Source organism: Magnolia sinica, chromosome 3, assembly GCF_029962835.1.
Source record: "Magnolia sinica isolate HGM2019 chromosome 3, MsV1, whole genome shotgun sequence".
NCBI classification, from domain to species: Eukaryota; Viridiplantae; Streptophyta; class Magnoliopsida; order Magnoliales; family Magnoliaceae; genus Magnolia; species Magnolia sinica.
The window spans coordinates 130,122,960-130,195,048 of NC_080575.1; the positions used below are offsets into that span (position 1 = coordinate 130,122,960).

General features: G+C 38.9%; 3 protein-coding genes and 1 long non-coding RNA gene across 6 annotated transcripts; 2 read left to right on the forward strand and 2 right to left on the reverse strand.

Annotated features, from left to right (window-relative positions):
- The first annotated feature begins 14,101 nt into the window (after nt 1-14,101).
- Nucleotides 14,102-22,473, forward strand: LOC131241328 (probable LRR receptor-like serine/threonine-protein kinase At3g47570). The gene is made up of 3 exons (XM_058240130.1): nt 14,102-16,935; nt 18,155-18,579; nt 20,934-22,473. The coding sequence occupies exons 1-2, from the start codon at nt 14,178-14,180 to the stop codon at nt 18,532-18,534; spliced, it is 3,138 nt and encodes a 1,045-aa protein (XP_058096113.1). The 5' UTR covers nt 14,102-14,177; the 3' UTR covers nt 18,535-18,579; nt 20,934-22,473.
- A 2,869-nt stretch (nt 22,474-25,342) lies between these two features.
- On the forward strand, nt 25,343-56,063 carry LOC131241329 (golgin candidate 4). 3 transcript variants are annotated; one of them, XM_058240131.1, is made up of 15 exons: nt 25,343-25,555; nt 36,709-36,807; nt 38,558-38,686; nt 42,318-42,515; nt 42,834-42,969; nt 43,742-43,806; nt 44,318-44,491; nt 44,686-44,793; nt 47,033-47,176; nt 49,285-49,581; nt 49,697-49,762; nt 54,206-54,408; nt 54,919-54,973; nt 55,064-55,252; nt 55,424-56,063. In XM_058240131.1, the coding sequence occupies exons 1-15, from the start codon at nt 25,343-25,345 to the stop codon at nt 55,727-55,729; spliced, it is 2,382 nt and encodes a 793-aa protein (XP_058096114.1). In that variant the 3' UTR covers nt 55,730-56,063. The 3 variants fall into 3 exon arrangements, with proteins under 3 accessions (XP_058096114.1, XP_058096115.1, XP_058096116.1); XM_058240132.1 differs by lacking the exon at nt 44,686-44,793; XM_058240133.1 differs by lacking the exons at nt 25,343-25,555; nt 36,709-36,807 and having other exon boundaries at nt 38,570-38,700.
- Nucleotides 56,064-62,542: 6,479 nt separating this feature from the next.
- LOC131241331 (uncharacterized) lies at nt 62,543-63,885 on the reverse strand. Its single transcript, XR_009168995.1, has 2 exons — nt 63,433-63,885; nt 62,543-63,200 (listed from the first exon to the last, which is right to left on the reverse strand). It is a non-coding gene; the product is annotated as an uncharacterized LOC131241331 (long non-coding RNA).
- Nucleotides 63,886-64,625: 740 nt separating this feature from the next.
- Nucleotides 64,626-66,540, reverse strand: LOC131241330 (reticulon-like protein B2). The gene is made up of 5 exons (XM_058240135.1): nt 66,291-66,540; nt 65,516-65,696; nt 65,292-65,433; nt 65,129-65,198; nt 64,626-65,026 (listed from the first exon to the last, which is right to left on the reverse strand). The coding sequence occupies exons 1-5, from the start codon at nt 66,514-66,516 to the stop codon at nt 64,857-64,859; spliced, it is 789 nt and encodes a 262-aa protein (XP_058096118.1). The 5' UTR covers nt 66,517-66,540; the 3' UTR covers nt 64,626-64,856.
- Nucleotides 66,541-72,089: the final 5,549 nt, after the last annotated feature.

Sequence of the window (72,089 nt, forward strand, 5' to 3'; positions counted from 1 at the left end):
AGCTCCTAAAGCTTTTGCATTGTGGTATCATGTTAGATAACTGCCTAATTTCATAATCATGGCATGTAGTCCTTCTTGGTTCTTCAGGACTTATATTACATTAGTCTAAGGTTAACAATCAATCAGTATGCGTTGATGTTATCATCCTTTACAGGTCGAGATTGGCAATTAGTTAGCATGGGTCGAGGTTATCATCCATTATAGGTCGAGGTTGACAATCAATTAGTATGGGGTCGATATTATCATCTATTACCAATTGAGGTTGACATTAGAGGACAATATGTGTCGAGATTATAATCCATTATTGGTTAAGGTTAACAACTGAAAAGTATGTGTGGAGATTATCATTCATTATGAGTCGAGGTTGTCATCTACATAGGTCGACAACCTTGACCCTTATTGGATGATAATCTTAACCTTTACACCTGCAACTCTGATCAATTATTTTCTTCACCCTTCAACATGATAACCAAGCCAATACATTCAAAAACCACCAATCTACCTCCTTCATTGTCATCCACATGACATCCACATGATAATCTACCTCAAGACCCTTCTCGAAATCACTTCTTTCCATGACAACAACCTCAATTGTCATGATAAACTCACAACCATTGATTCTATACGAAAAAAATATAAGAAAATAATTTCAAATATGGTCCACCTACCGACGGCCGCCATCTGTACGGAATCTAGTTATGGAATCAAAGTTGATGCTGGAGAAGATGACACAAAAAAATAGTACTGGACGGGGTGATGGTGGGTCATAGAGAAGAGGCTTAAAAAGGAAGAGGACAGGTTGAGGTGGGAATGAAAATAGGCCCCCAGTCGGCTTTGCCTCTACATAAATGGCCTCCATTTTCCATCTGCAGGTCTTATCTTCCCCTTTTAGTCAAATCCACTTCGTCCATTATTATTAGGCCGTGTTTGGACGGGCGGCCTGCATTGGAGTAGGTTGTATTAGGTGGGATAGGCTTCTCGAATCCACCCTCGTCCGTATAGCTGTCTGTTTAGGCGGCGATGGATTGAAGATGGATGGAATTTAACGCTAGATTTAACTGGATTTTTCGCTGGATTTGAGAGTTTTTCGCTAGTACTTACGAAATCCCGCGGATCCAACACTGGATTGGGATCCCTTCTTGCTGCCATTCTCACGCCTATTCGCAGTCCATCGTATAGAGATAACGGGATGGGTTTACAGAGGGTTGCGATTTGGCGGTTTGGTGGGAGAGATGGTAGCGGGAGTGTATTTTTTGGCGCAAAATGGGTTTATAAGAACCACCATCAGGTTGCGATGACCATCTTCAGTCGACCGAGCGCTGCCATCGTGAACTGACGGTATTCTCGGGCTGAGGTAGGTCCTCTCCCTCGTCCACTGAGCTTTGATAGACCTGATTTGTTTTGCATGTTCTAGTAAGGCCTGATTTCTATTGCGCCTGAGAGGGACATGAAGGTTTTGCATATAATCTCATGTCATAACCCTTCGTCACTGGCGAGACAGGCCCTCCGAGATGGAGTTGACCTGTGTGGCTGGCGGTGACGGCTTCGTTTGGAGTCTTGATATATACGGGGGTGGATTTCTGGTTGATATGTCGTTTATAATATTTTTTGGGATCTATTATTGTTACCTTTCTTACCAAAATCTGTTGTATTTCACTCTTATTACTGGATTTTCTGTTGTTAGTATATCTCAGATGGATTTTTTTTGTTGGTATATCTCAGATGGATTTTCTGGTGTATCTCAGGTGAATTTTCTGTTGTTGGTATATCTATTGCTGGATTTTCTGTTGTTAGTATATCTGAGATGAATTTTCTGTTGTTAGTATATCTAAGATGGATTTTCTGTTGTTAGTATATCTCAGGTGGATTTTCTGTTGTTAGTATATCTATTGTTAGATTTTCTGTGTGTATATATCTCAGATGGATTTTACACATGTTGGTATATCTCAGATGGATTTTCTAGTATATCTCATGTGATTTTTTTATTGTTAGTATATCTATTGCTGAATTTTCCGTTGTTGGTATATCTCAGATGGATTTTATACATGTTAGTATATCTCAGATGGATTTTCTATTGGATCTAAGATGAATTTTCAAGGAATGCATCAGAATCCTGTTATCAAAAATCATGTTTTCCACATCTGGAGCCTTTTTGTTTTGCTGTATTATTTATCAATATGTTTTTTATATCGATTGCATCAGAATCCTGTTATCAAAACTCATGTTTTCTGCATCTGGAGCATTTTTTTTAGGGCTGTAGTGTTTCTCAATATTTTTTAACATGTTTTTAATATGATTTATTTGTAAATTAAAGTGGAGATTTGTAGACTGTTCTTTTAAGAATAGACCGTTCTTCTGGAATGTTACATAAAGTGGAGATTTCTGGACTATTTGCAATAGACTGTTCTTCTGAGAATTTCTATTTACTTAGTTGGAGTGTTATATTGGTATATCTCAGATAGATTTTTTGTTGTTGGTTTTCCTTGAAATTTAGTTATAAAATTTTCTGATTTAAAGTACATGTATACATCACAGTTTGATCAATGATATCTTCATTTGCTGATATCTGTCTATGCTTTTTTTTTTGATAAATCAAATGAGAGGAAATCAGGTTTTGTCGAATTTTTGGGATCACATTGAGTTTGACAAATCTGAATATTTTTGAACTTGTATCATTTGAGTTTTCTTTGGGTTGCATAAAGTGGAGATTTGTAGACTGTTCTTCTGAGAATGATTTATTTACAAATTAAAGTGGAGATTTGTAGACTGTTCTTCTGAGAATAGACTGTTCATCTAGATTGTTATATAAAGTGGATATTTCCGGACTATTTGCAATAGACTATTCTTCTGAGAAGTTCTATTTACTTAGTTGGAGTGTTACATTGGTATATCTCAGATGGATTTTCTGTTGTTGGTTTTCCTTGGAATCCAATTATGATTTTTTTTTTTAATTTAAAGTATATGTATACATCACAGTTTGATCAATGCTATCTTCATTTGTTGATATCTATCCATGATTCTTCTTTTTTTTCTGATAAATCAAATGAGATGAAATTAGGTTCTTGGTTCATATACATATCCTGTTCTTGACATTCAGATTGGATATGGAATCAGGTTCTTGGTTCATATACATGAAGAATTGTTTCCTTAAATGTCAACATATATTCATTTGTTGTCTTTTGTTGTTTCGATTGTATCTTTTAGTTTCAATCCAGATTTATGCAGATGGATTCCTTATTTAGCATGGAATGTATTTCTTTTGTTTAAGCTAAGGTCAGGTTGTTTTCATGGAATTTTGTTGGTTAATCGTAGCATGGTTAGTTTTCCTTAAAGTTCATTGGTCTCATGTCTGGGATCTGTTATACATATCTGGTATGGTTTCTCTCATCTATTATGTATTACTGTTATAGATCTCTGGTAAATGTTGTATATCTCTTCAGATTGAGTTTACTGTGGAAGAGGATTGCTCTTTGGTTTATATACATATAGGAAGTGTTGTTTTATTTTTTTGTTCAGTATATATGAAAAATGTTGAGTTTTTGGTTTGAAGATTGTCCATTCGATTCAATCCAGATATGTGCAGTATATATGAAAAATGTTGAGTTCTTTCTTTTCTATGTTGTGTTGCTCTTACACTTGTTTGGGTTCTCTTTATTTTCTTTTTCTGTTGGCTGCTGCATAATAAAATTCTCTTTTTATTTTCGGTGAGATCTTCCCAATAATATCACGAGAAAAATATATAATTTTGGAAACCTCCCAAGAAATTCCTGAGCTGAGAAATTGCCAAGAACCTAATTTCTCACTATGTTGCCACTGTCTGAAATAAACAAAAAAACAAATCAGTCTCTCCTCTATTGTATAAAAAATAAGAAGAAGAAGAAGAAGAGGGAAATGTACTGCTTATTGGCATGCAAGTTTTAACTAGGAACTGTTACAAATCCAGCACCAGCAGTGTTTGCCCTCTGTCTCTCCACTACCTTAAAAATTTAGCTACCGTGGGAAGACAGATGCAAGCTGAAAGTCCCTTTGAACCTCACCAGGGTAATTCCTGCATAGGCAGTGAGCTCCTTATTTTATTTTTATTTTTATTATTTCTTTTTATTTTCTACCCCTTTTTCACAGCAAGATGGAGCCCTAAATGGATGACTTGATCTAGGCTTGAGTCTCATCTGCTTTTTGGAGACTTGCATCTGCCTCATAAGGGCACGGTTCCCTTGTTCAATTAACTGCATTGCCTAAAAATCCATGGGTGGTTTTCGGTAGTGTATGAATGCAGGGATGGGTAAGTACAACATCTATGCAAACCCATATCCTTATGACTCTCATGATGAACTTAGATGCTAAAACTGGATTCAAGCACACTCCATTTAATTATGAAGTAAATGACCTAAATGCGAACAATGCCTAATTTCTATTCAATGTGAAGGTAGACTTAATTGCCTGTTGGTTTAGTTCCTTCCTCATTCCTTATTATGATTCAAGAGGGACTTGCTTATTATGGTCATTTGTTCTTTTATGAATCGAATAATTCCAATTCATTTTGTTACCTTTTACAGGCAGTTAGAGCACATCGTTCTTGTTCATTACAGAGAGGTTAAAGAGGTAATTTTCTACTCTTATATTCATATAAGAATATAGAAATTTGCTTTATTGTTTGGCTGGTGACAAGATTTTTGTGAAATGTAGGATTAGCTTCCACAGCTAGGATTAGCTTAGAATAGTTCCATAAATAGATCTAATGTGTTGCTGCCAATCAGATTCAACTTATGAGATTATGCCAGGACAACTAGTTGATCTCATTCCATTATCGATAGTTGTTCAACCAAGTGTAGAAGTAGAGGGCTTCTCGCAGAATATGCATGTCAACATGTGCATGTTATCCATTCATAAGTTACAGAAAAAAATTGCTTTCAGTTATAAGACTTACACTACTTGTTGATGCACGCCAACAATTTACACAACTCAAAGAAGGCAACAAGGCATGGTTAAATTGAAACTGTAACAATTTCTTTACTATGCATCATAGGCTGCATTCTTGAAAAATGAGTCCCTACCTCATTGCCAAGAAGATTAGCGATGATACTTGCTTAGTTGATCTACCACCTCAAGTTGGACCATGTAAGATCTTATGGCTTATCTTAAGCATCATGAGGATGAATACAAGAGTAGATAAGTTAGACCATGTAAGATCTTATGGCTTATATGAATACAAGAGTAGATAAGTTGCTCTATATTCTTGCACATGTCAATGCTTATTTTCTACTACTTATATAATTATGCAAAATAGTCATTCTATTGCCTTGTAAGGAATCTTTGCTTGAAATTAATTTATGATGTAAGGATGTGAATCATGTAACATTGAGGAGACTGTCTGTAACACCCTGAAAATCGGGGGTCAAGTAGAAGTCCAACTCCCGAGTTCCAACACGTCACTTATACAACATATTTAATGATGATTAAATGTTGTTTGTATTAGTGCATAAAACATGAATAAGATTAAGCCAAATCAGCAGAACATAATCCAGGGACAGTTGCAATGCGCAAGCGGAAGACTGAAACGAATATGTATAATTTTACAATCACTATATGTCCCCAAAGTATGTGTGCTCTACCAGGTCAATAATTACATGTATTGTTTCAAAATACAAAATGTCAAAAGTGTAATAGTCCACTACGAATATAGCCCTGAAGCCCCGACGATTCAGAATGGTCTACGAGAACCCGCCTGAATACTACATGTATGAGAATGCCTCCTCATCATCCTCAAAGTCCGGCTCCGTCTCGCAGGCTACGCCATCATCTGAACCTACAATAGAGTCTGGTTGGTGTTCAAGATACCGTCCCGTAACGTGGGAGTGAGTGATCAACTCAGTGGAACAATAAAGCAAATGTTAACATGTTCTCAATTTAGTTAAACAGTAATGATAAAAAATACAATCAAACATTTCTAAGTACTCTGATTAATGCAAGAATGGTATGAATAAATGATGCATGCCCTCGCCTGCACTCCCTCTGCGATCTTCATCTAACGGTCGCGCATGTCAGTCACTTCCTCAGTGCTCTGCCCAACGCCAAACGGTACATGCAGTGCGGTGCATGAACGTGATTACTAAGTTTTTATTAGTCCTTTTCATACAGCAAGATTGAAAAGCTAAGGTACCTCCCTTATATCAATTCCCAAACGATGATCCAATCTAGGGTCGTCAATCCTAGTAAATCTCATATGATGTTACGGTTCTAGGTCGTTGCAAATGGCTCGTCACCTTATCAGTGCAGGCCTAGTGTATTTCTGTTACTACATAAGGGCTCATCGCCTCTACGTAGTCTTAGCGTACGCTTGAGGTCACTACAAAGGGCTCGTCACCTTATCAGTGTAAGCCGACAGCTCGAATACAGTGTCTCATACTACCGTATTCGGCTCACGAGTCTGGGTTGCTCACTGGTCACTACGGGGAGGCTCATCACCCCAGCGTAGGCCGACAGCTCGACCACGGTGTCCCATACCACCATGCCTGGCTCATGAGTCTTAGCGGATCGAGGTACCAAGGTTTAAAGGAGTTTTCACTGGTGAGTTTGGTACCTTAGATTCAAGCAGTAGCATCCATACATGGTGAACATACATCGGGTCAATCGGGTTACTTGACGAGCTCGACTAGTACGAGCGCACGTTGAGTTGATCGACATGAAGTGTGTAAGCACTCCTTGTGGCCTAACCACTGCCGACATCCCAAGTACGGCTCGGATTCATCGATCACGTCCTATGTGGCGAAACAACCTCAGCCACCTATTCAGTGCCTGTTACCGATTGCCTGGACTATTCCGTAGTCCCAAACACATTCAATTATAACAGATAATCATACAAGCTAATCAGAACAGTAATGGATCAACAATTCCAATCATACTAGCATATGAGCATTTGATGGATTTCAACTTAAACATGAATTCACACATATGTAGTCCCTAAGTAAAACAGACAAAGAATGTAAGTTACATGGAGGAAATCATACACATCGTTAAGATAGTTGAGAATCTCTTCTCAACGCCCATATAACGTACAATTTATTACACACTTACTCATTCAGACATTTCTATAAACACTTAGACTACATATTCCAACATACATGGCGTATGTTGGTGATAGCACGTATTAGGGCAAATCCTTTCACTAAAAAATTGTCACATATACTTCAACTATATGTCTACAACAGTTAATCATGGCAAATCCATATCCAGAATCCATACACATACTAACATTTCAACAAACACAAGAATACACAATATTCAACATAGTTCATATATGTGTAAAGTGCGGGAACAACGTGTCTAAGCATGTGATAGCAATTCAAGTCAGTCATAAATCATTAACTGACATTGAAAGCCTTGAAAACCATAACCTAAACATTTATAGTCTATACCTTTCGCCAGTAGACTCGTAGCGAACTCAGTTTTAAAAGTTAAGTCTTGCCTACGGCACCATAATAACCTATACCAGGGAATAGGTCAGCTATTTCATCTATTACAATAGTTAAAAACCCTAAGACAAGTTAGGGTTAGGTTTTCTTACCTATGTACGGAGTCGAAATCGCCTGTATAGCGATACAGGAATGACGATTTAGTGCGTGGAGTAGCGGGATTGAATCCCAGGAAGAATCTCCAACTCTCACTCTCACTTTCTCTCTTTTCCTTTCTCTTTTCTCTTCTCTCTCTCCTAGGGTTTCTCAAATTCATATGGGGTGAGAGAGAGAGAGAGAAGGTTTAAGGTCCTTATATAGGCCCAGGTTTGATGGGAATGGCCCCAAGGCCAAGGTATACTTAGGTTATATCCAAATACGGACTGTTCCGGTCCAACGGAGCACTTCTGGTGGCCCCTTTTCCACGTGTGGTCAAACTTAAGCTCCCTGACCATGGATCCAGGTCAGGTTAAGTTTTCATTCCGATCGGATTTACAGATCAACCGTGGCAGACCAGTTTCAAGTCAACGGTCACGGTCACTCGATCAGGGTCACAAGTACACAGACATAGGTGGGACATTTCTCCTGATCCGAGGGTGTATTTGGGTCAGATTCTGACGGTCTGAATCCTTATATTTGACCCGCAAGTGACACGACTCAGATTACTTAAATTCGGATTTTATTTCTAAATATTTTCACCTTTCTCACACTCTTCACTCCGGGCTCAAGTTGTGCATTTCTACACACAATTAGGACTTGATTTCTGAGGGGGTTGTTAAGTCCAGTAATGCGGTCATATCCGTATAGTTTCGGGGTAATCGGACTTTCGACGTACGGTCCAGGTCCGATATGAAGTTTCAAGATGCTCCCGAGAGCAACTGGGTTTAAGGACGGATTCTATATTTCAGGGTAACGTAGCGTCAATGATTCTGCACGTTTTAGGTCTTTCAGATCATATTTAAAGTGATTAGTGCTAATTTCACAAGCATTCTAGTTTAGCACTTGCTAACATTAACCTAATTTTTAAAGGTTTTGGTCGTGGGTGATTTCTGTCTGAGGTGGTACTCGGTTCCTTGTACGAATTTTTCCAAGACGTTACAATGTCCCACGACTGTATATATTAGAATTCGCTTTTCAGGTTAACGGCTTGTTATATATATATATATATATATATATATATATATATATATATATCCTATATTATAATGTCCTTTTCTAGATTTATATTTACATGGTGCTATCACGTTCAGGAAATCCACTAAGGAATAATAATGTAGTGTAAACCAATAGATTTACACTATAATTATGAACAACTATACGAACCTGATAGTGTTGGTTATCAGTTGGCGATGGAGAGTGAAGATTCGGAAGAAGAGGTGGAGAGGGTCATGGTTGCTCGGGCGGTGATGACTTGTGTAGTGGCTGTCGGGGAATACTATCGTGAATACATGTTCAAACAGCCGGCTCATCATGGAGATGATGAACGAGCCAGGTTCATCCACTCTATCATTAGGGCCAGTGACCGGGATTATGTCAGGCAACTTAAGATGAATCGAAAGACATTCTTCAAACTATGTACCCAACTATGAGAGAAGACAATGTTGCGTGGTACTCGACTTGTGAGTCTTGAAAAGCAATTAGTTATTTTTCTACACATATTGGGGCACAATGTTCGGAATCGTGTCATTGGTCATAGATTCATTCGATCGGGTGAAACAGTGAGTCACCACTTTCACCGTGTACTAGATGCAATTGTATCAATGTACCCCAATTTCGTTAAATAGGCTGGACCAGTGACTCCCTCTGAGATTCAGACAAACGCAAATTGGGCTGCTTACTTTCAGGTATTAATTATGGTGTGTCGAATTTCTAGATATGTTTTTTCACTTTCCTTCATTCACACCTTTAGCCAAAATAACATATGATCCAATGCATTTAGGATTGCGTCAGTGTAATTGATGGTACACACATTCTAGCTCATGTGCCCGCAGTCAACCATGCGAGCTTCCGCAATCGGAAAGGGGTCCTCTCTCAAAACGTATTGGCGGCGTGTTCATTTGATATGAATTTCATATACATATTGGCTAGTTGGAAGGGTTCTACTTCAGATGCGAGGGAGTTACACAACGCATTGAGTCGGCCAGATGATCCCTTGCTTATCCCACATGGTACTGGTTATCTGTTAAGAGATTGCCAATCTATTTCATTTACTTGAATTCTTTGATTGTTCACTCAATGGGACATTGATTCAAATGTGTAGGAAAATATTATATTGTCGACGCTAGATATGCACATTCACCCGATTTTATAGCTTCATACCGGAGCGTTCGATACCACTTACAGGAGTATCGAACCAGGAGAGCGTTGGCCAACATGAAGGAGCTGTTTAATTACCGACATGCACAGTTGTGCAACGTAATCGAGTGTTATTTTGGTGTTATGAAAGGCAAATTCCCCATCTTAAAGAGCGTCATGCAGTATGAATTCCACACACAAGTTAAAATTATGATAGCCTGCCGTGTCTTACACAATTTCATACGTACCCGACACGAATCTCAAGAAGACCAAGAATACGCTAATATATCTGTTGTTAATGGGGAGAGTAACCCAACACCTTACGAGGTATCAACAAACAACGAGTGATAATAGTTACTGCGAGCAACTCAGCGTGAGAATGAGGTTTGGATTCACGTACGCAATGATTTGCAACCAGAATGTGGGTAGATGCGCAGCAGAATGGTAGGAGTAGATAATTGATCTTTATATGTTTAATTTTCATGACTTGCTGATATTTAGTTTTACAAAACATTATGTACCTGACAATGGAATTATGATCTTCCAAAATCTAACCAGATGAATTCATCATATGGAGATACCATATGATGATTTTTGCTAATCCTTCTTTTAAAATAATTGCCATTTTTACGATTATGGTTGACATTTACAAAACATCATATATACTTTGATATTCAAGTGGTATAGCAGACAAGATGTCTAATGATTCATCGACACCAAAACAGTCACCGGTCAAGACACCAGTGGTGCCCACTTGATGTTCTCCACGTGCGAAGACGGCTAGCCGAGCCTCTGTCCCGAGCCCCAAAAATAAATGGACTCCTGCTATGGACCAGGTTATGATTGACATATATCTCGATCAAGTTGCATTGGGACGTAAAGCCGATAATGGTTTCAAACGTGAGGCATACCAAATTGCTGCTGAAGCTGTGACAAAGCATACTGATATTGTCGTCAAGTGGCAGAATGTGTCGAACCGACTGAGGTATTACAAGAGAGAGTATAACGTAGTGAAGGATATGCTGGCGGCTAGCGGGTTTGGATGAGACAATGAGCGGATGGTGGTGACGGCTCCTGATGAAGTATAGGAAGAATATCTTAAGGTATGATTTATCAAAATCTGAGAATTTTGTTCTTCACATTAGTATTTACTTCTTACTATCTTTACAAATGCTATTTGTACGGCTGCAGTCTCACCCGCGTGCTGAAAGACTCCGTGGAAAACACATTGAGAGAATGGATGACCTTGCAGTTATCGTCGGTTCGAACAAGGCGACGGGACATTATATGCATGGCAGTAAGAGTATGATCGCATCAACATCATCATCTCATCTTCAAAGAGAACTCAATGATGCATGGATCGAGCTGGATGATGATATTGACGATACAATTGACCTCTCAGAGGATTTTGTAACATATTCTACAAGGACCATCCCATTTTCGCTAGACAGTCCTTCGATGGGACAACGCGGCTCAAGTAATAATCCCACTCGAACTGCTGATTCCAATGCTAGTCAAGGTGAGAGCGCAACAAGGAAATGATCGCGTCCTCCTCGTCCCTGTGATGTACTCGGGACCTCTCTACAGACCATTGCAAATGCTATGCTCAATTTTGACCTCAGCAAAGAGGTGAATCGCACTTCCAAAGCACTTGATGTACTAGAAGAGGTCGAAGGCCTGACCAACTCAGAGTTTATCGAGGTTGGTTAGCTTTTGAGTAGGGATAAGAAGCTGGCATCGTTCTTTGTGAGTCTACAGCCTCAGCGGCGCGTTGAGTGGTTGAAGAAAACACCTGTGACTACTTTGGTGATGGAGGTGTCGGATCCATTTGAAGAATTGTGGTCTTTGGTTATGTTTTCTTGTTACTTGGTTGGGCATGTAATAACTTTAATATACTTGATTTCTGAATATATATATATATATATATATATATATATATATATATATATATATATATATTATAATTTTTTAGGATTCAATTTTATGGTGGTATAAACGTAGTATATACCAATATGATTTATGCGATGGTGACAACTTTTATCTAATTAACATCTTTCGTATATAGTTTCACATGCATGCATTATGCACATTAAGACAGATAAGACTACACACTCCGCTTGCTTGGAAGGGTACGTACTTACAACCTATTTTCTTTTAAGATTAGTAAGTTTATTTGTACTTTTTGATTTTTTCGGTAGAACAATACTGCATATAAACTTCGTTCACGATTCTATTCCAAAACACGAATCTCGTGCCAATTACGTCCATGTCATTGCAGATGGGAAAGGAGAAGTACTGTGTGGTCTTAGTGGGACGTCGGCTAGGTATATATCTGACATGGGACGACGTTCGGTTGGAGGTGGAGGGCTTTAGCGGAGCGATTGAGACACTGCGCTTTCAAGAACTGGAAGGAAGTTGTTGCATGCTGGGATGATCATTTCAGTAAGGCCTATGCACTATCGAGTCCTCGCACAGAATCTCATGCGGTTCACGTTGCCGCATTTTTTGATGAGTTGGACATCCGCCATTCTTCTTCGTCTATCTGACAGACGACGCAGGTGACGCAGGCCATGGTTTCTAGGGCCACGTTGACTTATGATCTTCCCCCATAAGATGGAGAGAGATTCTGTGCACTTCTGGTTGGCGTCGTTGTTCTTTTTTTTTTTGCATTGATTGTTATTTTTAAATTCTTGCCTAACACGGATTACTGTAACTTTATATATGTCACTTTTTCTTTTTCCTCTCTTTTTTGTGTATGACTTATCTCTAACATTGGCCATGGTTCTAGTAGTTTCATATATATTACATTTTTTATTGCCATATATTTTTTGGTATCTGTATCACACCACTGTTACATGATGTGGTCCATTGGATACGTGGACATGTTCCATGGTGATAGTGAAATAAACAGATTTGATGTGAAATAAATTGTAAATAGTGGGCCCTTTGTATATCTTAATGGTGGATATCCAATCACTATTCTTTTCATGTGGTGTGGTCCACTTGAGATTTATATCCCTCTAAGTTTTGGGATCACACTGTAAAATGATATGTCAAAATGGATGAACAACATGTTTTAAACACATACATCATGGTGTGGCGCATAAAGCACAGACCACCAGCCACGGAGCTCGTGGTAAGGGGAGTAGGCAATCCGTTTCCTAGCCAGAAAGAAACGGTTATAACCAACTTTTCCAAAATTCAGAGAGCAAGACTTCAATCCCATGGGATTGCATGCCCAGCCAAACATGCCAAGGGTTGCAATCCCAAGGTCCGTCCACCCGTCCAAACATGCCACTATTTGGACCACTGGATATAGCAATCCCATGGGATTGCATGCAATCCACTGACACAGCCATTATGACCTTGAAAATGCTGCCATCCACCCTAATACAATCCAATCCCATGTAATCCGCCCGTCCAAACACGCCCGTAAAATTTTGAGGAATAAAATTATCCAGAGAATGACCAGCATCTTCCTATCAGGTGGGTCATACCACAACGAAATGGTAGGTACTGTTCCAGCCATCATTGAGAGTTTCTTCCCCCTTGTGGGCCATAGATAACTTGTAACAACGTGCAAATAACATCTTCTCAAAGGTATCCTAGACCATGTTATTATCAACGGAGGGGGAAGTTGTGCATGTGGGAGACGTGTTCCAAGCTTCTCACGAAAGCAATAAAAAATTCATACCAACTTGGGATTAACCATCAATCGTGCACACTAGCTTTGTAGGGCCATCCATGTATGTATTTGTCTGATCTATGTCATACATGTGTTTTTACGAATTATTTCAGGGCATGTTCCCAAAATTCATTCATATCCAAAACTTCTGTGGCACACGGAGAAGTTTTCAATGGTAGCATAAAATTCATATTTTTTTTCCTGTGCGATGGTCCACTTGATCTTTAGATAAGCTTCATTTTAGGTTCCTTCATTAACTTGAGCTCATAAAACGGATGGACGGTGTCGATAAAAAACTTAAACCACAGTGGGCCCCATAATATCATTCAGTAAGGTGTCAATAGCAAGTTACCCAGCATATAGCAATCAAACTCCCTCCTTCCAATCGTTACACGCAGGCGTAATAAAAAAAAGAAAAAAAAGAAAATTGGTCAAAGGGTTGGGAATTTTTTTGTCAGGGCCTGCTTTTTGGCGTGTTTGACAATGTGCAGATGTTCAATAATCAGGGGTCAGGATCATCCCATCAGTCACAGTTTTAAATTTTATTATTGACAATCTAGACTGGGCCCCACGTTCGGGGCGGTTTAGTCAGACATGATATTTATTATGATAGGTGGTGATGACTGATGGGAGCATTTCTCTAGACCTTAAAAAAAATAAAAACAAAAATAAAAATAAAAAAAGAATGGGAGCGTTTACTTATAATAAGATGTTGAAGCATTGGACATGAATTCGAAACAACATCAATGGAGGAGCTTCCACATGCAGTTTGTGCGAAGGGATTTCAGTCGTTATGGTTTGGCGCCATCCTTCTCTTTTCTATCAACATTTCATGGTTGGAATCTGCCACCATTTCAGGAAACGAAACCGATCGACTCGCTTTGCTCGTCTTCAAAGACAGTATAAGCAGTGATCCTCTCCGCGCCTTGGTTTCTTGGAACCATACACTCCACTTCTGTGACTGGCTACGAATCACATGTGACATTCGTCGTCGAAGAGTCCAGGTCCTCAATCTACAGTCCAAGAGCTTGGTGGGATCCTTACCTCCCAACATAGCCAACCTCACTTTCCTTGAAGAAATCAACCTCCAAAACAACAGCTTCTATGGCCCCCTCCCACAAGAATTGGGCCGCTTGTCTCGCCTGCAACGCCTCAATCTTGGGAACAATTCATTTGGTGGGGGAATTCCCGCCAATCTAAGTAGCTGTTCCGATCTCAGAGTAATCACTTTGATCGACAACATATTCGTGGGGAGGATTCCCGCCGAGTTTAGCTCTTTGTCCAAGCTCATCAGACTGCACCTTCCGGCCAACAATCTTACAGGAATCATCCCACCTTCGTTTGGAAATCTTTCATCTCTGACTCATCTTTCTCTAGCAAGAAATAGTCTAGAGGGAAGCATCCCAGAAGAACTTGGTCGGATCACAAGCTTAAAATTCCTTCAAATCTCTCAAAATGAACTGTCTGGTACAATTCCATCCTCTCTGTATAACGTGTCATCTATCTATTTCTTCTCCGTGGCAAGCAACAAGCTTTATGGAAGACTCCCACCTCACTTGGGACTCTCTCTTCCCAATCTCCGAGTGTTTCTCGTGGGAGGCAACCAGTTCACAGGTCCCATTCCAATCTCATTATCGAATGCATCAGGACTTGTGCTCCTTGATTTTGCTTTTAACAATTTAAGTGGACCAGTGCCTATGAATTTGGGAAGTCTACACAACCTATCGGTGCTGAATTTTGTCTTCAATCAACTTGGAGGCAGTGAGGCTAATGACTTGAGTTTTATCACTTCTTTGACAAACTGTAGCCGTCTGGAGGTGTTGGCTCTGAGCTCCAATCAGTTCAAAGGGGTGTTGCCCAACTCCTTTACAAACCTCTCTACCCATCTTAGAACACTAATGATGGGAAGAAACCAGATATCTGTAAGCATACCCCCAGGGATTCAGAACCTCGTGAACTTAACAAGTTTTGTAACACAATGGAACGAATTCACTGGTACAATTCCTGATTCTATTGGGAAGCTTTCGAAATTGCAAGCGTTAGGCATGACTAGTAATAAATTTTCTGGGTGGATTCCGGCATCCCTCGGCAACCTGACTCTGTTGAATACACTCTACTTAGATGGAAACAATTTGGGTGGAAGTATTCCTGCGAGTCTTGGAAATTGCCAGAATCTGCAAGCCTTGGACCTTTCTGGAAATAACCTTACTGGTAATATACCTTCTAGTCTTGGGAATTGTCAGAGGCTACTAGAATTGTACCTTTATCAGAATTACATTAGTGGCTCTATACCTAAAGAAGTTCTTAGCATTTCCTCCCTATCAATTTCCCTCAACTTAGCTCAGAACTCTTTGACTGGCAGATTACCGTTGGAAGTTGGTAACTTGAAAAATCTTGAGAGATTGGATATTTCTGAGAACAAATTATCTGGTGAAATTCCTAGCACGCTTGGCAGTTGTATAAGCTTGGAATCCCTTCGTATGGAAGTTAACTTCCTTCAAGGAATCATTCCTCTGTCTTTGAGGACTTTAAGGGGTATCGAAGTCCTTGATCTTTCTCGTAACAATTTGTCTGGGCATATCCCTAGATATCTAGCAGAGTTCTCTTTCCTAAAAAATCTTAATCTGTCTTTCAATAGTCTCGAGGGTGAAATACCGATAGAAGGGATATTTAGAAATGCAAGTGTGGTTTCTATCCGTGGAAATAGTAAGCTTTGTGGAGGTACTCCAGAGCTGCAGTTTCCTGCATGCCATGTCCAAGCCTCCAAAAGACGAAGATGGTCACTTGCTCTCAAAATAACAAGCCCAATAATTACTGTGTTCATATGTCTGGTATTGTGCATCGGCGCCAGATGTTGGTTAAGAAAGATACGAAAGAAACCATCTTCCATGTCTTCGATGGGGAATCGACATATAAAGCTTTCTTATGCAGAGCTGCTTAAAGCTACTAATGGGTTCTCTTCGGAAAATTTGATTGGTGAGGGAGGCTATGGCTCTGTATATAAAGGAATTTTGGATGGTGCTAAAGCAACAACTGTTGCGGTGAAGGTACTGAACCTTGCACATCGAGGAGCTTCCGAGAGCTTTGTGGCTGAATGTGAAGCGCTGAGGAATGTCCGCCATCGGAATATCGTCAAGATCTTAACGTCCTGCTCAAGCTTGGATTTCAAGGGTAATGACTTCAAAGCCCTGGTTTTTGAGTTCATGTCGAATGGAAGTCTGGAGAGTTGGTTACATCAAAAAGAAGATAGGCCACATCAGTGGCGGAAATTTAGCCTTATTCAGAGAATAAATGTGGCCATTGACGTGGCTTCCGCATTGGATTATCTTCATCAGGGGTGTCAAATGCCGGTTATTCATGGTGATCTAAAGCCAAGCAACGTTCTTCTCAACGACGACATGAACGCCCATGTGAGTGATTTTGGGTTAGCGAGGTTCCTTCATCAGCCTTTTGATAATTCTTCCTCAATTGGGATAAAGGGATCCATAGGGTATGTCGCTCCAGGTAAGGATATTTCTTGTTTCTAGTATTCTTTAAATATATAATTCTTTGTAATGAAATAGTGAATGATCTTGAATGGCTTGATTATTGCTAAATCATTATAGACTAAATATTTATCCACTCATGAAGCCATTAATGCATTGGACACCAATTCAAGCTGAAAATGGCCTCAAGGAGCTAAACTATGAACCATTAAAGCAAATTCTATTTTCTAACTTATTATATTTTGCTTTAGAAAACATATGGCTTAAAAATTGAGAGAACCCACCCATCCACATGCATGATGGATAAGAAACTAGAACTTATTCTTTCATTGCGCTATTTGTATTCCCACCAAGGTTTAAAATATCGTCCGAAAAAGGTACATATCGGGCGATACGTATGGGCATTGCTACTAGCCGATACGGTAGGTCCCAGCTTTAGAAACTACCCTGAACCAGTTATACACATGTAGTTCAAGTCAGGACATACTTCTCATCCCAAATTAAACTCGGGTATGGCATACAAGTTAATCCAAATTAAACTCTCCAAATTATGCATCCCGGTTCAGATATATGATGAACCAAAAATCTTGGGTATTTGAATTGTCTGTCTATTGGTGGACATATATTGGATGGTTAGAAGTGAAAAATATCCGAAGGCCTCATGTCAATGAGCAAACGTCCATGACTTAGAGACACTGAATTCCACAAATTTTCCGGTTTAATTTAAATGAATGTATGCAATATCTGCAATTTAAGTGCCAACGTATTCAGTGTTATGCACTGCCAGAGTATGAATAAGTGGCCTACTGAGTATTGTTAGCATATAAACAATGCTTATGAACCAGATGGTTAATATGGCAACTATGTAAATTCACTACCACCTGGGTAATGGTGGTGAGTTATGCAAACATACTCCTCAGATGTCCCACTCACTTACCACCACCCAGGCCATTCAAATTTCAGGACACTGTTGATGAAGGAAGTCTCTAAGATCACAGTGATCGAGATATCTTACCCATCTGATAAAAGATTGGGCATATCGGCCTGTATCCACTGACCACCAATATGCATTGGTTTTGATGGCAGCTGATATGGTACACTAAAACCAATTTTTAATCCTTGATTCCCACATGCATAGAGGAACTGTGCCTCGTTCTTGGAAACTCGTTTCCTTTTACTTAAGTCAAATATCAAATTCCCCTTATCGTCTAATGAGCTTTTGGTGTTTTGAATTGCAGAGTCCGGATTGGGCAGCCAACCCTCCATACTCGGAGATGTGTATAGTTATGGGATCTTATTGTTGGAAATGTTTACGGGAAAACGACCGACCGATGAGATGTTTAAAGATGGTCTCAACCTTCATAAACTGGCAAGGATGTCTTTGCCTGAGCGGGTAATGGAGATCATCGATCCCCTATTGCTCTCACAAGAAGAAGAAATCAATGGTGATACAAGTTACAATAACATGACAAGTGGAATTAAGTGCTTGGCCTTGATCATCAGCATCGGTGTCACATGTTCTACAGAAATGCCAAGGGAAAGAATGGAGATGAAAGATATCGTGGTAGAAATGCACGCAATCAGGGACTTAATACTTGCGGGTCCAAGCCACTATTAGAGAACAAGAAGAGAACAACTACAGTGTTTGGTGCATCTTAACTATGTAATTTGATCAGATCTCTATTGTAGAATCCTTATGCCAGTGCAGTGCCTCCCTCAGTTTTGTTGTGGAAAAAAAGAAAAAACTATCTGTGTATGAAAAAAAGAGTGCTATCTTTCTTTGTACTACAGAGATTGGAGTTGTTAATAGTTAAACAATTAAGGGTACTAGTGTACTTGGTGCATCCAAACACAGTTAACCAGGGTTACAACTCTTAATGTAACCTAATGAAAAAACATCATGTGGGCTTGCCATATATGGGCCCCGTATTAAAAAGGGCAAAATCTTCATTTAAAGCATGGAATCTCCACTTTTTTTCTTTTTATTGCTGGCCCTATATCTAACAAGCACATGTGGGCCCTTTTCATTGGTTTACATCAAGGGCCCAGGACAAGCAATTTGCATCCAACTATGGAACCAGATTCAAGTACACTGATGGGTTTGCTTTTGAGCATGAACTAGAATTTGGAATGGGGTTTGTATCCGAAATAAGCTTTAGAATTGGGTTGTGACTTAACATTTTGGTTTGGATCTAGAGTCATGCCCATGCACTCAGAATAACTAGTGAATTGCATTTCTATTGTACCGCAATTGGTGCATTGGTCATCAAAATGTCGGGACCAGTTATCACAAATGTTTATTGATTGTTAGTGTAAAGGTCCCTTGATATACATTGATACGCCATCCTCTGATGGCTCGAGCTCTTTGAGAAAGTGGTGTGTTGGGGGCGTTGCACAAAACCTTAGGATCTAGCCTCCCAAAACAAACCAGAATTATGGGATAATAAAGCAATAAAATAAATCAAAGCATAAACCACACCACACAAGAGATTTTTACGTGGAAAACTCTCAAAGCCACGGAACCTCGTCCAGATCAACAATCCACTATGAAGTAGAACGTTACAACCTTCGTCACTCACGCAAGAGTGGATAAATAATAAGAGAATAAAAGAAAAACGGAGAGATCTCACCGATCATGGGGACGTAGAAGCGCTGAGATGTCGAGTGCACAGTGGATCACCTCTACGAGCATAACCTCCCTTCTACAAACTTCCTCTCTCTCTCACACACCTTTGATAGCCCTAAACCCTTTAGGAAACCCTCTTGCATTACCTAGAAAAGCCCTAGGCACCCCTATTTATAGTTTAGGAAACTCCCTTCCACACCCTGTCGTGAAAGGCCTCTAATTTTCGCAGTCCGCACAAGATCCGGACTCAAATCTGCGTAAGCTCGATTGGTCGAGCCGAGTCCTTGACTGGTCGAGCACCTCCCTCGACTGGTCGAGCACCTTGGAGAAAATACATCAATTGGTCGTTGGACTTTGAGTCGAGCGCCACCCACGACCGGTCGAGCAGTGTGGTGAATTACTCCGAATTTTCAACCTGCTGCACTGTCTCTCCCCTGAATTGAGGAGGAAAAACCCATCATGGTGATCTAACATGGTATCATGGTGTGAGTACACCCTTGCCTCCTTTGATAACTCGAGCTTTTAGAGAAGTTGGTTGTTTGACATTGATCATTAATCATTCAATCATGGATGTGCTACACAAGAAGGATGATTCAGAGGCCTTAAGCCAAAACCCTGGCGAGTCCTTCTCTAGCTATGTTGGTAGGTGAACTATGGCTTCACAAGTAAGAAAACAAGCATAGCCTTCTATGTAGCCATAGCTTGTGGTTTGAGCATCTTGCATCATTAATCATGGATGTGCTACCCAGGAAGGATGATTCCGAAGCTTTAACCCAAAACCCTGGCAAGTCCTCCTCTACCTATGTTGGTAGGTGTACTGTGGCTTCCCAAGTAAAAATAACAAGCCGCCAAAGGATGAGCAGCCTTCTATAAAGCCATAGCTTGTAGTTTGAGCATCTTGCATCCACTTGCACTTGTAAGTGATTCATAGGATAGCTTTCTACCTAGTCTAGGACACTTGCTGTACCGCCTAACATTCTGTATGGTTTTTAAGTAGTGATGCAATTGAATAAAAAGATCATAACCCAAGTACTTGATTTGGTCCACCTGATTTTCAGTCAGGTCGGAACCCATGGACCCAAACCCAACTCAATTAATCAGGCCTGAAAAGTGTGGATCCATGTCTGAGTATGTCAGTCAAATACTTGGAGTAAAAAAGGAGCCGAATGCTAATTGATAGCCCAGCAATATCAGATTCATTTTCTTGTTTTTTTTTTTTTATTTTATTTTTTTTTAAAATGTTTTGATGGAAAGTTTCCTGTGTTATTTCACTATCTCCATTTCTACGGTTTTTGTCATTGATCAGGAATTGCTTCTTCACATTCCATGCTTATAGGAAGAATTAACAGGATGTTTCTGAATTTTTTGCAATGCTATTCATCGTGTAACAGGTGACTCATGCAAGGTAGTTAAGATCCTTCAACTCTGGCAGCAAGCTATCACCTTTATTTCCAGGCACCAAATTCTGCATGTTAAATGTGACTGCCACCAACTCAATTTGGACAGCTCCATTAGAAGCAGCACGTGTAAAGGAGCAGCAGGAGCCATTATTTGTGCATTGCGGCCTATTCAATGAAGGTAGTTGACTGATCATCTAATGCAGCAGAGTGCTTTGCTCTTCTTCTCAGTCATAAATTGGCTATCAAACTTCCTATCCATGACTTGGAGATTGAAGATGGCTCCACTCCGATTATCAAATCTCTGCTCAAACCAGTTAACGTGTATCGACCGATCGTAAAGTGTTGCATATTGTTGCAACTAAATCATAGAAGGTCCATGTTCCATGTGTACAGAGAAGCGTATGCCATTGCAGACATTTTGTCCAAATCCGCCCGTGAGAATTATACTGTAAATATTCTTCTTTTGGACAAATAGCTTCTATATTTACTCTCATTTTTTCCTCCTAATATATATTTCCTCTACTTGTTAAGAAGAGGAGAAGGTAAAAAAAAAAAAAAACTTTCGTGAGTCATTATTTTCAAACCCATTTAATCACTAGTTTATAACACTTGTTATATTGTTGACTAAGGAGATTGACATTGGTAGTTATAATAAAATAGGTGTTACTCTTCCTATTTTTCATATTCTTAATTATGCATAGATATTTTTGAATGAATAAATGGACTTAAAAAAAATGACCATATGGTCTATATCTTTGCCGAGCATGGTGTTGAAAGATTAAGAGATAGAAATGGAATGCCTAGGAGGCATAGAGTTATTGTCCCTCCATAAATTGAAGTAGCAGCATGTGTATGGTGATCCAAACCATGCACTACATATGATAAATGGATGAAACATGGGATCCATCATCAATTGTCCACAAACAGAATTGCCTTGATTAGATTACCACAACCATATGATAAATGAATGAATTATTATTTCGATAAAGGGGTAAGAATCTTCTAATGAATGTGATTTTTGGTCCATGGCCCACTGACTAGGATGGAGGAACAGTCATACCTGCAAAGGCACTTGATAAGATGTAATGTGCCACATCCAGGATAGAAAGTTGGCAGGGATGCCACTCTTTTCATGCCTCAAGAATTTATTTATTTTCATTTTGACCTTGAAACATAGAATTATGGTATTGCCCTTTTCATGCCTAAAGGTATATATATTTTTCATTGTGACCTTGAAAATATATCTTAACTTGAGGGAAGATACTTGCAAAAAATGGATTGCAGGTGAAGTTAACCTATAAGCCTATTGTTGCACATGATCAGTCCTTGTGTAAATGGGAACTCCACTAATGCCACTGATGTGCCACTCATTGTCAGATACCTGGACCATGCAGACGGTAGGACTCACCATGAAGATCGTCTTGCAGATATATCAGGCGGGTTGACTCATTGGGTGGGCCAAACTATTGGAATAGATGGACAGCTGATGGTGCAACTCGACATGCATGCGTGCATAACTTAATGAGTGGATTGGCATGGGCACCAAAGGTTCTACACAAGTGGCATGGATCTGTATGCATAACAAGTTTGAATATCTCTACCGTAGATGATTGTTTCTCTGAATGAATATGGTCTTTACATTGTTTGAGGTATGGCATAATGCTTATGCAAATGCAGATGGGCCCATCGGCCACTGATACAAACCATTTATATAGCAGGCTGAATTGAAAGATACTGCTTATATAATATTTAATCATTTGAAAAAAAAAGTTGAACCATTGTTTATTATTGGACACTTATTGAAGGGTTCGGATTTTTTCAAGCACAGGAATTTTCTGGTGGCCAGCAACAGCAGAGGCAATGATCTCAACAGTTCCAATCACTAAAACTGGTCCCCACTTTTTCCGAGCAGAAACCAAAACGTTGCCATATAAGGCTTTTGCTAGGGCGGGTGATTGTTGCCTCCACAATAGAGGAGACTTGCCTAGCAGAAGGAATTCTAAGTGAGAAGTGTGATGGATGATATACAAGCACTTGTACAAATTACTTAGAAATTGCATCCCAGTAATTCAAATGATACTGTCCAAATTATGCCCATTTGATTATCTGACTCAGTGTATTGGTTAGTTAAAAATGAAAACTATCCAAATGACCTATTTCCACAAACATATATGTGCTTCCTAATCAGAGGTTAGGATGGTTCAACCAATCTGATTTTGGGTCTGCTTGTTAGCAACAGTGGGTTACACAATTTAGATGGTTTAATTCAAGTTAAATTGATTCCAGAATTTAGATAATCTCCCTTACACTGAGATTTGGTTGTAAATCTCAAACTAGTTGACTCTAGCAGTTTTTTCTTCTTTTTTTTACCACACGCACACACACCCCCCCACACTCATGCTAGTGGAATTTCACCACCTATAGATACTCGAACCCTTGACCGGGTGTTGACTCTAGCAGTTTGAGTTAGGAGTTGTTTGGTTTATGTCCCATGGAATCAAGTTGATTTTGCAACTTGTGGAATTGAGTAGAATTTGCAAATCAGCTTTGAGATGGGAATCCAGGAAGGGCTCTTATTCTAATCACCAGGTCCTAGTTAAGGAAGGCTGTCCATGGTTTCCATCAGCGGTTGGATAGGATACAATGTCTATCGCACCATATCTATTTTGGGGGTGGGTTTTGGCCCAGGATTGCATCTTAAAGATGATGATTTGAGCTGTTCATGTTATGAATTTATGCTAAAAAGGCCATCCTAAGAAACATTTGTTGAACAGTTAATTGTGGCAGGAGATGAACTTGGAACATTGAAAAGTTTGGAATGCTTGTGTCCGAATCTAAAAGGCAAAAGGTTAGGATCATCAATGGATCATGATTACCGGATTAATGAAAACATGATGGCTTTTAGATCATCATCAGTACTGTGGCACAGTGTACACTTGTGGGCCGTTGGGTGAATGGGCGGCCTTGACTTATGGCCAGTGCATGGTCCGGCAGGAGAGGAAATCTACTCTGTTAGGTGAAAGCTCTTTGGGGCCACCATGTTGTATATGCGAATCTACTCTATTAGGTGAAGTTCACCGTACATATAAAAGATTAGCCAACAGAAAAACTGAGATGGACCACACCAATGCTAACAGTGTAAGATTATGCTTAAAACCTCCAAGTTCACCCTTTGTGTCTTCCAACGAACAGGTTGGATGAAAGGTAGACGGTGATGTCCATACACAAACCTATGGCTGTGGCGTGGCTCGCATGAGTTGTGCGTCTATGTGATTTTTGGCCCAGGGCCAAGCATAAAGAGCACACCTGATGGACACTGGATTTCAGATACACAACGCGTAGTGGCCTATAGAGCTTGGGTGATGATTCGGGTTTCCAGTGATATGGTGAGCTGCGGAACGTTGGTAACTGTCTCTCCCCGCGTCGCCTCTTCAATGTGTTGCTTGAACCGCTTTACCTTCAAGTTTCTAGAAAAAGGAAAAAATAAAATAAAATACAAGAAAGAGTTCTTTGAAAGATAAGCGATCCATTGTATTGGTGTAAAATTGTAGGATAACCAAAAACATGTAAAATTGTAGCATAACCAAGTCTAAATTGTGGACTGTAACATGCTAATCACCTGATATAAAAATCTGGCCAATCTACGTATTGTTAAGAAGACAACATCAAAATTAATGGAAAGCCAATGTCACGATTCATTGTATTGGTGTGGCCCATCCAATCTTTATGTGATAATCGTGGTGCGAAACAGCTTTTGCCCAGGTTGGATATTCGAAAAATATGGTGAGTTGGGTAAAAGAGAAAACTATATCCTAACCTATAAAATAATATATTAGCACCGCACAATAGCCATGTTCATGCACCCATAAATTGTACATGCAGCAAAGAGGCAACTCACTCAAATCGAACCATCCAAACAGTGGGGCACACATAGATTACTCGATTGTTGAAACTAGATTACTAAAAATACTTTTCAACTTAACCGTCCGTTAGATGCCCACAAATCCTCATTAAAAAAGAAATTTGTATAAATTTGAGTTTATAACGTTATAAATTGAAAAAGAGTAAAACAGAAAGAAACAAAAAGAATCGGCAGTATACGGGACATGCGTCCGTTAAATGAGTTTTTCCAGTTATTTTTTGTAAATATTAAAAATATATATATAAAAGCTCAGCACCGTCGTCCCTTCCGTTGCAGATCTACCAAACGAGTTTTCCAGACGCTGCTACCCTCATTCGTTTCCATCTTCCAGATTCGCATGTCTCCCTAAATACCAACGCCTATTTGGCGGATCCAATTTATATGTATATATTTTCACAAGATTCCTTTTATTTTAGGGTTTGAGAAATTTCAAGAACGGAGGTCGAGATCCTTTAGATGCTGCTGCTGTTTTGATTGAATGATGCGGAGTACGATCGCTACCTACAAAGAGAACCTGTCTCAGATCGCTCTCGACGTCCAAGATGCCGCCGAAGAGCTCGAGATCTACAGATCTGCTGCTGGCGAAGACGCTTCTGTTGCTGATCGCCGGATTTCTCACCGATTCGCCCAATCCAAGTCGCCGCAGTGGTCTCCCTTTCCCAATGGAGTCGATTCGGGCTTCAAAGCCGAGGTATGCCCAATCCGCAACATTGTCTATGAATTCTCCCGTTTAGCCTGTCATGAGTATTTGGTTTCATCATGGAATATTAGCCTATTTCACTTGTTCTTGATTCGAACGTCTGCTGAATGAGGTGTCTAAAATTTCGTGCAATTTGAGCTTTTTGGGACATTTGTTGAATTCTCTGATTGTGGCTGTTACAATTGCACAATTTGGCTATGAGTTCATCACACAGTTGCAAATATAAGTCCATCCACCATTTTTTATTTCTTTTGTGTGTGTGTGTGTGTGTGTGTGTGTGTGTGTGTGTGTGTGTGTGTGTGCACGCCCGCGCGTGCGTGCTTGGAGAATTACAGGCTATCATATTCCTTGTTCATCAGATGGGAATCCATTGAGATGCTTTACACTTAGTTTTGGATGTAGCCCAGATTGCCATTATGGTGGTTATTCGGCAAAAATGATAGCCATCAATTATGATCTGCATTTGTGGAGCGGGGATTTCAGCAAGCATATTATGTCGAAATCCATTCTTCTACCTATTTCAATAAAAAAACAGTTAATGGATATTAATTTTGACAGAACTGCATTCCTCCAATTGCTTTAGTGTGCAAGTAGTTTGATGGTGTCTGCTGTGATGACCTCAGAAGTCCTCGTTGGAGGTCACTGGGGATGATAGAGGACCTACAGCGATTCACTTGGTCTGGCTCCTTTGTCAAGTGGGATGTGGACAATTCAATTTTGATGGTACTTCTAGGGGGACTGGAGGGATCATTCAGGTGATTTTTTTTTTCTTTGTTAGTGCTGCGGTTGGACATCAGCCCAATTAGGAACAATGGCTCTAATGAGGCAGAGGTGACAGCTATGTGCACTAGAATGAAGTATCGTGCAAGTACAACTGGTGGAGTCTATTTCGCAGCAGTGAGCCTAGATCCAAACTCAGGCCTCACCTACAAACGATAAACAAGAAGAAATATAAACTAGAAATAGATCAAAGCAATCCAAACAAACCACAAGACAAGATATAAGTGCAAAAACCCCAAACTAGGGTAAAAAACCACGGATGCAAACTTCCACTATGAAGAATGAAGATTACAAGGCAATGTACTAACCTCTCCCTTGGAAGAACATAGAAAATCCCTTGCCCACACCTTAGAATAATTCCCCAATATTCACCTTTAACCCTAGAATAGCCCTAGGGACCCCAATTTATAGTTTTGACAACTTCCCTTTCATACCCTTGCGAAAGGCGACACAATTTTCTACAGTCCATATCAGATTCGGAAACGAATCCGCGTAACCATGACTGGTTGAGTAGACTGCACGACCGGTCGAGCGGACCCCATGATTGGTCGGGCATGGGCCATGACTGGTCGAGTACCTCGGACCCAAAAAACTGATGCTCGCTGGAGTTCGAGTCATGCCAGTCCACGACTGGTCACGACCGGTCGAGCGGGCTTCATGACCGGTCGAGCAGGGGGCCATGACCGGTTGTGCGCGGCCCTAGATGTGGCTCCACTTCTCAACAGAGTCTACTGCATGTGCTAGGTTGCTGTTAGGTCACGTTTTGATTCTCCTTGGCAGTATTGTCAAAATCCTACAATTCATGATTTATGATTTGAGTCGAATCTTAAGCAAAATGATTTGAATCTCACCTTTGAATCACTTTTTATATGAATCTTGCGATTTCATGATTTGAATCCTATAATTTACGATTCAATGTATACTTTTTTTTCCTTCTCTTTTAAGCTTCACTCGGCTTTCATTTTATGTTTTTAAATTGGTGGGGGCTTTAAGAATCATTTCGAAAAACCTTTCAAAAAAAAGAATTGTATAGAAAAGGTAAATTATTTTATTTTGTTCTTTATAAGAGATTAAATGATATATATTCTCTTTAATGTTATATCATAGAGTTTTTTTTTTTTTTTAAATGATTTCTTACTTCTTAACTAATCGAAACACCAAATTGATGTAGGACTTATTTGGAATTTTTTTAATTAATTTTTTTTTTAATGGATGGTTATGATCATGTTGACTTATATGTATTGTGGAATGATGGTTGGAAATCAAAAAATATTTTTTCGTTAGTCTACGGAATCAAATGCCGCTTTTCCAATGTGATTCTACATTTAACAAAGGTAGCAAGAACATAAATGATTAAAGGATCCTTGTATGTCTTTTAAGGAAAAATTGTTGAAAGACCAAAAAAAGAAAAGAAAGGAAAGATAAGAATCATTTAATTTTTAAGTAAAAAAATTAAAATTTTTAAAATTTTTAAAAAATTATAGTGTTAAGTTTTTAAAATTTTTGATTTTTTTCTATATTTCAAATGTTTAAGAAAATAAAATAAAATCTTACGATTTGCAATTCAATACGATTCAACCCCTATTACAATTTGCGATACGATAATGATTTTGACAACATTACTCCTTGGTTAGCTTACCATTTTAAGGAACTTGTGTAGATGCACTTGCCTTTGACTTTTATTGAGGGTGACTCCTAAGAACTATGTGGGTCCCATATGAGTGGTTGATCAATTTGTGGGTGACACATGAGTGGTTTGGTAACTTTGTGTCTACAAGTCCTTATGGTGGAGACTACCTTTTGTGGTAGTAGCTAGCTAGTTATTGACTTGTTGAGCAAGTTTATCTTAGCAGTAACAAGTTAGCATTTCCAGGAATTATTTTGTGACCAATGTTTGCATGTTAAATAATGTTTGAATGACATGAAACTATTCCATTTGAAAGCTTATTGAGTTAGCTTTCAAAAGAGGCAAGATCATGTGATTCTAACATCAATTGAGCATGTTACGATCTATTTATGGGATTTAGGAATGTTTCCTCATTAATAATATTTTATTAAAGTAGAAGGTTGCCTTTATAAATAATGGGTGATTTTGGTTAGAAATATCGCCCCACGGAAATAGTTTCAATGAAGTCTCACTAGTAAAGATTTAAGAATCTCTCTTCATCAAAACATCCCATTGTAGGGACAAAACCTGCAAAAGCTTTAATTTTAATTTATTTATTTTCTTCTACCAAAATTTCCCTTGTTGGGATCTTTAAAACCCTAATCTTCCAAATCCCCAATCGTCATGTTCAAATATGTATTAAAAATTTTCCAATTTCTTACACTTAGAACCCTAATTATAAAGCCTCAAAATTTGCCAACCCTTTATCATCCAATTTCACAAACTACCTTAATTCCCTAAATCTTAAAACCTTGATTTGGTAAAATCCCCAAATCTTCTACCTGTAAAAACCCAATTTAACAAAACACTCAATTTCTGGGCATGTTTGGATATGTGGAATTTAGGGAATGGAAAGGAAAATAATTATCCATTGATGGTTTCCATGAGAACTATTAAAACATGGATTCCAATTTTGAGTTTTTGTTTGGGTAGCAATTGGAAATCTCATTCCCTCTACAATTCTCACCTAGTTTTTTGTGCTAAGAATTCAAATAATAGAAAAGTGTATTGATTGATGGCTAGAATCCACCCCCTTTCTTTGTTTTTTTTTTTTTTTTTTTTTTTTTGAAAGTTGAGAAACACACTCTTACACCCCACGCACGCATGGGTTCTCGAATCCATGACCTCAGAGTTGAGACGCACAATATCTACCACTGAGCTTTGTTGTCCAATCAACACATTGCCACATCAAAGGGAAGAAAAACCTTTTCCTTTTCCACTGTTTGGCATGGAATTACATGGTTCCCAAACACAACTCAATTTCTCCAATTTCCTCAAATGCCAACCCCAAATGTCTTAATTTCTTCAAGTTCCCAAGCTCCCAAAATTCCGAACTCTACTAAGATTCCAGAATCCGTACTTTTCAAATAAGCTAGAATTCTAGATTTCTCAAGGACTCCAAAATTCCATATATTCTAGAATATCAAGATTTTAGAATTTCTAGGCTCCAAAATTTCTTAGAACTCCAAACTTCCAGAATTTCAAAATCTTCATAATTCTAAAATTCTAAGTTTTAGCCTATCGCCTATGGATTAGGTAGTAGCTTTTGAGTGCGATGAACTAGGGGACCAAAATTGGTATGACTCGTTTGCTATGTCAATTTGTATTGATTGTTTTCAGTCTTGTATTGGTATTGTGACTCGTTTCATTTTGGACAAAATTAATATGACTTGGTCGATTCTGAGTTGTATTGGGAAATATTTAAATCCTTTCTATCATCTGTTCTAACTTCTAAGTGAACACTTCTTCACTGTTGAAATGTCATTCGTAGGTGGATATTTGCATGCTTTTTGGATTTGAGATTTCCATACGTATTATGATTATTCACACTCCCACACCGTGTTCAAAGTATTGGTATCCTTAAATGCATCGATGACCGATGATATGAGAACATGTATCGGCATTGCCAATAAAAAAAAGTATCGTTGTCTAAGGAAAACATTGGGAAATAGATGGAATTTTTCAGTGAAACTTCAGGAGATGTTAAAAGGCACATGTAAGAATAAAAATATTGCAAAAAAAACTATACCTAATAAGTTTCCATTTTATAGGGGCCTAATCATGTGTTGTTGAAAAAATTAATATAAAATTAAAAAAAATAAATTGTAGCCAATCAATAGATCAGCCAACACTCGTTAAGATATAAATTTCCATATTTATTAACATTGGAAAACACATATTTTCCAATATAAGAATGGAAAAATTAGGATTTCACCAATTCCCCCCATTTTTCACTTAAATGTTAATTTTTTCGCCATAAATTCATGTCAATGCATGGAATCATGCATAAAAATGGATTTTTATTGCAAATAATGCTAACATTTGGAAAAAAAATGGAAAGTTTCTATTGATTTTATTTATTTATTTACTATTATTATTTTTTATCACCTTTGAGTTTCGACCCTGTCTTCGTTTCAGGTCGAGATTTCTCCCTAAATCCATACTTTGATTTAATTTAAACTAAGAGTTATCATCACCTAACAAAATTCCAAATGAAAAAAAAATCCCAAAAGAAATGGAGATTCTTTTGGATTTTTAGAAAATTTCTCAAATTTTGCCTATTTACAGATGTTTCCCTAGTACTGGGAATTTTATCACCGATAACGTTGATACCGGGAAATTTTATTAGGGGTTCTTCCCAAAATATTGCTGATATCAATAATATTTTCAAATATCACTAATATTATCGAAAACATTGATGATATTTGGAAAACTTTAAACCGCCAATAGTTTCGGTATTTGACCAGATGATACTAATGATATTGCCAACATTATCAATAATTTTGCCGACATTTAGAACACTGCTCCCACATACAATCCCATGCCCATGGATTTGAATATCAATATTGTATTGGCTGATAGGGTTGTATCATGTCTGTGCTTGTTGGATATGATATGTAATACGAGGTTGAATCGGGTGACCACAAAAAATTTGGGTTGTATCGGCCGATACAAGGCGCATCGGGCATGATACGACTAATATGGGCTAGTACAAACATAAAGGCCCAAATTTGAATTTTTTAAACCTGATTTTCTATTATTTTTCCTCTACTTTTCTCATTTCAACCGTGGAGGAAGCCTAGAAAGTCATTTTTAGACTAGATTTGCGCCTATTTTGGAGTTTTTTTTTTTTTTTTTAAAAGATGACAATTTTATTAAAAGCACACAATGTGTGAATAGAAAATAACCCAACAAAAAGCGGAAACACTCAAGAGAAAAGGACAGCTAGGGCTGCCTTAACACACACTGCCCAATCCGAAACGAGATTTTTTTACTCTAAGGATGACCTTATTAACCCCTCACTCTCATTCCAGAGACAACGACCATTTTTGGATCTCCAAATAACCCAAAGGACTATCATAATCAACAACCCTGGAACCGCTTTCCCAACCTTGCTTACTTTCCCAAGCGGGCTTAACAAGCTTGAGCGTATTTAGCAAATCCAAAAACTCCACATACTCATCCGATAAGTTCCTACAAACGACCTGCTTACCAACCACTAAGAAGCCCTTCGCCACCTTGACAAAATGATTGGGGGCAAGGTGAGTGATCAAGGGAAACCTATCCGAAGCATGCTTTCCCCGCACCAAATATCTAACCAAAATCGAATCTGCGATTGTTTCCCACTCTTAAAAGAGATGCTCCTACTTACAGTATGTTGCATATTTGCCATCGCTTTCCAGGTAATAGAAGCCCTATAAAGCGAAGGTTGTTTCACAAACCAACCACCCTTTTGCATCCCATACTTGCAAGCGACCAAATTCTTCCAAAGCCTGCCCTCTTCTACATTGAATCTCCACATCCATTTCCCTAAAAGAGCCCCATCCATCGCTTCTTTGAAGGTGGCTTGCACACCTCCTCCCATCTAAGCAAATGGAACTCTCCTTTCCGAATCTCCTTTCCATAAAAAATCTCTCCTGAGCTTTTCCAGCTTGTCCAATACCGATTTGGGGCATTTGCAAAGCAACATAAAGTGCATCGACATATTGGAAAAAGCTGTCCTAATCAAAGTGAGGTGACCACCCAGTTAAAGATATCTGCCCTTCAAGGATATCAATTTCCTCTCGATCCTTTCGATCGCCTTACCCCACAAGTGTTTCGCCAGCTTCCCAATAAAAAGAGGCAACCCGACGAAGACAGAAAGGTGTGGACCTGACAACCAAATACGCTAGCAAATCAGGAATGGGTCCTCCTCCAACATGCACTCCAAGCATCTCAGACTTCACCACATTAATTTTCAAGCTCGAAACCGCCTTAACACACCACCATCTTTCTCAAATTTTGAACTGAATTCGCATTCGCCTCACAAAAAAGAAGCGTATCATTTGCGTACTGAAGATGACTAACACCGTCTTGGAAGCTCACAATCCCGCACCCGGTAAGTAGTCTGTTTTCCTCTCCTTTATGCAGCATTCTACTTGAGGCCTCAACTATCACTACAAGCAAGTATGACGACAAAGGATCTCCCTGCTTAATACCCCAGGAAGCTTTGAGAAAACCTCTAGGAGAACTATTAACTAGAATGGAAAATGAAGCGGGATTGGATATGAGATTTTATGCATCTCCTCCACTTTATACTGCACCCCAATCTCTCAAGCATCAATCAAGAAAATCCCAATCTACATGGTCATAGGTTTTCTCTAAATCTAACTTGCCAACCAGCCCGCTTTTCCTCTCTTTGTGTTTGAAATCAATGCACTCGTGGGCAATAAGAGCACTGCCCAGAATCTGCGTATCTAGCACAAATGCCCCTGGTTTTTGGAGATAACTTTAGAGATAACCTCCTTCAATCTCGAAGCTAAGATCTTTGTCAAAATTTTGTATGCTCCCCCCTGGACTAATCGGCAAGATGTTCCATATCCATTACAATACAATTGTAAAGGCTGATATGTATAGGACTTCTTACGCGGATAAGTTTCAGAATTGTAGTCTCTTCTTTTTGGGGCCCTAGCTTTTCCGCTACCTCAGCGGTCAAGTGGATCTGTTTCGAGTCTGTATGTTTTTTCCTTTTGCTAATATAATTAAAGTTGCCGTTAAAAAAAAAAAAAGGCCGATATGTATAGGTAACGGCTATGATCATTACGCAATACGGGGGTGAAACGGGGTAGTTGGTTTTTTGGGACTGTATCGGCTGTTAGGGCTTCACAGATAAGATTCTTATCCATGGTTCACAGTTCACTCCCCTGTAACCATCAAATTAGAAATTTTGTTCCCAAGAGCACGTACACTAGCAATGTTGTGAAAAAAAAAGGGTGTTCTTATCTCCTTCTTTCAAACTATAGTGCTCTAGATCTTAGACGCCCTTTGATCTCTTCTTCCCTAACCTTGCTCTTGTACTTACAGGAAAGATTTGCCTTTTTCAATCTGCCTGCTTCTGACAAGTTGTTGTCCTCTTCTAGCAAGTCCAACTTGTGAATTTTGTTGGCCATCTTATTGAATTCTTGCTCCCTCATACCCAGAAACTCCTCCTTCCATAATCTTATCTTCTTCTTTAAATTCTTTAGTTTTCTGTGTAACCTGAAACCAACATAGCTTTCTACTGTGAAGGACGACCACCAATCAACAATCAACCAGTCAAAGCCATCCACTTCCAACCAAGCTTTTTCAAATCTGAAGAGTTTGGGGCCCTAGTTCCCACAGGGATTGACCAAGGGGAATTTTTCAACCTAGTTTGTAGATACAAGAAATCTGTCTACCCGAGCCAATATAGGATCCTCCTAACCATTAGACCAGGTGAATTTGGCCCCTCCCAAAGGCAAATCCAGTAACTCGTGCCACCCGACCCAATCAGAAAAACTAGCCATGCTTCTAGGATATTTTTTCCAAATATATGTGAGATGTGCAAGAGGGAAGAGGAGACGGTTGTTGTTGCACTGCGTTGTGGGCGGTACTATTTGGAACTGTTTGAGGTTGGGGACTTGAGGCCTGGGCAGTAAGATATTGTGGACATTAATCCTCAAGGCTTCCTTTTAGGCATTGTGGCAGGAAAGAATAGCTGCAATTTTTGAAGGAAGAGACGAGCTCGTCATTGTCATTCTAAAGCTGACAATAGAGTGGGGTAATGTGCAAATCAGTTGTTGATATGGTTTGCAACCTGGGCTGACGTTGGCTAGATGGGAGGGGCTATAGCAAGTGGCTGGCCCCTATCAAGGCTAATTAGTGATTTAAAGGGATCTGTTGAGGTGGATCATGTTCTTTGATTTGCAAATGACAAGGCTGATTCATTGGCCAAGGAGGGAGTCAGCCACGGGGATTTGCATGGATGGCCAGGTGAGCGGTCAGTGGCTGTGCCATTTAGGCCTGGAATCTGGATCAACTTCATTTCCTCACAGAGATCTAGGGTCTTTTGGAAATTTTTTTTTTTTTTTTTTCTGTACATTGTCTCTTAAGTTGTGTTATGTAATTGTGTCTGTATTGTGAGTAGGGTGTTTTTTGCTTGAGGGGGGTGTCAGTCATTTTTGAGAGCCACCACTTTTTGTCTGTTCTATTTACTAAAGAGCCATTCATTATAAAACGAAAAAAGATCATTATCGGGAAAATCAGAAAAAGGGTAAACCATCACTTTCTTTTTATTGTTTTCTTTTTCTTTTTGTTGTATTTCAATGCGATGAGCCTTAATTCACCATATCGTGCTTGATTTTTGTTCAATTAGGGCCTATTTGGTTGACTTTCAACTAGTCAAGACGACAAACAGCATTCTTATCAAAGGTGGTATGACACACCACTATATACATGTTCAAAATGCAAAAAAATAAAAATAAAAATGATAGTCTCTCTCTCTCCCTCCCTCCCTTCCGTTGGATTTTTTTCCTTATTTGCAGTGAACAAATACTTTGACTGATGTGGTTTGATACAGGCATCAACCAATACGTGATGCCTATATTGTATTGTTTTTTGGCTGGGCTGATACACCCTTCGATACCGATATTCAGAACCATGCCATGCCTATTATAATCGTTCTTGTCCATCTTTCCATTCCCTTAATCCGCATATATCTATGATTATTAGGTGAGCCATATCGGTGTTTCACCCCTTATAACTTTTCACGCAACCATGGCGGTTACTCAGAGGCAAGGTCTTGTAGTAGCAAGTCAGATGCGAAATGGAAGAAGATTGATAAGATACGGGAGGAGATGAAAGAAATCAGGTAAAATTTCAATAGACTACAGGAAGGGATGATAAAAGTTGATGAGTCAATCAAATTGATGGATGGATCCATCGTTGGATCGGGAAATCGATGGAGAGTATTGCGATACAAGATGTTTCCACTGTTGGATTGACTGATGGACCTGTGGTTGTGGATGGATTAATGGTCAGATCAGATGAAGGATCTGTTGAACAGAAGAAACATTGATGGGTTGATGGACCAATCCGCAACATTTACTAGTGGATGGACAATTGAGGTAACCGAAGAAGTGACGAATAAATTAATTGTCAGAATGGTAAGTCCTGACAAGGAGTGTTGAGATTGTTGTACTGGTCAAACCCCTACCATGATTGGCTTGGCCATATCAAATATTCATGGTGAAGCAGAAGGCACGTCACGTCAACGATCTGGACCCCAAGGAAGATTGAGTCAGTTTGATGGCTGGGCCTCTATCATCAATTGCTGCCAGAGCCAGAGAGAAGCGTGCTATAAAGACAGAATGCTGCTATGGATTGCAACTGCCTATCAACTCGAGGATTAGTTTCTTTAAGCAGAGGGAATTGATGCATTGAGGCCGTACATCAGGCCTTTCGTGAGCACGTTCCATGATTGATGGAATCCAATTGGATATACGGGTCCCTATAGTCCATTCATATTAGGGTATTTCATAGTGCATATTAAGTATTTAATGCGAATATATAGTCACACAGCTGTATATACAGTCATATGATTGTGTTTTAGTATCTTACAGATGATATATAAGGAAATCTAGTTGATTTGGACTTTTTATCCTACGTATGCAGTACTTGTACAGCTGGATACTATTTTGGGAACGTATACTCACAGCTATACAACTATCAACATTATACAACTGGATACTATTTTGGGCATGTATACTCACAGTTATACAACTGTATACTATTTTGGGCATGTATACTCACAGTTATACAATTATCAACATTATACAACTAGATACTATTCTGGGCATGTATACTCACAGCTATACAACTATGAACATATTCAGTATTTACAACTGGCTACTATGTTTCTCATCTATATTTGCAGCTTGCAACTATTTGCATGTACACTTGTAGCCACACAGCCTATGCATGTGCACCCTCAATTCTACAGCTATATGCATCCATATAAGAGGAAATATAAGTATATGCATTAATATAAGAAGAAATATATTCTAAGCACCTCACTTCCCTTCTTTCACCTTCTCTCTTCTACTTGCCATGCTAAGCATTTGTGAAGTTTTCAAGGATTTTGGAGCATTTTGTGAGTCTGTAGGGAGGTTTTTAGAGTGTATTTGTTGCTGGATTGTACAATTCAGTTCTAAATGATAACTGATAAGTGGTTTAAGTTTCTAATTTTGCGACATTGGGGAAGGATGATGTCTCAGGTTGACTTTCCAGACAATAGTAATGTGGTCTTTTGTTCTTTTTAGATGCATATTGTCTTGCTTAAAATCTATTTTAGCTATCATTGGACCATTTATGGTCAAAGACATGCCTTTTTCGAGTGTGTGATCCATGCTTGTCGTTGTAGATTGAGCAATACAAAGCAGAAATTCAGAGGCTTCAAACATCCGAGGCTGAAATTAAGGCATTGTCAGTCAATTATGCAGCTATACTTAAGGAGAAAGAGGTACGGTAGCAGCTTCCAGGCTTTGTTTTCTTTCGTGTTTAAAATTTATGATGTCATTGTTCCATTTGAATTGACATGTCCTGAACTCATGGGTGTAAGCAATGTTTGAAATATCGGCATCGTGCTACGTATCGCATCCTAAGGATATGGATATGTATCGGTTATCGAATGGGAAATATTGGTTGTATCGTGTCATGTATCGCAGTTGTTGGAAACATGTGGAAACATTGGGAAATTGGTCGAATTTTTCAACGAAACTTTAGTGATTGTTAAAAAAGACATCAATGCACACTTATAAATCAAAACATTGCAAAAAACAAGTGCACATAATGGGTTTTCTTTGTATGGGGTCATGATCTATGCACTGTCTAATTGAATTGATGCAACTATATTCATAGTCTAATCATATTAATTTATAAATGTAAGAATATGTGTGGAAACACAAACAATACATTCAAAAGCAAAAGAAGAATCACCAGATCAGGTTCCATACATGTTTGATTTTATGTTTGGACACAAAGATTGCAACCGATTTGTGAGAAATTGGGAAATTTTGATTTTTTTTTTTCATTTTTCCAAAACTTGGCCCATCTCCTCCAAATCTTGAAATCAAAGCTCCCAGTCCATGATTTTTTATGCAAAACATGAAAAATCAGGGATTTGTAACAATTCGACATTGATTTAACATGATTTACAGAAAAGAGGATCGAAAATTGAAAATGCTTACCGGATCGAACATGTGGGATATATCCCACTACTTATGCGTTTCGTATCGCACGGGTGAAATACAAGATATATTGTGGGATATATCGTCCGATATCGTCAATACTTAAAATACTGGGTGTATCATGTATGCATACATTCTTTCTAATTCAGATTCCTTGTGAGACGAAATAATAATAAACATGGAAGTGGTAGCTTAAGATTACCAAGGTGGTGTTTTACAGGTCATGGTTAACTTGGACAAACTTGGATGATTGTAGCAGAGTTGTCCACTAACATTTGAGAGTTATATCTGCTACCTTTTATTCCATGGATCTGAATTTGTGTCCACAATTCAGGCTCTAAGTTCCTTCAAAACATGCCTTATTGATCCCATGGAGGCATATTCTTTATGAGGGTTGCTTTCAAGTTTCAACTATATAATCTTACCTAGTGGCCTGGCTGTGCCTTCACAAAGCTCTAGAACAATGGCAGACTCAAGTTGTAAAATTGGCTTTAGAAAGAATTGCAAAATACAGAAAATACCAGCAGGTTTTATTCTTATAGCATGTTCAACTAGTAAAATTAATTGGTCATTGATACTAACTAACAAGATTGGGACATACATGATCATGACGTGTGAATTTCAATTAGAATTTATTTTAAAGAATTAATTTCCTACTAAACAATGTTTGCATTAGTAACTACTGATTTCCCCTAGACATTTTCTTGCAGAAGTCATTTTTGCCCACTTTCCTGTTGTGTTATAATCTGACGGATTCCAACCATTAAACATACTTCAAGAATGATTTTTTTATTATTTATTTATTATTATTTATTATTATTATTATTATTATTATTTTTTCTGTCAAAAATTTCTATTCACGAGTTTTTACTTGCTGTATTACTGCTATACCTCATAATCAATTTAGCACCTCAGCAATTCCCATTGCAATATGATTGGTTTTGTTGCTTAGTCAATATGTTCATCATTTGTTGATTTAAGTAGTGCTCTTAACATCTTATTTATTTTGCTTATCCTTGGCAGGAAGAACTTTCTAGATTGAATGAAGAAAATGGCTTGTTGAGGAAAAATTTGGCAGCTACAAATGCCGTTGGTTATGCATCAAGAAATGAAAGCCTCAGGACATCGATAAATAATTCAAGTGTGCACAAGGTGATTTCTGAATGGTATATTTATCCTTCATTGCTTGATAAGTTTTTTCAATTGGCTCAATAATTTATTCTCACATGCTTGTGTGAGACACCTGGTGTCCATGGGTGGCACTGGCAGTTATGTTTTCAATGTCAAAGGAGTTCAGTTGGAGTTTCTTCTGGCTATGCCACATATGAATTCATGTTTCTTTGCATGCGCTTCATATTTTTCAGTTTGAATTGCTACAATATATAATATTAATTTCTTTGCAAGTTCATCTCATAAAAATGTGCTTATATTTTTCTTATGATTCTACATGCCTACAACCCTTCCCTCGTCCCTTAATTTCAGCTTTGTGTAGCACCTGGCACCTGTTCTTCTCCTCACAGTACCTTTCATCAATGTTATGCCATGCTGATGCAGGACAATTAGCCACTTGCTCTAAAAGCTCGAACTGTTAGAGCATGGCGAATTAATCTCTTTATCTCATAGCCCAGGCTCCACATCTCATGGGTTAGGACCTCGGCCGAACCCCTCTCATGGGCCCCAAGTCACATGGGTACCGCCTCACATGGGCCGCCCAACCCGAGTGTGTCCCCACATCCCACAGGCTATCCCACTCGAGCCCGGTGTGAAATGCGCATTAATCACCCCCTGTGAGGAGTCTCGAACACGAGACCTCCTCCGTGGGTCCCGCCCACCCCGAGTGTGCCCCCGCATCTCACAGGCAACCCCACTCGAGCCCGGTGTGAAAATGCCCCTGCATTATATGCACAACATTGTTGGCTCATAGTTCAAATGAATTGAATCGATCATTTGGACTAGTTAGAATTAGAGTCAATCTTGTAGGTCGTGTTCTTATGAGATTCATGGAGGATGCTAATTCATATCATAGAAAACGAGGACCTTGTATAATTTTCCATATATCAAGGAGATAGCTGAAAGACCTCCAGATAATCAACATTTGTAGAACCTGACACGAACCTATCCATCTATAACTTTTTCCAGAAAACGCAACTGAGCTTCTGGGAATTTTTTCATGAGTCACTTTAAGAGCTGAAGTTATCAAACCTATGACATGTTTTAGGGCATAATTGTCAGCTTTCCAACAAGCCTGAGTTCACCCCATTCTAGTTTTTGAGCATTGAGCTATGCTCGAAACTCAAAAAATTGTTTGGGTTGGATGAAACCTGTAATTTCTGAAAATACCCTAATTTAAACCTACATATTTCAAGTGAATATCGATGCTTGTCCATCAGGCGCAAAGTTGCGGTCCAAATTAATGAAGTTTTTCTGGTAAGAAAAGCATGTTCATGGAACAAGTTTGAATGTGACCTTTGTGACCCCTATGAAATCAGAAACCTAATCAGTCTAATTTGACCAATTTGACAAATATAACTTGATCTATCCCTTTTGGACTTGAAAATGTCATTCCCTTTGCAACATCCCCCACTTAGTTCCTCGTGAAATTACAGCCTACCTGTTCAAACCATCTAAGATTGTGGCATTTTTCACAACCAAATTAGCTCCAGTGGCAACCCTACGAAAACCCTTTACAACATGAAACGGACTTGAATTAACCTTCAAAGTTCAAACAGCTCAATTCCCAATCCACACCCTTAAATCAAGTCCTAGGATACTTAATCGAGGGCCTTCGCCCTTTTAATAAGAAACCTTCCATAACTAAAGACTGCCCAATTACCACTAAATCTCAAACTATCCAACCTATAACATGTCATAAATCCAAACTTCTTTAGGGTAGGGCAACCTTAGAGAGGCAAATTAGTAAAATTATCCAATGGTCTCCTTGTACATTTAAGTCACATTTTACCAATCTAGTAAACATATGTTAATTAACTCTCTCTAGCGCCACGTCGCCCACACCTAAACCCATCACTTGCCTTGGTTTAATGCTGAAGAGTTTATTTGGCAGCTTACCACCATGCATTAAGATACTTTAGCCCTCAACGATACTCTCAAGGAAAAAAAGGAAAGAAAGAAAGATGTGTGATACTATGAATTTGAGTTCTCTCCTACATCCACATTGATGGAATCCACCCTGATGTGATATTTGGGGAATCCATGAAGCATGTTGCACATGCGGTTTCAATCGATTATGGGTTGAATTTCACTCCCATCTGGCTGTCCAGATATTGCTCAAGTGCTCGCCCTTGGGCCATTATGCTGATCATCTCTAAGATTGACTCACTCCAATCTTTAAAGATTATGGAAGAAGGCAATGTGTTAGCTTTCTCTCCAAAATAAATTGTAACCTTGCCGGAACCAAATTTCTTTCAACTTGTAATCTTTTCTCTCAGCTTCTTGTGTCCGTTTCTAATAGACTTATCATGAGGGTCCTAGTGCCCGCCTCATGAAAAAAAATTACTCTCTATTTTTACTTCATTTCTCCCCTCCTAATCCTGATGTAGGATGATGGAAACTATGCTAGGATGCAAGATGAGAGACCAATTACACATTAATTTAAGCAATTAACATGTAAAATCAAACATATCCTCATAGTAGATTCGGAAATTCAGATTTATAACATGAAAATCGTTTCACATACGCGGTGCACAAAAATATAAAATAGTTCAAGATTGGCCCACTTGGAAGTAGGGACTTCCAATCTAGCGTGGGTAGTGCAACAAACATGTGGATAGATAATGATGCAAGCAAAATTCTGGTTTGGGAAAAGTTTCACAAAAAAAATAAAAATAAAAATCAGATTTTCATTAGGGTTTTGGATTCATTTAGGAATGAAGTTTTTAGGGATTCAAAAGATCTAGGGTTTAGAAGGTTGTAATAGAAGAGAAAAAAGGAAGACAAGAAAAGAAGAAGAATACCTCTCGAAGAAGAGAAAGAAGAAGGATGTACTTGGGAGAATTCATTACCAAACAAGCTTCTACCCTTTCACAATTAAATTGGAAGAGGGAGGGTTTCTCACAAACCATAAAACACAAGGATGGAAATTCATTCACACAAGAGAGTTATTTATTTATTTATTTTTTTTCTTTCTTCTCAATAACACCACTGAGGTTGGAACTCCACCCCCCTCTGTGCTTTTATAATTAAAAATTCGGAAGTAAAAATTTAAAATAATTACAAATATGCCACTCACTTAAGTAAAATAGCCCATCATCCAAAATAAGAAAACTAAAACATTCATTATCATCTCAATAATGAAATAAATCCTAAAAATAATAATAAAAAAAACATAAAGAAAGCAAAATCAGAGTCCAAGGGGTCTATATCTAAAAGATTTGATGACCTGATGGCCTGATCGACAAGATCCAATGGTCGGATTGACACGAAATAGAAATCCTATGACTAAAATGGTCTCCTAAGCAATCCACATGCATCATCCCAAAGTGGGGTCTTCTTGATGCACGTCCAATGCATGTGAGGTCTTCAAAATGGCCTGGTGGGCCCCATCTAGAACTCATCTCCCACCCACAAAGAAAGTTGTGCTGATGTGGGTGGCTGTCTCTGTTTCTGGTGCACCTGAGTAGGTCCTCTGATGTGCCCATCAAATCCTCCCTTGTGAGATTATTTCTTTTTCTTTAAAATTCTTCAAGGTTTGTGAAACTCTCATGATATGTATTGTTATGCTGCCTTCATATTACACCTTTGGCTAATCTCTGCGTGAAATCAGGGTACTGGTGACAAATCGCCTAGCCGGCAGCAAAGGCATACTACTCAAGCAAGCAGTCGCCATATTGGAAACCACACACAAAAGGGCATTCTTCCCAAACAAGATGCGTTCAGCAATGGTAGTGTGGAGGCTACTCAGTCCGATGGAGTTCAAAGAAAGATGGAGCTGAAACTTGTGAATTTGCAAGGGGGTGAGAAGGTACTTGTAAAATGGGTTCTTTCTCATTCTTGTTGATGAATGCATGTTATGATGGATTTCTTTTGTAACGGTTCTTCAGCTACTTTTTATTTATTTATTTGTTGGGTAGTCTCCCCTGTTGCTTAAGATGGTTTCTGAAATTGTCATATTTAAACTTGTTGTCACTTATTTTTTGTTATCGGTTGAAGGTTGGCATTTTGAGTTTTTGCATGAAATATTCCCAAAATGTTTTCTGCTGCTCCATTGTCCTATAGTTCCTTCTATTATGCTTATCTTTGATGATAGGCTTGATGAGATATATATATGAATGTGTTGTAGGAGTTTGCAGATATTCTAGAGGAGAACAGAGCTTTGGCAGCAATTCGGGCTGATCATGAGTTGGAGATAAAACAACTAAGGGCACAACTTGAAAAGGAACATGAGAATTTAGCGAACACAATGCTAAAGTTACAAGGTACTGTTTGAGCAATATGAAAGTTTTGAGTGCACTGCCTTATATATATATGGGAAAAGGTTCTATGCGGTTGAGCTCATGGGAACTTCCCATGAGGTCGAGCCGTGTGGGCGTCACCATGATGTGTGTCGTACATCAACACCGTGCATTTGATGGGTCTCCTTTAAATTATGGGATATCCCAAAAATCAGCCATATACGGAACTCAGGTGGGCCATACCATCTAAAATCATGTGAAGACATGACTAAAACATATAAAAGCACTTGGTGGGGCCCACCTGAAATTTGGATGCGTCTGAAACTTGGTCTGACCCCTCATCCAAGTGGGACACACATAATGGATAGGCAGGACTTGTGAACCAGTTCTCAGTGGGCTGAACAAATTATTATGAATGTTTTAATGGGGGGTAACCCCTCTCAACTTTTGTATGTGGTGTGGCCCACAAAAGTCACGGATTGACTTGATTTTTAAGCCCTAGGCCCACCATGGAATGGTGTATCTGACTGATGGGGTAGATGTTCAACACACATCACGGTGGGGCCCACACAGCTCGACCTCATGGGAAGTTCCCATGAGCTTGACCGCATAAAACCTTTTCCCTATATATATATATATATATATATAAAATTTAAGAAACATGGGAATTTAGCAATGAAAATGCAAAAGTTACAAGGTATTGTTTGCGCAATATGGAAGTTTTGAGTGTGCTGCCTTTTAAAATAAAATAAAATAAAAATAAACATTCTGTTGTTTGATTGTCTGCCTTTTACAGGGGAAAGCAAGTTGAATGAATCGTCTCAAAAGGAGCTCCATATGTTAAAGATGGATAAGGACAAAGTAAGTTGTACTTTCTTATACAGTAATTGTGAGTTGGTCCCTGGGTGCATATTCTCAATCCTTTCTGGCACTTGAAATTGGTTAGTGGTTGACTAACACAAATTCATCCATTATTTTACTATTCCAGGGATCCTAGTGTGTGTTCAATTTTCAGTTTGACTTGTTAAGACTTTTTAAAGTTTCATCCTTTTATTTGTTCTACTTGTAGCATAAAAAATGCATCCTTTGGATTTTGTCCCTAATGGGTGCAAACTGTTCATCATTATTAGTTTGTTGGTAACTTGGCATAGAACCAATCTTGACTTATTTTAACTGCTTGCTTGTTTCTTATTAACTTTAGACCTTAAATATGTGAGCTCCTTGTTTTGCATTTTATCAGTCCTCTAATTCGTGTAGGAAATCATCCAACAGGACGCCAGAATGTTACCATGTTGCATCTGCAATTTGAGTCATGAAATTTCTTACCCTTTTTAGCGTTTTGATATCTGCTATGAGATTTCTGAACTGGCAGACATCTATGGAGATGAAGGAACTACGCATCGAACTGAATGATAAAGTATCAGAGATGGAACGACTGCAATCTGAGTTGAACAGAAGAGAATTGGAAGAAGAAACAGAGGAACCTGCTAAGAGTAGTTTGAAAACTGTTATTGCGACCTTAGAGAAGGAGAATGCCAATCTTAAGGTTTATACTTCTGCACATTCCAGAATGAAGTATGCTTTTGTTTTATCTGTAGCAGTTGTTATCGGTATTTCTCATGCAACTTCTATTTTACCTCAGCCGCATTCTGTATGCTTCCAGTTATTTTTATTCCTTCAATATTTTTTAAATTAGTTTGGGATCCTGCATATGGTGTGACAAGCTCTCATTTAATGTAGAGAGAGAAAGTTGATCTTGAGGCTGCTTTGGAACGGTCTATGAAGCACAAACCAAATGGTGGAAATTATTTAGATGATTCACATAAGCATTCAAGTAATTTAAATGAGGTATTTTTATTTATTTTTTTCTTTTTTACTTTATGGTGGATTATCTACAGTGTACAAACAGCTAGTTTAATTGTTATTACATATATTGGCTGTGAAGTTCCAGTCTTTCATTCGTAAGTATTTACAACCTTACAGTCCCATTAAAAAAAGTCTTATAACCTTACGGTTTGGTACCAATGTTGTCAACATCCTACAATTTGCAATTTATGATATACTATTTGAGTTGAATCTTAAGCCAAAAGATTTGAATCCCTTTTAACATGGATCCAATGATTCTAAGATTTGAATCCTACGATTTACGATTCAAATCATACTCATTCTCTTCTATTTTAAGCTTCACCAAGCTTTCATTTCATGTTTTTAAATTGGTGGGAAGAATTGTTTAGAAAAGGTAAATTATTATTTTTGTTCTTTATACGAGACTAAATGATGTATATTCTCTTTAATGTATAATCATGGAGCTTTATTAATAATAATAATATTATTATTATTTCTTACTTCTTAATTGGTTGAAACATCAAATTGATGTATGACTTATCTGGAATGTTTTTATGGATGGTTACAGTTATGTTGACTTGTACGTATTGTGGAATGATGTTTAGAAATCAAAATATCCCTTTTTTTTTTGTCAGTCTACAATATCAAATGCCGCTTTTCCAATGCGATTCTACATTCAAGAAAGGTAAGAAGAATATAAATTATTAAAAGATCCTTATATGTGTTTTAAGGGAAATTTCTTGAAAGACCAAAAAATAAAGGGAAGATAATAATCTTTTAACACTATCATAACAAGGTATTACTTGGTGCATATTAATGGGAAAAGGAGGATTGATGTTTTTTTTTTTTTTTTTTTCTGATTTATTTGTATTTTTCATATATTTTTCAAAATTTTAAGAAAATCTTAAAAAATCTTATGATTTATGATAAGATTTGCAATTCGATACGATTCAACCTCTATTATGATTTGTGATATGATAACAATTTTGACAACATTGTTTGGTACATGTATGTGCAATTTGTTTCTTTGTTTCTTTTCGAATGTGATGTTTGTTTTACCATTTTGCTGCAAGATTGCTTTATGTGGAATATGTTAAGAGATATCGTACAATGTTTGGGCTGAAAGGTTGTAGAATATGTTCAGCCTTTCAGTTTGTATAACTGGGGCCCAAGATTCGCAGCTCTAAAATGCTGATGTTGTGAAACTCACCATGGCGGCTAAAATAATCCAATCAAGAAGAATGGGCAACCAAAGGTGGGACCCACCTTTGATGTGCATCGTCCATCATGGGCCTACCTTAGATGTCCACCATCCATCAGCCCAGCTTTGATGTGGACCATCCATCATGTGGGCCCACCTTTGATGTGGGTCATCCATCATGTGTGGTCCACTTTTCACGTCCATCGTCCTTCATGTGGGGCGCACCTTTGATGTGGATCATGTTCGGCCACCTTGGATATGGGCTGTCCACCATGTGAGACCCTGGATGTGGACCGTTCATCAGGTGGGTCCACTTGATGTGGTCTGTCCATCATGCAGGGCCACACTTTAATGTGGCCCATCCATCATCTAGGGCCAACCATTGATGTGAACCATCCATTATTGGGTCACGTTTGATGTTCGATTGTGTGGGGCCTCACCTTCAATATGGGTTGTTCATCATGTGGGCCCACCTTTGATGTCAACCATCCATGTGGGCTAATGTGGGCCCACCTTCAATGTCCACCATCCATCATGTGAGTCCCACCTTTGATGTGGACCATCTATCATGTGGGCCTACCTTTGATGTGACGGAAGAGATTATAAAGAGGAGGACAAAATGGGAATTTTAAAAAAAGTTATGGGACAAACTTGTTCCAAAAAAAGCCCTAAAATGTCTACCTAAGCTCTGCTCTTTAAAAAAAAAAAAAACTCCATACCTAAAGAATTAAGAGGTAAAACCGCTTATGTCTTAGTTGGATGTAAAATTAGACTATTACCAAACAATCCTTTTTTGAAAAAAAAAAAAACTCATTTTTTAAGGAAAAAACAAATAAGCTCTTATTTGTAGAAATGCCAAACTGCCTCTCTCAAAATTGACATGAGGGAAGACATCCCTTCCCTATCAGGTTCTCAGAAGCAAGAACTTGTGTGTGTCATGATTTGGCCTCCAGCAGGAGTGGAACTTGAGGATCCATCTTTCTGATCTGCAAAGTTATAATGTTCGTGTACTTATACACTGCCCCTTGTTATACCTTGAAGGCACATGCATCTGAAAATTTGCTTGGGAAAGAAGACATGTCACAGTCAGTGCTATCATTGACAAAAGCTTTGAAGGATGCCTGCCGAGAAAGGGACAAGGCATTGCAGGAATTGGCCCGACTCAAGCAGCACCTGTTGGATAAGGTAGAATTTCTTTGATGTAGGCAGCTTTTGTTTTGATTCCATTTTCTAATGTTGTCAGTCAATTAGTAAGATGTGATGTTCACTGGTGCCTGTTCAATACTCATAAAAATTTGGGATTATTTTGATGGAAAATGTGAATCTTGTATCTGTCTGTAAATGCAACGCTTGTATATGATGTACATATAAATTATTGGAGCATTCCTATAATGTGGAGGCTCTGTCTGGATTATGTTCCGAACTCTTTGAAACCTGTTAGATCGTAAACACCACCATATCATGGTTAGGGCATTGGCGAGGGCTGTGAATCTTTAACTTGCCTCTGGTAGACATGGGAATGAAAGCTTTTTCCTTTCGGTGACGTTAATTAACAGGAACAAGAATCCACATCAACTTCTCATAATATTGGTGATGGTGATTGTATTGCCAGCTTCACACATGATCTGATTACGTGCTATAAGAAATGTAAGCGGTTTTGAATCAGAAAAGAAAGTGAAGAGTTGGAGCCCTCCAAGCCATGCTGGAGATGTAAGCTTTCTCCCATATTCACACACTGATGTTTGTTGTTAATTGTTAGTAGTTATTGCCTGATCTCTCTTCTGCTGCTGTTAGCTCCAATAGTGATTGTTGCTGTTTCTGTCTAGTTTGATTAGGGCCAAAAAACTTGATGGAGAACTAAACCTGAAAATCAATTCAAGGCTCAATTTTCATTCTGAGATTGGTTTAGATACTTAACTGGAATCCAAGAGTAGAATCTGGAAGCGATCAGCGGGTACAAATCTCCAATACTTAACACACAGGAAATATAACTGAAATCTCTCCATTCCTACACCTTCAAGCTGGAGTTCCACCACTGCAGGAGAATTGCTCACGAAGATAACCCAGTTGCAGGGTTAAAAACTAAGCAAATAACTTTTCTTTTCTTTTTCCTTTTTTTTTTTTTTAAAGTAATTATTATTATTATTATTATTATTTTTTTTAAATTTTAATAATAGTATTCCTCTTGGTTCTAATGTAAGGCCTCCAAAAAAAACCTAAAAGTCCAATTAAGACTTTCAGCAAGTAAAGGGAAATTTATCTGAATATATTTTAGGAAACCTATACAATCCAACTACTTGCTGTCCAATGCAAATAAATAAACAATTAAATAAAGAAACAACTACAATGGGTCACTGATTCAACTCTACGGCCTTTAGAAGGCTATTGTTTAGCCTAGAAGCGTATTAGAAATGTATGGGTCACATGCTGTTTGGGTCATTCAAATTCAGATATGGGGCTCATGAGGTGATCGAAACCATCAGCCAGGCCTCTGGATAAATTTGATGGCCTGACCTGCCCATCACACAGGATGCAGCTTCACGTGGGCCCTACTTCAGTGGCAGTATGTATTCCTGCATCAAAACTGAGCATCTAACAGCTCGACCTCACAACACCTGTGATGTTTAGTTGTTACTTCTACCACTTGCCTGCCTTGTTTATCGAGAAAATGGGCCACTCAACAAGTAGAAACTATATTCTTCCTCTTGTTGGGTGTTGCTAGTAATTTAATATAAAGAGTAAAGATGACTAATTTGGTGAAGAGGGAAACTGAATCAATGAAAAATCACTTCTCAAAGGAGAAGCTAGAATAGCGAGTCGCCATCTTTGTCATGCCACAGACACCCATTTTACTTCCATGTCTGTACCTGCTTCTTCCACATGTATAAGCAAAATAAGAAGGAGAAGAACCATGCCACTTGATGCATATTTTTACCAAGATTCAATCATTCTGAATTCATGTCATGGATTATCCAGGAATTCTACACGTGTCTTTTTTTTATAACAAAGAAAATTCTAGTTAGGAGGGAGAAAACAGGAGATTTACTCGCATTTTCCCAAAGGTATGGTTTTGGTTTCATATTAAGCTAAAAAGGTATCACAGAAAGATCAACTTTTTTCCTTTATTGTGCAATTTTGAACTTCTCTGTTTTCCATACGTATCACTCTGATAAAGCATATGCAGATGCTTTGTGGAACTGGCATGTACACTTAAGTGAATTTTATTTATTTTTTCTTTCAAATATTCTGCAGTCAATTGAAGATGGTTTCTTCTATACTACGGTATTGTCTAGGAACTTGAAGAATCAGATAAGATGGATGAGGACAGCAAAATCATTGAGGAACTTCGAGCAAATTCTGAACATCAAAAGGCTCAGATATTACGTTTGGAGAAATCTCTGAAGCAGGCAATATCAAGTCAGGAGGAGATTAAGAGGGTCAACAGTGATGAAATTCAGAAGTTGAATGAAATAATCAATGACCTAAAGAACAAACTTGCAAGCTGTACTAGCATAATTGATTCGAAAAATATCGAACTGTTGAATCTTCAGACTGCTCTAGGCCAGTATTATGCTGAAAGTGAAGCAAAGGTAAACCTTACATTACTATCATCTTTCGTTTTGGACTGGTTGGGATCTCTAAACCATCTACGGGGTTTAAATTATGATTCTTGATATTAATCTTTACATGGATGTCCAACAATAGGAACGCCTGGGAAGAGATTTGGCTGTGGCAAGAGAAGAAACAGCTAAACTTTCTGAGCTATTAAAGGTATGTTCATAGAGTCTCATATTTCAATATGATTTGGAGTAGGCATTTTGTAAGTTAATAGGTTAATACCATACTTCATGCATTTGCTTTGTTAGGCATTGTGGTAGCTTCCTTCTCATATTTTTTTTCTTCTTCCGGTATCCTCTGTTAGTTGAATGTGGCTACAAGCAACATAAATATTTTTACACCCATTGCCTAAAATTGACAAATCACAATTGGCATGTGATAGTTTATTATTTCCATTTTTATTTCATGATTATAGCTTATGTAGATTAGTACAATGAAGCATTGCAAATGTTCGTGCCGGTCCCATGGTGGGTCGGAAGTGAGTGCAATGTGATATTTGCCCTATTGGTCAGCACACAGACGGGGGGCAGAAGATAGAAAAGCACTAACTTCATTTTAAAACAAACACTTTGCAAGACGGAATGAGATCTAACTATTTCCTCCAACCAGCTTGTCAGCTGCAGGGGAGGAGGCTCTTTATGGCTAGATTGGAAGTTATATTGAGGGAAAAAAGGACTGTTGCCGAGAGTTCGCAGGCTTGACCAAACACAAAGTCGCTGAATAAAGAAGTTAGTCAGCTGGTAGGAGAGGGACTCAAAATTGAACCAGCCAGACCGGTAGACTAGAACAGAGAATGGTAGAAAACAGTCAGCCTGCTGTAGAGTGCCTTTGTCCTGCCACTCATCTATCTCAACATCCTCATTTCAGCTAAACTCATTCCATGAACATGCTGTTCCTTCACTGCAACTGCCCAACATTCTGTCCTGTAAAGCATGGCTGGTCTTATAGCTATGCTATAAAATCTCTTTTGGTTAGACGGGTACATGATGATCACATTAAACTCCAGAGGCACATCTCCATTTCTTCCACGCATCTTAAATTCTATGGGCAACATCCTTCTCAATCTCTCAACTTTCATGAATTACTGACCCAAGGTATTTCATTTGGTCATTTTGGGAAACTTCTTGGTCAACAATCTTAACTAATTCCTTGTTTTCACTCCTCTTGTTACTAAAATTGCACTTCATGTGCTCTGTTTAAGTCTTAACTAATTTTAAATCCTCTAGATTCTAAAGCACCTCTCTATAAATATGACTTTGTGTTTACACCGTCCCTTGTCTTGTTAATCAAAACTATGCCATCTACAAACAACATACATCATGGAATCTTTTCCTGCAAATGTCTCATTAACTCATCCACAACCAATGCAGAAAGGTACATGCTCAATGCCAACCCTTGGTGCAAGCTTTCAGTAATTGGGAACTCACTTAGTGGTCCTCACATTTGTTACTGCTCCCTCATTCATATATTTAATCATGTCAATATATCCTCTTGTAACTCCTTTCTTTCCCAACACCCACCAAATTAACTCTTTAGCAAGGTATCAAAAAATGGTTATGTTACGACCATTTTGTAACGGTAACAGTGGGGAGCATTACGCATTATGGACCATAATGTCTGTTATGGAAAAATGGCCTGTAATTGTCCATTATTGGGCTGTTACATTTTTTTAAAAAAAATATTTTGAGAGGAACTCAACATCGTTCGACAGAGGTGGAAAAGTCTAGGGGTAGTAGAGTGACTTCGAGTATGAGAAAATTTTCAAACTGGGTGGCTGCCGGGGCACGAGTTGGTTGATCTGCCCCTTGGGGGTGCCAAATACACGTGGTGTAATGGGCAAACGGAGGTGATATTGTCAAGGTTGGACATGTTTCTGATTTCCTCAAATTGGGTAGATTGTTTCCCTTTAGCTAGTTAGCGGGGTCTGCCAAGGATTGCATCCAATCATCGCTCTATAGTCCTCGAAGTGCCAGAAGACAATTGGGGTCCCAAACCTTTTAGGTTTGAGGTTGCATGGCTTTCAGATCGACGATGTCTGTGATGCCATTGTTCAGTTTTATTCCAGCCTTCTTTCAGGGGAGAATTGGAAGTGGCCGAGATTGAAGAGTATTGATTTCTTGCAGCTTCCCTCTGCCGATGCTTCTTTCTTAGAAGTGCCTTTTTTGGAGGAAGAGGCTTGTGCGGCCTTGGGTTCTATGTGTGGAGATGCCCCGACAGATTCCCTATGTTATTTTATCAGAAGTTTTGGCATATTTAAAGATCGATGTTATGTATTACCTAGAGGAATTCTATTGTCTCAGCCGTTTATCTAAAGAGCTTGGGGCTTCATTTGTCGTTCTCATCCCTAAAGTTGAAGGGGCAGCTCAACTCAAAGATTTTAGGCCAATTAGCCTTATAGGTGGTCCTTACAAACTGTTGGCCAAGATTCTTGCTATTCAGTTCAAAAGTGTTCTTGCTAAGGTTATTTCAGACGCTCAGGGACCAGGGTGCTTTTGTAGCAGGCAGACAGATCTTGGACAGTGCACTCATAGCCCATGAATGTATTGATTCAAGATTCAAGGAGAAGAAAAGCGGCATAGTGTTTAAGTTGGATATGGAGAAGGCGTACGATCACGTAGATTGGGATTTACTAGACTTATGCTTGGAAGATTGGGATGTGGCCCCAAGTGGAGAAGCTGGATGAAGGCTTGTGTTCAATCTGTGTCTTTTCCTGTTTTGGTCAATGGCTTGCCGAAGGTTTTTTTCAAGGCAACTAGAGGTACTAGACAGGGAGATCCCTTATCCCCTTATTTGTTCGTGGTTATTGAGGAGGCTTTCAGTAGAATGCTTCGGAAAGGAGAGGAAAATGTGCTTTTCAGTGGGTTCAAGACCTCGGCGAATGGTTGTCAGATCAGTCATCTTCAGTATGCCGATGACACGCTTCTTTTCTATGATGCAGAGATTCCCTTAGTGGATAATCTTTGTAAATTAATTGTTTGCTTCGAAGCTGTGTTGTGTTTGAAGATTAATGTGACTAAATTTGAGCTTTGGGGGATAAACGTTTGTGATGGCGAGCTTCACCGCTTGGCAAGTATTTTTGCTTGCAAATCCAGGTCTTTCCCATCGACTTATTTAGGGCTCCCCTTGTCTATCAGAAAGATGGCTAAGCATCTTTGGTACCAGGTTCTAGAAAGGAAGCTTGCTTCTTGGCAATATCGGTATCTTTCTATGGGGGCCATCTGACCCTATATATATATATATCTTTGTGTGTGTGTGTGTGTGTGTGTGTGGCTTTTTTATATATAAAATTGTCTGTAACAGCAATTATGGCGTGTATCATAACGGTAATGACAACCGCTATGGTTACCATTACCATTATTGAATACCTTGTTTTCCTGGGACCCTATCGTATGCTTTATCTAAGTTAATAAAGATCATATAGAGATCCTTCCTTTCCTTATATTTTTCATCAATTTTTGAAGGTGCCATTTGGTAAACTGAAAAATAAGCTTTGAAAATCAATTGAAGTATTGAATTGTAATTTTGAAATAATTTTAGGAATATTTTCGTCAAAAGTGAAAAGAAATTTTAATGCACCACCACTTTCAGTATGCAGCCTTCAGCCTTAAGTGAAGGGAGGGAGCTGAAAAAAAGACCCATATTTTCAGTGAAAATTAATTTAAGCTCTCAATAAGTTGGATTTGCTGAATGATTTGAATCAGTTAAAATCACTGAAAATATCAAATTTCAGTGCTAAGTGCTGAAAATAAGTTTTTATCAAATGGCTTAGGAAAATAGTTTCTCAGTGGTAGACCTCCCAGCTATGAAACCAAATTGATTTTCTGATACAGTCATCTCCTGCCACCATCTTTGCTCAATCACTCTCCCAAAGTTTCATAGTATGGTTCATAAGTTCAATCCTACAATAGTTAGTGCAGCTCTGCGTGTCTCCTTTATTCTTAGGTATCATGGTACTTTTCCTCCATTCACCTGGCATTTTCTTCGATCTTACAGTCTTGTTGAACAACTTAGTTGGATGTGGCATACAAGTAACACAGTTTAAACCATCGAATTGTTATCCCCAATCTAGATGGATCATAAGCCAACACATACATTGACTTGATAATCTGTTTAGTTGATTGGTGGACATCTAGTGGACATGTGAGACATCTAGTGGACATCTGAAAAATGAAATAGCCCACTGTCCGAATTGAGGAAAGAAAATTTCCATGATCGTCAGTTAGGATTATTCAACCAATTTTATTTTGGTATGATGACCTATCTACAGTGTGTCCTGCAGTTTTCATGGTTAAATATTTTTAGCATACGGCAACAGTTCTGACCTCTGAGTTCACCAACTATCACACTACCAGAGCATGAAATAACACCCCATAAATGAGCTCATGCTGAAACGATGGCAGATTGAACTTTTCTATGACCTAGGCAGTTTGGACGGATCTAGCTTAGGTTATAAAAAAACTGCATGTTTCAAATTTTCATTTATTGAAAGGAAAAATGTGTTGTGGAATATTGCTAGTTCTTCCTAAACATACTTCTGTAAAATGCTGTTCATCTTGGTTAGTGCATTCTGATTTCACATTGCAATTTGTTACTTAGGATGCAAACCAAAGGATGGAGATATCAAAGCGGGAAAAAGAAGAATTATTGGCTAAGCTTTCGCATGCTGAAAGGTTGTTATTAGAGGGAAAACATACAGTACAAAAGGTCGAGGAAGACAATTTAAAACTGCGTCGTGGCCTGGAGCAGAGCATGACAAGACTTAGTAGGATGTCAATGGATTCTGATTACTTTGTTGACAGGTAAAACCCTTATGACCAAGGAAGTAACGTCTTGTTCCTTGCTGCACCTGTTTCTGTTTCTCATCTTTATTTCTTTGCAGTGTTAAATCTGCAGATAGTCTTGCAATGTCAACCATGAAAGTAATGCGTTCCATATTTTATACCTTCTGTTGTGGTATCCTTTATTAAATAAATTAAGATTCGGCTGGGCTTCATGGACTGGATTACGAATCATGGGTTGTATATTAGGTATTAAATGCACCGGAGAAATTCTAGCAATGCTTTCATTATTGTTGTATGCATATCTAGGCTGGTCAACCTAAAAACGAGTGTCGTGTTTATTCTAAAATCAACTGGGGAAATGAATGCTTGTCAGTTTTGGTTCATGTGCACAAGTTTGACTTTTGCCATTTAGACGGATCTGGACGATCACCTGTGCCTCAATAGTGCAGACTTGATTAAAATGCAATTCTCCCTGTTTTTTCAGTTATGGAATCCACAATTATGATGTTCAATTAATTTTGTTGGCAGGCGGATCGTGATCAAACTACTGGTGACCTATTTTCAGAGAAATCACAGCAAAGAGGTAACTTTGTTCTAGGTGGATGACTTTGTTTTATCAGGGTTTCCTGTTTTAAATGGACATGGACTTCTAGCTGAACTTAGAGATCGCCAGGTTCTGGATCTGATGGTCCGCATGCTGGGTTTCTCTGAGGAAGACAAGAAAAGAATAGGCTTTGCTCAGCAAGTTGCAGGCAAAGGTGTTGTTCGTGGTGTCTTGGGTCTACCTGGACGCCTTGTTGGTGGCATCCTTGGAGGAGGCTCATCCGATGTGTCAGCAGCTCATGGGCCATCTGAAAACCAGGTTACTTTTCATATATATGTATCTTTTTGATGATTTTGTGACTCTTTAGTTTCTACAGGTGTATTTCCCCTTGTGACAGAAGTCTGGGTCTGTTCTCAAGAAATCTTTCAGCCTCTTTCTTGGCATTGCAATTTCAATCAGCAGTTGCTCATTAGCCCCTTGTTCTCTCAGTCATTTGCAGACCTGTGGGTTGATTTCCTTCTCAAAGAAACTGAAGAAAGAGAGAGAAGGGTAACCGCCGAAGCAGGTGGGGCACCAGAGAGAACTCCCGAGCAGTGGACAAGCAATCCTAGTTCTGGCTCCAGTTACCTAAGAGTAAGTTCTCCCGCAAACCAGATTCCTAGCCCCCTGTCCATGAGAGGGAATCAGCTCTCCGAACAGTTGGATACTGAGTTCTCAACAGTTCCTCTTACATCGTCAGCTTCTCTGTTGCCAGAAAACAGTTCAAGAGCCTCCAGACTGCTTCCCAGATACTAAGGATTTGTGGATGTGTGTAATTAAGGTACAGATTATTACTGTTGGGTGGTATACAGTTTAATAGAAATTTTCAGGCGATTCATTCATTTTGGTTAGATGAGGGATTGATGGGGGGCTGTTGTATTGCCTTATAGCATAGCAATAAGCTTTTTAAGTTCGAGGACATTGCCTGATTTCTCTTGCCTTTACTGCTGCTGATGGAACATAGATCCCAGATTTTTGGATTGTTCGTACTGTCATTCTCCGAACTTCTCAGGTGTCCCCTTTTTCTTGTTTTAAAAAACATGAAATGGCTTCGAAATAAATTTCAAAATGGAAATGATAGTTTAGTTTATGAAGTTCCATACAAGATTTATCACTCTGTATTGGGTTGTTTCAGGCCGATACAGTCATATCATTCATGGACAATATTGGTATCTGGCAATACTGGATAGCAATATGTAGTGGTCATGCCCGTTATGGATGATACTTAAAACCTTGGTTCCAGGAGCAGCTTCCTGCTATAAAAAAAGAAAACAAAAAAAAAAAAGAAAAAAAAGAAGAAGAAGAAGAAATGCATTTGAAGGCTGTTGTGAAGCTTATACTGAAGTGCTGCTGCTTTCACTGTTGTGAAGCTTATACTGAAGTGCTGCTGCTTTCATGAGACACCATGAAAAAATATTAAAATAAAATAAAATCTTAACATGAACAGGTAAAAAATAAAATCTTAACATGAACTGGTAAAAAAACAAAAAGAAGCTTGTGGGAGTTTGGGCTGTTCATTAGGCTGGAACAATGTGGTGACAACTGTTATACTAGGATTGATAACATTCAGGGACCAGTCAATTTCATGCTGTAATGATGATTGTGCTGAAAGATGGTACACTTGGATGGGGTCTTGTTTCAAGTGGCTGTTAAAGAAACCGTTTGATGAGATTGGAGCCACATATTGACATCATCCATTAGCATATCACTTGATTTTGATGGGATTGTGATAATATGTTGGGCCCGCCTTGAATTTTAGCTTTTGGGGATTAGGTCCTAGTAATGATTTAGTAGGCCAATGGCTCGATTCTTACTGCGTTTGTGTTTTTGTTAACTTATCATTTGAGTCGGTTATTTTCTGGTGTAAGGCTTACATTGAAGTAATGGGCACTGTATTTTTGCCACTCACATTGTTGAATATGCTATTGAAGTGATTCATTACCAATCACTTAACGACTGGTGGCTAGTCTGGAAAGCAAAATCTGACTAGGCAGGTCTTCTACGGGAGCGGATTGGATACTGAACGCTTCATTAGCCAAAACGCTACTGAAGTGATGTGGCAAAACGCCATTGCTGATGCCAAGCGGCTATTTCCTTTCAATAAATACTATTCCAACGGAGATCCGTTAGCGGATGTTTTTCCGTTTAGGCCGTGAACGCACTCGGCCACGCACGGACGTGGATTTCCTGCCAAAAGACATTCCAAGAAGTTCTTGAGCTGGGAACCAGGTGGGGCCCACCATGATGTTTGTGAGAAATCCTATCCGTCCATCTGTTTTTTGAGTTCAAGTCAGACATTGTAGCCAAAAATGAACAGTTTCTAGAGCTCAACTGGGCCAAAAAAAGTGATAATTGAACGTTCACAGTTGAAATATTCATGGGCCACAGAAGTTTCGAGTCATGCTAATATTTTTTATTTCAGTTCATCTCAGTAGAAATGAAGTTATTAACGGTATGGATGGATTGTAAACATCACTGTCGAACCCAGGTAGATTTTAACAGTAGGAATTTCCCTAACCACATTTTCCTTTAGTACGGCCCACTTGAGCTTTGAATACGGTTCATTTTTGGCATCATGTCCTTAAATAAACTAAAAAAACGGATGGAAGGGGACGATTTCTCACAAACATCATGGTGGGCCTGGGTTCCCAGCGAAAGAAGAAATCCGCGTAGGGAAAAAAATGCAATGCGGAGTTTAGTGGAGTTTAACGGTACGTGGCCAAGGGAAGCGGATTGCGTAAGTAAACTCTGTGGGGTCCACCATGATTTATATATTTTATCCAGTCTGTCCATCCATTTTATAAGATAATTTTAGGGGCATTAGCTCGCAACCTAAGTATATAAAAAGCTAAAATCGACCACACCAAAGGAAACAGTGTGAATTGAATTTATACCGTAGAAAAATTCTTGGGGGCCATAAAAATTTTGGATCAAGATTATATTTTTTTTTTACCTTCATCCATGTTTTTTGATCCTTTGAACAGTTTGGATGAAAAATAAACATCACTGTGGGGCTGGAAAGGTTTCAACGGTGGAAATCATTATTTCCACTGTTTCCTGTGGTACGGTCCACTTGAAATTTTTACAAGCTTCAATTTTGGGCTCAACGCCTAAAATTAGATGGAAAAACAGATGGAAGGTGTGAATAAATCACATAAATTCACAGTGGGCCCAACTGAATTTTCTCGGAATGACCATCCGATTTCATGGCGGAGTGGTGCACGGCGGATAGGGAGAAAGATCCGTTAACGGATCCAACGGAGTAGCATTTATAACAAGGGAACATGCCGTTGGTATCTAACCAATGGCGTTTTGCCACATCACTTCAGTAGCGTTTTGGCTACTGAAGCGTTCAGTATCCAATCCGCTCCCGTCATCTACTTCTCTGGCATCAATTTGCACAAAAGCTTTCAATCCTGTAGCCGTTAAGTGATTTGAGATGGATGAAAAGTCAAATGTGGGCCTTGCATTATGGGCGGACAAGATCAAGATTGAATGTTTCCTAGTATAATCATTATGAATTATCCATTCTCCTAGCCATTGATCACGTGATTATGATCATTTGATTGTAGTGGTTTTTCCTGGGACGGACATTGAAAGGTAAGCCAGGCATGATAGAAAATCTACATCAATAATCTATCAATTTTGGTAATAATCAATATGAATCATTCATTTAAACTATTACAATCATTCAATCAAAGTAGTTTCTCAAACGAAGATACAACCATAGGTCTGACCCCAATAACGGTTGTGAGTGACATTCGATCAAAATAGTTACTCAACGGAATAGGCACCCAAAGTTCTGTTCCCAGTGATGGACTCCTCGACCTTTTATAATCTATCTATAGATATACTGCGGAGTATCTTTTGGACATTTTTGCCTCCATAATTACTCACATAGGGTGGAAAACCTTGAATATTCAGACATGAAAAGACATTTAAATAACCTTAAGATATATTTTAGGAACTAAAAATTGTGAATGTTTCAGATTTCATGTGGAAAAAGACTCTAATCACTTGAAATTTTAAGCATCTTTTCAGTTTCTTTGATGCGAATAGCCTGCTGGAACTTCTTTTTTTGCATGTGGCCCGCATGGAGTGTTGTAATGAGGAGACCATGCAAAGTTAAAGACATGCAACAAAGACTTTGCACTGTGATATATGTTACATATGTGTCGCACCAGCTTATGTTAGGACATCAGCCCAAAGTTAAGGCAGATTTAAAACACTGATGGGTAGCAGCGGAGGAAAAATGAATCCTCATGGAACCATGAGCACCTACTCCCCCTTTCTTCTTGGGTTTTCCAATTTATCATATTCTCCCTCCCATTCTTTGTATGCGCATCACACATGCCACTTCCCCTACCCTAGTATGATTACCAGAACCATCTATTTTCTAAGCCATTTATAAGATGCTTGTGGGGGCCAACGTTGAGCCCACATGCACAGTCCAGTCAATGACCAGACCTTTCTGGTATGGTCAATATGGACCATCCATTGTCCTAGACACATTCCATAATAGTCACTGACTTCCATTGTAATCCATACGGGCCATCCATCTTCCAAGCCATCACTAGATGGTTGTGGGACAATTTAAGGATGACAGCACATGCATCAAGCAGCCTTTTTAGTATGATCGATATGGACCATTCATTCTCCCAGCTACTGATTGGACGATCCAGATGATCTGCTCAAAGAGTTTTTTTTTTTTTTTTTCAAGGAAAATGGACAGCGAAAAGTGGGGTCCATAGGTGGACTGCAAATCAATGATCTGCCCTTGTCTGGTACCAACAACATGTAACATCATTTTCCAAGCCATTAATAGGAGATAGTTGAGATTATCTGTTCAAAGTGGTGATTGATAATGGACGGTTCAGATAATGATCGGTCCCAAGTAAAATCAACATCCATTTTTATGGCCATTGATCAAACTGTATCAAAGAGATGCAATAAAAATTGGACCCATGATCAACGGCCCACAAAAAAAAAATGATGCGTGGACCAGCATAGGTTCAGAACAAGGCACGCGCACATCAGGCGCAACCTGTGTACATGATTCCGACTTACACACAAGGTCTGTAAGCCCTGAACTCGCCAAAGTTTTGGCCAAGATTCAGCTTTCCAGCCTTGCGTAATAAGAACTCGTGAAAAAAATAGAGCTGCCGCAAGGTTTTTCATTCCACACATCAAAATGAGGTGGGAATTATCTGCCCCGTAACATTATTTAGTTACTTTCATTTTGGAAGGAAAATAAGCAGTCAGGTGTAAATAGGCATATGCGGTGAAGTACAAGTATGACGGTACTATGAATCGTTTAAAGACCCGGTTTTTGGCAAAATGGTATACTCAAGACTTTTGGAGTAGACTACTCTAAAACCTTCTCCTCAGTGGTCAAGCTTCAATCAATTCACATGGTGATCTCTATTGCTGCAAATTTAGACTGACCCCTATATTAACTGGATGTGAAGAATGCATTTCTTCACGGTGATTTGCTTAAAGAAGTGTACATGAAGCAACTGCTTTGCTTTGTTGCTCAAGGAGAGTTTGCTTTGTTGCTCTGGGAGAGTTTGATAAAGTCTGCGAGCTGAGAAAATCCATTTATGTTTTAAAGCAGGCTCTACGTGCGTGGTTTGACAAATTCAATATAGTGGTAATTTAGTTTGGGATGAAACACAGTTAGGCTGATCACCGTCTTTGTTAGGTAGAGTAAGACTACTATTCTGGTACTTGTTATTTACGTGGACAACATCATTATTATTGAAAATGATAGTAAATGCATATACAAGTTAAAGAAATTCTTGCATCAACACTTTTGTATAAAGGATTTAGGATACTTCAATACTTTCTAGGTATTGAGGTAGCTCAGTCAAAATTAGGAATTAATTTATCGCAGCAAAAAAAAAAAAATGTTATTGGTTTGTTAGAAGAGATGGTTTACTAGGGGCTGAGCTAGTTACAACTCCCATGGACATAAACTCTAGAGTGTAGATGAAGGAGACATGTTTGATGATTTAGGCGGATATCACTAGTTGGTAAATTGATTTATTTAACTATTACACGATCGGATATTACTTATCGTCGGTGTAGTTAGTCAATTATGCAAGCCCCCTGTGTATCTCATATGGAAGTTGTGTTATATATACTTAAATATTTGAAAGACGCCCCAAGTCGTGGAATTCTCTATAAGTGAAATGGACACCTTAAAATAGAAGGATTCTCTAACGCAGATTAGGCTAGATCTCCTTCAGATAGGCGATCCCCAAGTCGTGGAATTCTTTGTAAGTGAAATGGACACCTTAAAATATAAGGATTCTCTAACACAGACTAGGCTGGATCTCTTTCAGATAGGCGATCCACCACAGGCTACTGTACCTTTATAGGAGGTAATCTTGTTACATGGAGAAGTAAGAAGCAATGAGTTATTGCTCATTCTAGTGCACAAGCAGAATATAGAGCCATGGCCCATACCACATGTGAACTTGTGTAGCTAAAGACATTAATGCATGAGTTTGGTTTTGTGGTTAATACTCTCATGAATATATATTGTGCTAATCAAGCTGCATCACATATCGCTAATAATCCAATTTATCATAAGAAGACCAAGCATATTGAAGTGGGCTGTTACTTTATCAGAGAGAAGGTCGCGAACAAAGAAATATCAACTCGTTTTGTTAAATCTAAAGATCAAGTTGCTCAAAGAAATATCCACCCATTTTGTTAAATCTAAAGATCAAATTGCTGACATGTTTACAAAAGAGCTTTAAGTCGAGCTCATTTAGACATTTTTTGACAAGCAGGGCATTTTTGATATGTATGCTCTAGCTTGAGGGGGAGTGTTAGAATGATCACACGTGTAACGTGATCACATGTGCGGACACATGTGATGTGCCCACACATGTGACATGATCACACATGTGATCTTGTTTGGGTTCAATCTTTGTGCACTGGGGTTGTGCGTACATGAGTTTTTAACTCTTTTAAGTATTGAGGGTATTTTTGTAATTTCTCATTTTAAGTGAAAACCCTAGTATATGGTGAATTTCATGAAAGACAGGAGCTTGCACAATCCAAGATGACCTTCCTAGATCCAATTTATAATATCCATTGAGTTAGCTTCGCCAAAGACTGGTCCACATAGCTTCATAGCAAATAGGTGCATTCCTCTACTCAAGGTCCAAGGCTTGGGCTTTAATCACATTTACAACCACAGCAATTATATGTTCATCATCTCTAACCATACCCCTGATCCCACTAGGGACAAGGTTCCCTATGAAGAAGAGATGCCAGCAAGGTAGGCTTCCACCAAACTCATTGGGGGCAAAACCAATGAGGCACAATATTATTTCCAGGGTCTTCACAGTTTGTACGAAAGGACCAATCTCCAAATGTGTTTCTCCCGACTACAGTGAAAGGAGGGGATCCTCCAACTTAGGGTTAGAAAGGAGCTAAAGACGCAAGAAGCTATAGGCATCCATCTCCTAATGTGTTTCTCCCAACTAAAAGGGAGCTGAGCCAAAGATGCAAGAAGCTGTAAGTATCCATCTCCACTGTCAATGAACACCGTTGAAAGAACCCAACAAGAGAGTGAAAGGCCCCACTTATACATCCTCTTTAAGTATGTATTTTAAAAGTGAAGTTACACCATTAGTTTGCCTCCCAAGACTTTGCAGCAATCCTCAACCAATGACCCCTTTTAAGGACAACACTCTACAAAGACTAAGACTAAGACTAAGACCATGGAACTTGTCTCTCTCCTCTTCATTCCCAAATAAAGGTCGCTCTGCAATTTTTCAAGCTTCCTCACCCAGTGAGCCTTTTATGGAGCTGCTCCATGCGAGTGCTTCATTACTCACTCACATCTTCCAAAATCTCACCTTGTCTCTGTTTTCACTTTTAAAAGATCAGTCCTTCCTTGAAGATCTCCCAAAATTTTCTCCATGTAAATCCCACCATTTTGAATGCTTTTCCTCTACACTCCCAAGCAGTTTCCCCACTTTCATACCACCCACCATTCTCCTTCCCATTGTTGCCAACCACACTCCAGAAGTCGCTTTCCTTTTCACCAAATCTTGCTGAGAAGGCTCCAGTTCGTTCCCCCTAATCTTCCCCACCCCAAGCCAGCCTTCTTACTTCTTTGCACCTCACTGCATTTGATTATGCGGTACCTGCCTCTCTCCTATTCCTCACCAATCTCTCTGTAATTTTTCAAGCCTTAGGGCCATGGAGGCTGCAACCACAACAAGAAAAAAAGGAAGATAAGGAATAGGTGGCAAAATAAGACCCAGCAACAGTTATGTTCCTCTCCACTAGCCCAGTCTTTTATCCAAAAAAATCCAAAACCAGGTATTGAAGCAGTATTGAAGGCCAATATATTATTGGGAAAATGTTCTTCTCCCAGTTTAGTCTCTCCACAAAGAACATGGATCTTCCATCTTCATAAAGAATAATGGCCAACTAACCTTGATGCAGCATAAGGTCATCAACTTGGGACAAGTTTTGCATTGACCCATGGGGCATCCGTGAAATGAGATGGGAGTGCCCTTTCTTACATAGCTCCTCTTTAGAAAATAGAGAGTCCTCTGTTACATAGCTTCTTTGTGTGTTTCACATTGTGCAGAGCACAAAAAATGTGTCATTGCCCAAAAAAATTGTCAATTAGGGTAACCATGCAAAATGTCAATTGAGTGTATTGAGGTGAATCACATCATTAAGGATGTGATGTGTACAACCAACTCCATGTAAATCACATCTCTAAAGATGAGAACCTTGGCATGTCCTCGAGACTTACAAATGTAGCCATTAATATGTACCCTTCTACTAATCTCCTCAGTGAGAAGAGTCAGATCCAATGGTATTCTACAAGTCCCACACTCTTGACATGGTAAATTTATCCTCAACCTCCACTTTCATTCCCATCCCACTTTCATTCCCATCCTATGATGTGTTATGAATGTCAATCCTAAGACAAGTTTATACTCCTCTCCATTCCTATGCTCCATCCGCAAATGCGAGTGACATGTTTTATACCAACCTTCATCTAACTCAATGTTTTCAACCAAAATCTTATGACCCGAGTTCATACATGATGACAACTATTGGCTACCAGGATCACAAAAAAAAGCAAGAAAAAAGAAGAAAAAAGGAAATGCCAAGACACATTGTGAATCATGTAAAAAAAGGTATTATTGCATACCAAGTCAGTATGTAGACACAAATAATGCTCTCCCAAAATTTAGTTAATATCCAGAGAAAGAAAGTATAGAAGGCTGGATTCCCAACACTGGCATGTTGGGACATACTTAAGAAAGGTAAATACACCACCATTTTTCTGAAGCACTATGTATCACAAGTCATGTAGGCTTTACGGCTTTAACAAAAACATAAGAAGCTTTAAAAAAACCAGCCTCTAGCACATGAACAAGTTGACATGCTGTTTCAATATGGATGTCTAGATATACCTCTGGCAACATTCAGTAAGAAGAGAGTCCAGTCCTCTTGAATCAAGATTGGGGTAATATATTGCTAGAAAATAGAAGACATGTAGAGTGCAGACAGAAGGATGATACCCCATCATCATCGCAGCAAGATCACCCCTTGCAGAAGAAAGACACCCATGAACTTCTCACATGCATCATGCATGTACAAAATGGTGTAAACATCAAAGATGATTCACATAGCTAGAACTTGGATTGGTCCTACAAGATACCAAATTCATGATATTCATCCAAACTGAGAACCCCCAACACTCACTTCAAAAAACGGCCAAAGAAAATAGCAAAGGGTTCTAGGCAACAATGGATAGATAGTCACAACAACACGGAAAAAAACAAAGCTAGCTAGTCTATCAGAACCTACTATTGTCTCAAGATACTTTATCGCCCATCTAAACCACCTTCTTAGCTTTCAACGGCCCTCTTGGAATCTTACTAAGAACCTTGGCATCAAAAACTGCCCACTGCTTCTTGAATTCGGCCATCGCCTTCTCTGCAAAAGAGTCAACCTGGTCCTCGTATTTCTCATATAGAACAGGCACGGTGTGGAGCAAAACAAACACTGTTTCAAAGAGGATGAGACAGCATGGGTTAAAATGACATCAATCCTTAATAGTCTACCAATTGACATAAAATCAAGTAAGCAAAGAGACAATTTCCTCACCTATGTAGAACAAGGTCAAGAAATTGCACCAACTCCCAACAATCGACAGGACCCACAAGCCAGCAATTACCTGAGCAACCGAAGCACATCTTCTCATATAAGAACACAAATCACAAAATTACCCAATTGGCAAATGCATCAGAGAGATCTTAAGAGAACATACAGCAAGAAATTTCCGCAGATCCCGTCCAGATGCAATTTCCCTTAAAGCAGCCAGACCCTGGTTGATATCATAACCCAGGTTGATGGCAGTGTCACGGACAATGTCTTGTGGGATCCTTACTTCAGGAATGCGTGGTGGAGACCTAATGACGGAACATGTTAGGAACCAAAATTGAATCAGGTGACGACATTTCTAACCCAGTAAAAAGTGGGAAGATGGTTTACTTGTTGATGAGAGTGGAGGCATTGGACCACAGGAACAGAATACCAAGGGTGAATATGAGGCAGTGGCAGATGAGCGTAAGCAGATGATACTCGATCAACTCAAACAGAACCCACAGAATGGTGGCCCCACCCAAAACGCCTGCAGAGATCTTCTTGTTCCTCCATAGAAAAATATTTGCAGCTGCAGATCCAAATTCAAACGACTAAGAACCGCACATGCACACACACACACACAAGAAAAATAGCAACAGGAAAAACAAAATTTTCCAAAAATTAATGATTATCAAGAAAATAATTAAGATGAGGCAGTAGCAGAGGGCTGTGAAAAAAATCCATTTCAGAAAACAGCAGTAGAAGAAGATCTCAAGTTAATAACGAGTTTGTAAAATAATCGACCAAACAAGGGATGGAAAAATTAACCAGATTTTAAAACGTAATAAATAAGAAATAAAATAATATAAAATTTCAATCAATCAATCAATATATATATATATACATATATAGAATCATTCAGACAGCAAAAAAAATTAAAAATAAAAAAAAAACAAAAAATAAAAATCAAGATCTACTTTACCGACTGCCCGATCTGAGAAAGAAACAAACGATATCGCCTATAATATTGAAGACCTTAGAAAACAGAAGCTTATAATCCATTTCCTTGAATCGAACTAGGGTTTTCAATTATTTCATGAACTGGAATTCTCTAATTAATTATTAGAAAAATGGGAACTGTAAAAGAAAATTAAAAAGGAAATAGATGGACGATTTCCCATACGCGTTCCTCCGCCTAAGACCTTGTGCACGGGCTTCTGCCTCCCAAAAAGCCGATAAATCGACGATTTGACGGCCGAGGGGGACGATTTGACGGCCGAGGGGGATGATTTCTCGTTGTCTGAATCGGACGATGAGGATGAGGACGAATCATGGTGGTGAAGCTTCTCCGTTATCTTCTCGGTAATAGAATCAACGCCGGAAGGCGAATCTTCACTGCGCTCAGACATCGATCACACCCTAACGTCCGTTAAAAGAACAAGCAGCAGAATCTTTGAAAGAACGAAAGACTTCCGATACGCCGTCCCAACTCGACAACTTTTTTGTGATTGCAGTACAAGCCCTAAGCGATCGGCCTAAATAGCGGCATAGAATACCGAACCTAGGGGACGCGATCTCAGCCGTCGGATCAAAAGAGTCCGAGCCTCTACTTAAATGAACCGGGCCTGTTGGTTCGGAAGTATTTCGAAAACCAAAGGGGAGCAGCAGCTGTCCGAAAAGAGATATTTACGAGGCAACAATAGACGCCGTCAGTCATTGCTGACGGTCGTTAGTGGGAATTGACTGGGGATGGAGGACGCCGTCAATATGCCGTTACTTTACAAGAGGTGACGGCCACCGCCGCTGGACGTCCGCGATATCACCGCCCTGGATGCAAAATCATGACAGGTGTCATCCTTTACGACTTCTGACAACGACTCCCCCTGACCCAGCCCCATGGCTGGTGGTCGGTGCTCTGTGGGCCCCACCATGATGTATGTGTTTCATCCATTCCGTTCATCCATTTTTACCGATCATTTTAGAGCATTATGCCAAAAATGAGACGGATACAAATATCAGATGAATCACACAACACGAAAACAATAGCAATTGGGTATCTACCATTTAAATCCTCCTAATGCCTACTGTACTGTTTATTTGACATCCAACATGTTGATTAGGCCATACAGACCCATGAAGGGAAAAAAACAAACATAATCTTGATACAAAACTTTTAAGAACCCAAAACGTTTTTAATGGTCATGGTTCAATCAAGTTCTTTTGAGATTGTGATATACCTCACTTTTTTTATCTCACGTCATAAAATGGTCTATAAAAATAGATGGACGGCATGGATGAAACACATACATCATGGTGCGCCAATAGAGCACCGACCACGAGCCATTGGCTCGTGGGAGGGGAGTAGCCAATCCGGTTCCGACGACCCGCGTGCTAGTGAGGCGTGGCGCACCCCGGAGCGGATTAAGTGAGACCCTGGACCTACCCAAGACGGTGGGGCCTCCACCTTGATGTACGTATTTTGTATACACTCCGTCCATTTGTTTTCACATATCATTTTATTACATTATCCAAAAACTGAAATAGATTCAATCATCAGGTGTACCATATTATAAGAAACAGTGGTGACTGACCATTAAAAACTTCTTAGGGCATAACTTATTGTTTAGATGATGAAGGCAAAAAACAAATATCAGCTTGATCCAAAACTTTTGGGACTCATTAATGGTCAATCACCACATTTTACTGTTGTATGGTCCACCTGATAATTGAATCATCTTCATTTTTGGGATAGTGCCCTAAAATGATCTGGAAAAACGGATGAACGGCGTGGATGCAGAATACATACATCAAGGTGGGCCCCACCAGCTCGGGTGAGTCCTGCGTCTCACCTAATTGGCTCCCGGCACACAAAGGAAGAGAGGGTACAACGTGGCTGCTTCTGGAAAACGCGTTTCAATTCATTAATTTAAAAATGGTAATTGAGGAGCTATCAGGCGCTAAGGAATGGAAGCGTTGAGGAGAGCACGTAACCTGAGGTGAGCAGAATCATCTTTTTCTTCGCTGGAGCTTGTTGCGATCAGCCCTGGGCTCCTCATTCGCCGCATTTTCTGCAACTTATTTCCAGTACGGATTCAATTGCAGTAATTAAGTGGGCCCCCCTATGACGTTTGTAGGCCCATTGGATACATTGCCGATTGTAAATTTCCCTAATAAACAGATACATCAGCTGTATCATGATACAACAAACACACACACACACACACACACACATATATATATATATATATTCCTTCCGCCAAAATGTGCAAAATAAAAAAGACTGTACAAAAGGTAGGGCGCACCACGTTATGAGCTAAGGTTAAAATAAAGTGGATCCGCTCATCGGGTGGGCTGCACACTATACTTTCACCGGGGAAAGGATTGGCTACTCCCCCTGACACCAGCCCCGTGGCTAGTGGTCGGTGCTCTGTGGGCCCCACCATGATGTACGTATTTCATCTATTCCGTTCATCCATTTTTACATATCATTTTAGGGCTTGATACACAAAATGATAGGGATATAAATCTTAGGTGGGCCACACCACAGTACAAAAATGATGAATAGATATTCACAATTAAAATCCTCCTAAGGTCCACTGTACTGTTTATTTGACATCCAATCTGTTTATTTGGTCATAAAGACCCAGATGAAGTGAAACAATAAATATCAGCTTGATCCAAAACTTTTATGGCCTCCAAAACGTTTTTAATGGTCAAAATTCATTCAAAACTGTTTCCTGTAATGTGGTCCACTTGAGATTGAGATATACTTCATTTTTTTCTACCATATCATAAAATGGTATATAAAAATATATGGACGGCATGGATGACACATATACATCATGGTGGTCCCACAGAGCACCGACCACCAGCCAATGGCTGGTGTCAGGGGGAGTAGCCAATCCGTTCCCCTTTCACCGGGACGCGGATTTCATGCGAAAGGCTTCGCAGGAAGTTCCTGCGCTGGGAAACCAGGTGGGGCCCACTGTGATGTTTGTGAGAAATCCTCCCCTTCCATCCGTTTTTTAAGTTCATTTCAGGAGATGATGCCAAAATTGAACCCTATCCAAAGCTCAAGTGGGCCGTACTAAAGGAAAATGTGGTGAGGGAAATTCCTACCGTTAAAATCTACCTGGGTTCAACGGTGATGTTCACAAGCCATCCATACCGTTAATAACTTCATTCCTACTGGGATGAATTGAAATCACAAATATTAGCATGACTCAAAACTTCTGTGACCCACGAATATTTCAACTGTGGACGTTCAATTATCATGTTTTTGGCCCACTTGAACCCTGGAAACGGTTCATTTTTAGCTTTATATCCTGAATTGAACTCAAAAAACGGATGGACGGGTAGGATTTCTCACAAACGTCACAGTGGGCCCCACCTGGGTTCCCACCGCAGGAACTCCTGCAAAAGTCTTTTGCAGGAAATCCGCGTCCCTTTCACCGAGTAATACCACTTAGCTCACCTTCCTCACGGATGGTGATTCTACACGTGACATGTTGGCCCGAAAATAATAATAATAAAATTGGATGCACCGTAACTTATAAACAGCCGCTGGATGATCAAAGACATCCAAATTAAGGGCTTAAAAATTGATAGACCTTTTTCATGAAAATGAAGAAAAAAAAAAAAAAAACGTCACAAGGCATGATAGGGCCCACAGTGAGAAGAGTAAAATCATCATTTTAGGAAAACTTCCAGTTTTTAGGATAACTTTTTCACTGAAAACACATCAATCCAGTTTTTAGGATAACTTTTTCACTAAAAAAACTTCCAGATTTTTATATATATATATAAAAAAAACTCTTGCTTGTATTTTACGTGCCTTGATTGGAGGGCTATGATCATTTGGTCATGGTGATTTTACGTGCCCGCAAGTGATTCCGTGGTGAGGATGGAGAAATTTCTCGGATTGGGAGATCCCAGCAAGCAAGCAAGCAAGCAACCAACCAGATCATTGGGCCTTTCACCTCTGAACAATGAACTCAGTTTGTTTATATTTGGAGGGCACTGAAGGGTAAGAATTTTTAATGTGACAGGTATGGAGCATCTCCCATCCCTAACGGCGCCCATCAGATCAATAGGCCCCAGTCACAAGCCATGGACCCCTCGTGTACGGAGTTGAGGGCTTACAGAAATTTAGGGGTTGTCAATGGCTGGGCTCAAGTCAGCCCAAGCTAGGCCCGTTTAAATTTCAAGCTTGTTATAGGCCGATTGATGGCAATGGGCTTGGAAGTAAGGTCCGTGCCTGATCATGATCATGATCATGATTGATATAAAAAGGCCGAGGACCATGCTCAGGCTGTGTCTTTGAATACAAAATATTGTTAAATTTAAGCTCAGGCCTTGCTTCTTTTCTCTTTTCTTTTCTTTTCTTTAATCCTCTTAAAAAAATAAAAATAAAAATAAATTTTGGGTTGAAAATTAGGGACCAAGTACCACCCATGGGCTAAAATTGAACCTACGCCTGGCTTGCAGTGGACCTGCCCAATTACAGACCTAGACCATCGTGGGAGGTTGGGTACTCTGTGTTCTAGTACAACTAATAACTAGTCATATGACCAATGTGTAGATCAGTCAAGATCAATTGACACACCACCTCAAACTGGTCAATGAGGATAGCTTTCTTGAATCATTGCTCTAAAATTTTATTGACCGTCCAATAATGTGTAATAGATGGGATAGCTATCAACTCAAACCATTCGATTTTTGGGCCATAGCTGTAATGACCCAGAATTTTGGTACACGTGCGTACACATACATGTATGTACAATTGTCTTCATTGGAGTATACACACATAGACCCATGCATACATCCACGCACCCATGCTCACATGCATCTATCGGCTCATGTAAATTGTGACCGTTGATGTGTGATCGTTTTGCTTGGTACGAGCTATTAATTAATGTCATTAATGATTACATGATTTTGGTAGAGTATATATAAGTTTATTTATAATGCACTCTCTCAACTCATATACTTAAGACCACGTGTTTAATTATTAACTAATCCAAATATAACCAACATCAACTATTGACTGTGCACTGAGATTAATCTGATCTTAACCACTAGATTGTTGTTAAAAAATAAAATAAAAATCAAGAACAACCCATTTTTTTTGTGGGAACTAACCCCGCCTTCCGTTTGCGTGTGGCCCACCTGAGTTTCAGATCAGCCTCATTTTTTTTGCTTTATATCTTCTCTTGGCCAGGCCGAGATGATGGACGGATTAGATTTAAATTATTGTTAGTGGGACCCACTATATCTTTAAAAAAAATAAAAATAAAATAAAAAAATGAAAGTTATATCTTCCACACGACTAAACCACTTTCTCCAATTTCCTTCCGTTTTATACGGTAATGGCCGCCAAAGCTCCCACTAAATGAAACCGTCCCATAATTCTCACTCCTCTATTCCATTACGCATCCTTTTATAAAATAAAAATTAAAAAAAAAAAAAAAAAAAAGAGAGAGAAAGAATCGAAGGAATCAATCAAAAAAAAAATGAGTGAAGGAGAGAGAGAGCTCTGTAAATCAAGAGAGAGAGATCAAAGCGGGGCCGGATCATCAGACTTTAAGGTAGGTGATCTTAACATGAAATTTATCATTTTCAGTTATGATTATGTTTATTTAATCTAAATTTTTGCAGAAATATTATTGTCAGTTAAATTATTTTTTTTGTAGGGAATCTACTTATTTAGGAATTTCTATTTTATTCTTTTTTAAATATTTAATACTGAAATAATTTATATACAAATAAAATAAAATAAATTTACAAAATTAAATAAATAGTTTATTTAAAATTATTTTATTAATTCTTAAATGTTTTGTTAAAAAAAATTTATTAAATTAAATTTCAAATAAATTATAATATCTTACAATATTTTACAGTACAAACAGAACATATAATTAATTATTTAAAGTATTGATGATTCATTATGCAGAATTATGAATGTAAGTGATGTAAGATTGAT

Coding starts and splice junctions, on each gene's coding strand:
- LOC131241328 (XM_058240130.1), top strand. CDS start 14,178: ATGGAGGAGCTTCCACATGCAGTTTGTGCGAAGGGATTTCAGTCGTTA. Junction 16,936..18,154: donor CATAGGGTATGTCGCTCCAG/GTAAGGATATTT, acceptor TTTGAATTGCAG/AGTCCGGATTGGGCAGCCAA.
- LOC131241329 (XM_058240131.1), top strand. CDS start 25,343: ATGATGCGGAGTACGATCGCTACCTACAAAGAGAACCTGTCTCAGATC. Junction 36,808..38,557: donor CTATACTTAAGGAGAAAGAG/GTACGGTAGCAG, acceptor TATCCTTGGCAG/GAAGAACTTTCTAGATTGAA. Junction 44,794..47,032: donor ATTCAAGTAATTTAAATGAG/GTATTTTTATTT, acceptor TATACCTTGAAG/GCACATGCATCTGAAAATTT.
- LOC131241330 (XM_058240135.1), bottom strand. CDS start 66,516: ATGTCTGAGCGCAGTGAAGATTCGCCTTCCGGCGTTGATTCTATTACC. Junction 65,697..66,290: donor GGTCTTAGGCGGAGGAACGC/GTATGGGAAATC, acceptor TTGGATCTGCAG/CTGCAAATATTTTTCTATGG. Junction 65,434..65,515: donor GCCTCCACTCTCATCAACAA/GTAAACCATCTT, acceptor TTCCGTCATTAG/GTCTCCACCACGCATTCCTG.